The sequence below is a fragment of the Oenanthe melanoleuca genome, chromosome 7 (genome assembly GCF_029582105.1).
Source record: "Oenanthe melanoleuca isolate GR-GAL-2019-014 chromosome 7, OMel1.0, whole genome shotgun sequence".
Taxonomy (NCBI): Eukaryota; Metazoa; Chordata; class Aves; order Passeriformes; family Muscicapidae; genus Oenanthe; species Oenanthe melanoleuca.
Window position 1 is genome coordinate 1160833 of NC_079341.1, and position 70227 is coordinate 1231059.

The 70227-nt window shown below is 45.0% G+C and overlaps 3 protein-coding genes across 7 annotated transcripts in view; 1 reads left to right on the plus strand and 2 right to left on the minus strand.

Annotated features, from left to right (window-relative positions):
• Positions 1-2538: 2538 nt before the first annotated feature.
• TRAF3IP1 (TRAF3 interacting protein 1) lies at positions 2539-30269 on the minus strand. 4 transcript variants are annotated; one of them, XM_056496039.1, is made up of 15 exons: positions 30042-30269; positions 29414-29482; positions 27935-28096; positions 26957-27097; positions 26359-26805; positions 25626-25703; positions 21176-21251; positions 19151-19249; positions 17679-17760; positions 17330-17413; positions 16936-17047; positions 16417-16453; positions 15810-15886; positions 4396-4619; positions 2539-2947 (listed from the first exon to the last, which is right to left on the minus strand). In XM_056496039.1, the coding sequence occupies exons 1-15, from the start codon at positions 30162-30164 to the stop codon at positions 2782-2784; spliced, it is 1977 nt and encodes a 658-aa protein (XP_056352014.1). In that variant the 5' UTR covers positions 30165-30269; the 3' UTR covers positions 2539-2781. The 4 variants fall into 4 exon arrangements, with proteins under 4 accessions (XP_056352014.1, XP_056352013.1, XP_056352011.1 ...); XM_056496038.1 differs by having other exon boundaries at positions 17679-17763; XM_056496036.1 differs by having other exon boundaries at positions 17679-17763; positions 29973-30252.
• A 2636-nt stretch (positions 30270-32905) lies between these two features.
• Positions 32906-57806, minus strand: USP40 (ubiquitin specific peptidase 40). 2 transcript variants are annotated; one of them, XM_056496042.1, is made up of 33 exons: positions 57735-57806; positions 56607-56654; positions 56086-56302; positions 55790-55857; positions 54945-55058; positions 54004-54168; positions 53443-53589; positions 51772-51915; positions 50680-50808; positions 50348-50449; positions 49668-49775; positions 48719-49040; positions 48220-48301; positions 47229-47400; positions 46670-46754; positions 45858-45928; positions 44639-44958; positions 44060-44186; positions 43662-43719; positions 43328-43381; positions 42809-42897; positions 42304-42390; positions 41802-41838; positions 41272-41336; positions 41104-41178; positions 39919-40045; positions 38722-38816; positions 37475-37593; positions 36946-37011; positions 36511-36721; positions 36291-36386; positions 35457-35551; positions 32906-34946 (listed from the first exon to the last, which is right to left on the minus strand). In XM_056496042.1, exons 3-33 carry the CDS (start codon positions 56282-56284, stop codon positions 34841-34843), a joined length of 3735 nt encoding a protein of 1244 aa, XP_056352017.1. In that variant the 5' UTR covers positions 56285-56302; positions 56607-56654; positions 57735-57806; the 3' UTR covers positions 32906-34840. The 2 variants fall into 2 exon arrangements, with proteins under 2 accessions (XP_056352017.1, XP_056352016.1); XM_056496041.1 differs by lacking the exon at positions 57735-57806 and having other exon boundaries at positions 56607-57319.
• Positions 57807-60913: 3107 nt separating this feature from the next.
• Positions 60914-70227, plus strand: part of LOC130255409 (UDP-glucuronosyltransferase 1A1-like) — a 14286-nt gene continuing 4972 nt past the window's right edge. Inside the window, exon 1 of the mRNA XM_056496054.1 lies at positions 60914-61851. Within this exon, the coding sequence (XP_056352029.1) occupies positions 61003-61851 (849 nt within the window). The 5' untranslated portion in view covers positions 60914-61002. The remainder of the gene's footprint in view (positions 61852-70227) is intronic.

Below are 70227 nucleotides of genomic sequence, written 5' to 3' on the forward strand. Positions count from 1 at the left end.
CCATTCCCAGGGGAGCCTCGGCAGTGCCCAGCACCCAGCACCCAGCACCCTCTGGGGAAGAGCCTTTCCCTGATCTCCAGCCTGACCCTCCCTGACACAGCTCCAGCTGCTCCCTCTCTTGGTGCTAAAGAAACCAGCTGGATATGGATGGAAGCAGCTCAGATGACCAGGGGAGCTAGACTGGGGACACCAGGCACTGGTGTCTCTGCTGAGGTCCCAGGTGGGCAGAGGGCTCCTCACAACCCCAGCTGGACCTTCTTGTACCTAAATTCCATCCAAATGCCAATGCCACACACCTCAGCCCTCCAGCCTTCCCTTCCCTTGCACTCCTGAAGACAAAATGAAACCTCTGCCATTCCCACCCTTGGGAACAGCCTCCAACACCCAAAGCACTGATGGATGTCCGAGTTCCAGAGGAGACCTCTGAGCTCACCCACTGTCCCCTTCCTTCCAGCCTCCTCTGGCTGTTGCTGAGTCCTCCTGGCCTGGGGAGGTCCTGTCCCCCCCAGTGTCCCTTTGTTGTGTGCACCTTTCCAGCGGAGGAACATTCCCTGCCTGAAGGTGGAGGGGCTGGCAGCCCGCTCCTGCTCCCGCACGGCACAGGAATGTCAGGCACGTCGTGAAACACAAATCCTGCTTCCCAGAACTGTCAGGCTCCATTAGCGCCGCCGGGGCTGACAATGAGAAGGGCTTTCAGTCCCAAACCACCGCTCCGGCAAAGTTTCCTTTGCTAATGAACCACCCACAGGCTGAAACACAACTCCCGAGCCCTGGGTGTGCACACACACATCCCCTGTCCCCTCCTCCAGGCACAGCTGCTCCCTTTGCTTTTTTGCTGCTGCCTCCTCAACCTGCCTCAGCTCTGAGGCTTTGTTCCATCCCTGGAAAACAGAACACGTTCAGAGAGTTAATTAAGGCTGCAAGATGTTCAAATACTGTTAAACCTTAATAGCTTCAAAGTGGTATTTGGTCAGCAAGCACAAGAGAATGGACACATAAAGATGCAAAAAGTTATCCCTGAGGTCTCCCAGGTCTCCAAGCCCAAGCTCCCCACCCTGAGAAGGGACAGGCCCTTCTAACACAAGGACAGACAGACAGACACAAGGGTCATGTCACCAGGCAAAGACCACTCAGAGCCCACCAGCAGGGACAGGATGAGGGCAGGCTGAAGGGAATTTCATGGAGCAGCTGAGGTAAAGGAAAAATCATGACTGAAATCCTGTTTAACCCAGAAATCCCTCCATGTTTCTGGAGAACACCTGCTGGTGCTCCCATCCTGCTTTCCTGCCAGTCCCAGGCTCCAGCAGCACCACACTGGATTTTGTGCATGCAGAGGGCCATGGGAGGGGACCAAGGGGTGACAAAGGCTGGGGGATGGGTGACAAATCTCCCTGTGCCCTTTAGGGGTGGCTAGGAGCAGCTAGCTCATGGGAAGCTCATGGGGGCAAACATGCAAACACCACCTAAGCAGGAGTCTGAGCAATCCCACCAAAATTCCAAATACCTTTATAATCCAAGTATTTAAAAGGAAAAGTTTTCACCAACAGTTCTGGGCTCTGGGGGAGCTGCTGAACACCCTGAACCCCTTTTCCTTCATGTGCTGAGACCCAGGATGCAGTTCAGGTACTGGAAAAGGGCCATGCAAGCACAAAGAGCTCAGTGTTGCAGGCTGTTGTTTCAAGAGATCAAAAAAATTCTCCTCTTCCTACCCAAGCCCCCAAATGCTTCTCCACCCCCTCCAAAACCCCACACAGCAAAGCCTGCCACCCTTCCAAATGTCTGTATTTAACACCCTAAGCACTCACATTATGATGATGATCATTTGGTAGATTTTTAGGTCCAGACATCAGATAAAGAAACCACGAAGGAAAAAAAAACCAAAACAAATAACCAATCCGAAAAAAACCACAGAGACACCAATCAAAGGAGGAAAAACAAGGCCACTAACACTTCATCCAGGATCCAAACAACATCATAAAATCCTTGGCAACAGCCTTGCAGGGGACTAAAACCTCTGCACCCAGCACAGAGTCACACAGTTGTGTCTGCACTAATACTCTTTGCAGATCTAGGAATAACTAATGCTGGACTCTCATGGGCAGAACACTCCAGGGGTCATTAGGAAAATGCTCCAGACATCTGCAATTCACTAAAGAAAAATCAGTGGAATTATTCCTGTAGAAAAAGCTATGAGGACATGCATTGGGGAGGAAACAGCTACTTAAATTAATCCTTTCCAAATGAACATATGCAATAAAAATGGAATTAACACCTGTGCAGATAAAACACTTCAGCTCCTTTACGTGGTGATGCTCGAATTGCATTTTCACTTGGTCCTAACCAGATTCCTGATAGCTCTAAGCAGGATTCAGGTTCTTCTGACCTGCAGGAGCTTGGAACATTTAAGGGGGAAAAAGAGTTCTTTGATACCCATTTATCAGGACAGTGTGTTCAGAGGGAATTTCAGGGGAGACAGGGAGAAGGCGATGAAGGAAGTGGCCAGGGAGGGAAAGGGAAGTGAGAAACAGCAGCTCACAGTTAAACAAACAAGTTCTTTTAATAGCTCTGCAACTTGAGCAATCAAGTAAATATAATTTTATCCTGCATAATATCAACATCTAAAAATCAATGCAATAATGGGGTTTTTTATATAATTTTTAGGATTCTGGTCCCTAAGCATTTTATATCTGAACAAGGCATATCTGCTATTTGGGTTTTGGTTTTTTGGTAGGAATGTCAGTCATTGAGTCCCAAGGCTCTTTCATTTCTTTTCCCTCTTCTTCACCTTCTTGAAGATAAGTTTATGCTAAGAACCATCCTCTGGATTTTTTCTTCGTTCCTTAAAATATTTGCTTTTACAGCACAGATCTTGTCTTGCTGGTCTTTAATCAGCTGCTCCAGTTCAGCCAAGTCAGCTTTTAGTGGTTCCACAGCACTGTCTGTGATGCTGGAAGAGACACAAGGAGCGTGATGTTGCTGGAAACTTTCAAAGCTGCTTCGGGTTATTTAATCCTCCAAGAAAGTACATTTGAATACCTGAAAGGCTGCAAAGTATTTCATGGAATCACAGAATCCCAGAATGGTTTAGGTTGGAAGGCACCTTAAAGCCCATCCAGTCCCACCCCCTGCCCTGGGCAGGGACACCTTCCACTGTCCCAGGCTGCTTCAAGCCCTGTCAAACCTGGCCTTTAACTTGTTCCCACCTTTCCTGAAAGAAAGTTTGGAATAAGAAGCACAAAGACAAAGCTAATAACATGGAAAGAGGTGAATATTATTCAAGGGAGATCACCCATAATTCAACAGTAAAAAAATAACTTCTTGCCTCTTCTGGTTTTTCTACTGAACTCTGGGACAAGGGACAGAGAAGCCGCCCCATCCCTGGAAGTGTCCAAAGCCAGGTTGGACACTGGGCCTTGGAACAACCTGGGACAGTGGGAGGTGTCCCTGCCCATGGCAGGGGTGGCACTGGATGGGCTTTAAGGTCCCTTCCCATCCAAACTATGCCATGATTCCATGATATAGAAAAGGAGCCATCAGGAGTTGCTGACAAGGATAGGCAATGAATGCCACACTAACAGGAAATGTAATAAATCCTACACTACTGAACACAAGTTGCACTTTAAGTGGATGAAGAAATGGTTTTCAAACAAATGTGCCCCCTTCCACAATTCTGCTTATCTTTGGGAACAGTGGACAGCCAGGAAATGCCAGTCTGCAGGAGCCTGCTGTCATTCTGAACTACCCAGTCACTTGAGGGCTCACCAGCTGAAGTCCACATCTCCAAATCCTTTGGTTTTCCCCTCCTTTCCACCACATAAATCACCAAAGGCATCGCTAGGAATCGCATGGGAATTCCCTCACTGGGATCCTTCAAGTGTCTGTTACAGAAGCAAAGCAAGCAGGGATGAGCTTCCCAATCCCAGGACATATGGGAAGCATTGTCTTCTCCACAGCTGCTGCTCTGTAATCCTGTCCTAAGGATTGGAAGTGCCTCACTGCATTGATTTGGAGCTCGTATCTGGCACATTGCTTGTACCAGGAGAGGACTCAGCCAGGAATCCCCTCATGCTGCTTCTGCACATGGATTCAGGGAGCACCAAATCTCTCTGGGCTGAATATGGCTCCATATAAAAATATTGACTTCCACCTCATGTTTAAGATCACAGCACACACAGCTGGAAGTGACATTCTGTTTTCAAGGAGTGTAAAAACACAGAGGTGAGAATCTGTTTCAACAACTGTCACACCAGAACACGATGAACCCAGGGCACAAAGAGCAGACTGGGATTTAGGAATCCACTCCTGCTCTGGGTTCAATATTTACCTGGTTCGTAAGTTTTAAGAGCTCCCAAAATGTGTCCCAAGACAAGCCCAGCTGCCCCTGGGCACACCCACCTCTGCTCCCTCTGCAAAGCCTCCGCGTGCTGCCTGTTCTCCTGGCGCCACGTGTGCAGCTCGTTCCTCATGGCATCCATGTCCTCCTGGATGTAATCCACGATCCTGCCCAGCCTGAAGGCATTCTGGCACACAGTCTGAATGGACACCTGGAACTTCTCGATTTCTTTGGCTACCAAGTCTCTCTCCTTCTTCCTGGATGCTTCCAAGACAACTGGCTTCTCCTAACAGAAGGGATGAATAGGGAAAGCATCAGAATTAGGGAAAACTGTTGCTGCAGGCTGAATGAAGGATGTTTGGAGATTGCAAACTGGAGAAGTGGAGGAGAAGTGTTTATGACAGGCTGGAGAAGTGTTTATGGCAAGCTGAAAGAGAAGAATCCTGGAATCACAGAATGGTTTGGATTGGGAGGGACCTTAGAGCCCATCCCATCCCATCCCCTGCCATGGGCAGGGACACCTACTATCCCAGGTTGCTCCAAGCCCTGTCCAACTTGGCCTGGGACACTTCCAGGGATCCAGGGGCAGCCACAGCTTTCTGGGCAAGCTTTGAAAGCAGCAGCAAATTCTGCTGCTGTGTGGGAGCTCCAGGGCACAGCCTCCCCTGAGTTCTCTGCATCAGCCCCTTCAAGATGCTTCCCTCCCTCCACTGTCCATATCTGGATTTCCAGCTCCTAACAACAGCACTTCAGAGCTAAACCAGCCCGTGGTTACTGCCTGCCTTGCACTCCTGTTCATGGCTGTAAAACCATAAAGGCTGCAGGTGTGGCCTCCATAAACTCCACTAGTCCAAAGGAATTTGGGCTTGTGCTACTCCCCTCATGTGCAGCTAGCAGTCTCTGTGGTGCAGCTCCTGAGGCCTCTCAGCTCACTCCGAGTCAAATTCAGAGTTTGCTCCAGTGGCAAAGTCAGCAGGAGCAAAAGGATGCAAAAAGGGCAAAGTGATGCCATGCTGCTAATATACTGGAATAATCTTATTCCAGCAAAGCCATTAAGGAAAAGCCCAATGGGATTTTCTCCCCCACAAAGAAAAAACAACCTTGTTTTTCTTTCTTTCCAACACTCCTGCAGGTCAAATTCCCAAACCCAGACACACAGAGCTTGAAGCAGAGTTTATTTAAAGTCATTTTGGTCATTTATTATATGCCAGACAACTAGAAAGGCCTTTCCCTGCCACCCCAGCCAGAGGGTGAGCCAATTCCTAGGCACAATTCCTGCTGAACGTGGAGGTGGCAGTGCTGGGACAGGGAACCCATCCCACTGTCCCCTCCTGCCCTCCTCCCAGCTGCCTGGCTTCCTGCTCAAGCTGGGGGCTGTTTGCTCAGCTGGTTTTTTGGAGGCTGCAGGGCCTCCTGCCAAACACATTTCAGCAGCCCTGGGCTGGCTGCAGGACTCAGGGACACGGAGAGATGTGTTTGAGGAAAACACTGCCCAAGATCTGAAGGCTGAGCCTTGCTTGGGGCTGCTGCCCGTGCTCTGCCACACACACAAAATGCTGGATTTCTGACTTTCCTGGGAGTTTGTGTTTGAGTGGCTTAATTAGGAGCTGGGCTGAGGTGACAAAACTGCTGAACCCTTTGCTGCCCAAGTCACTTCACAAGCGCTGGCTGAGCTGTTGCAAACAACACAACCTCAAATTCCCTCCTGCTCAGGCTGTGCCTCCCTGGCAGCAGCAGGTGTTCACTACACCACACCACACAAACTACAGGATCCAGAGCTTTCCAGGAGCCATCCATGCACTTGCTGTCCTTTAGGATGAAAGACCTGCAATCTCACAGCCTTTCAAACCCTTCTCTCTCTATCCTATTTTCCTACTCTGTGTTTGTGTACCAAAGCCAGGGAAAGGCTCAATCTACAGCACTGCATTTTCCACATGGGGCTGGGAAGTGAACTGTGCACACAAGCACCTCCAGTCCATCAGCAGAGCTGTATCAGATCCAACAGCTTCCCAGGAAGACATCCCATTCCCTTGTTTTTCCTCTCCTAAGTGCTCCAAAGCCTCACCACTCTCCTCCCTGCCATCCATTATGTGAAGGCTCAGCCAAGAAATAAGGGATTTATTTCACATCCAGCTTTTTCAGAAGGGAGAAGACTTAGCCAGTCCATTATCTGAGGGTTGCTGTGTGAAAACCTGCTTCATTTCTATTTTCCATATGCCAAGTTTTGGAATGTTTCCCAAGGCATTCTGCTGCAAAAGCTGGCAGTTCATAGCTTGGAAAAGTGCAGTTTTCATGGGATAAAAACTAGCTGATGGTGTGGCCAAGAGAGGGGTGGGGAACGGGGCCACATCCAGCTGGGACTGGTCACCAGTGCTGCTCCCCAGGGCTCAGTAGTTGGCCCAGTCCCATTTCACATTTTTATCTTTGTCAATGATCAGGATGAGGGGATGGAGGACACTCTGAGGAAGGTGCAGACACAGCTGAGGGATGTGGATCTGCTGGGGGACACTCTGAGGAAGGTGCAGACACAGCTGGGGGATGTGGATCTGCTGGGGGACACCCTGAGGAAGGTGCAGACACAGCTGGGGGATGTGGATCTGCTGGAGGACACCTCAGGAAGGTGCAGACACAGCTGGGGGATGTGGATCTGCTGGGGGACACCCCGAGGAAGGTGCAGACACAGCTGGGGGATGTGGATCTGCTGGAGGACACCTCAGGAAGGTGCAGACACAGCTGGGGGATGTGGATCTGCTGGAGGACACCCTGAGGAAGGTGCAGACACAGCTGGGGGATGTGGATCTGCTGGGGGACACCCTGAGGAAGGTGCAGACACAGCTGGGGGATGTGGATCTGCTGGGGGACACCTCAGGAAGGTGCAGACACAGCTGGGGATGTGGATCTGCTGGAGGATGTGGATCTGCTGGGGGATGTGGATCTGCTGGGGGACACCTCAGGAAGGTGCAGACACAGCTGGGGGATGTGGATCTGCTGGAGGACACCTCAGGAAGGTGCAGACACAGCTGGGGGATGTGGATCTGCTGGAGAACACCCTGAGGAAGGTGCAGACACAGCTGGGGGATGTGGATCTGCTGGGGGATGTGGATCTGCTGGGGGATGTGGATCTGCTGGGGGACAGGCAGGCTCTGCACAGGGATCAGCCTGGATCCTTGGGCCGAGCTCAGCAAGGCCAAGGGCCTGGTGCTGTCCCTGGCTCACCACAACCCCACGGAACACTGAGGCTCAGAGAGGAGCAGCTGGGAAGCTGGAAGAGGCCCTGGCAGTGTTGGTGATGTCCTGAACAGGAGCCCAGGTGGCCAAGAGGCCCTGGGCTGTGCCAGCCATGGTGGGACAGCCCCAGGACAGGGCCCGGCCCCTCCAGGGCTGTGTCCAGCTCTGGGCCCTCCGGCCAGAGGGACACCGAGGGGCTGGAGCCTGTCCAGGGCAGGGAATGAGCTGGGGAGGGGCTGAGGGAGCTGGGAAGGGGCTCAGCCTGGAGAAAAGGAGGCTCAGGGGGCCCTTGTGGCTCTGCACAACTCCCTGACAGGAGGGGACAGCCGGGGGATCGGGCTCTGCTCCAGGAACAGGGACAGGAGGAGAGGGAACGGCCTCAGGCTGGGCAGGGGAGGCTCAGGGTGCACACCAGGAGAATTTCTCCATGGAAAGGGTGTCAGGCACTGGAAGGGGCTGCCCAGAGAGGTTTGGAGTCCCCATCCCTGGAGGTGTTCAGGAAACACCTGGACGTGGCACTCAGAGCTCTGGGCTGGGGACAAGGTGGGCATTGGGCACAGGTTGGACTGGAAGGTCTTGGAGATCTTTTCCAAATGAAATGATTCTGTGATTCTATTTCTCATCCTTGTAATACTGGCATGACCTCTCTGATACCTAGACAGACCAAGTAGCCACACTTCCCTCCACAGGGAAGTATAGGATCAAAATAAAAAATAAAATAGAAATGAAAATCCCACAATTATGTCAAGAAGCAAACCAGAGTTCTGTATGCTTTAGATACAGAATACATCTATATGCAGATCTATAAATACATAGGTCTTTAAACACAGGTCCAGCTCACAATTTGAAATATTCCAGGCTAAAACACACAACTCCTTGAAAATCTCAAGTGAAAACAAAAAAAAATTTGGAATATTTTTGATAAATCAGTTCCTTAAAGTAGATTAATAAATACTGAAAATTAATTCTAGTGTCTCTGTAATTCCAGCATGTTCTTTGTGCAGTTGAATACTTCAAAAGGGAGATTAAAGGAGAAAATATTATCCTGCCCAAAGTTAGTCATGGAATTGCAGGATTGTCACAGTTGGACTAGATTTTTAGAATCATCATGGCCAACTGGCATTGCAAGTACTGAAACATAACACCACCAAAAATCTAGTAAATACTATTTGAAATAAAAATCTAGTAAATACTATTCATACACGTTCATTAATCAGGCTTGTTAAAAAAAAAATACTAAGTGTCTTTGAAACACTTATATGATATTGAAGTGGTGTGAGAACTCCCAAGTTTCAAAAAAAAAAAAAAAAAAAAAAATCCAAGAAAAATTTCCTCCCAGAAAGATTTCCCAGCCTGAAGGCACAGGAGTTCCAGGGGCACATGGTGTCCCTCATCCCACAAGTGAGAAAATCACCATCCATTCTTTCTTTGTCCCATTAACACCTGTGCTACCAAGATCCCAGAATCCCAGAGTGGTTTGGGTGAGAAGGAACCTCAAAGCCCATCCAGTTCCAAGCCATGCCAGGGAGGTGGCAGGGACACCTTCCACTATCTCAGGTTGCTCCAAGCCCATCCAAGCTGGCCTTGGCCATTCCAGGGATGGCACAGCCACGATTCCATGTCCTGCAGCTCACGGCTCAGAATTGTCACTGTGACACTCCCAACTCATGCTGATTTTAAATAATGAAGGGGAGATAAATCCACTAGTGCCTGTTCCCAGCTCCACAGTTCTGGGTTAAAACCTCTGGAATGATGGCAGCTGGTTTCCCACCCGCTGCGACGTGGGCGGTACGAGCCCCGAGTGCCACCTTTGCTCACTCTGCACAAACACGTAACAGGAGATTTTCAGCCAGGAGGAAAATGCCAGAACCCAAATTGTTCCAGGCTTTTTCATTAGGCCCTACACCTCAACGAACTCCCCTTTCACAACAGCCCCAGAATCAATAAATTATCCCTGTATAAAAGGCTGGGTGACTTCTGTAGGCCCAACACGTTTCCTTTCCTTCGTGTTTTTCATAAGGCACCAAGATAAATGTTTACTTTGGATTCCTGGAAAAAAGGCTGCTTTTCCCATTACCTCAATGTGAGCAGAACACAATGTGGACTGGGGTGCAGAGACCTGAGAAATACGAAAGCAGGAATTTTCTTTTTAATCAAGAAGGGGGCAATTATCAACAAGGCTACAGAAACCACCAAAATTTCAAGAAACAGCATTTGCTTACTTTTATATACCTTCCCCTTTGCTTCTTTTATTTTTAATTAACAGGTTTTTAAATATGAATCATATTAGTACAAGCATCCATCAAGCATTTTAATAGTTTCTACTAGCCCCTTTTAACTCTATTATTATGTCCCACTAGGAAAACAGACCCAAGTAATCACAGTTTTATTGAGCTCCATCATTTTCCCCCACCTTTTTCTACAGGACAGGGAAGAAACTTCATTTTGGGCAAGTAACTGGGATATATCCAGCGCAAAACCAACAAGGTGGGGTGGTTTTTTTATTGTATAAAATATATTTTTTGATCATAAAGGGTGTTTTCTTTTCCTGGTTTTTACAGAGTCTGTGTTTTAAGCAGACTGTAACTATCCACCAGGGATTCCCATAAGAAACTCTTTCACAGAACCAGAAGGGAAACAGTAAATGTTAAAGCATTTCAAATGAACAGGATGCTTTTTCTGCTGATGCCAGGTATGGGGTTCAGGCACAGGCCAAGGAGTTGGAGACACAATGTTCTTTATCACTGCATTTCCCAGAGTCAGTCTGACCTGCTCCTGAGCTGGAAGGCTCCACAAGAAAATAAAAGAATGGCTCTTTCAAGAGAGCTTTTTCAATCTCCTCTTTTTTTTTTCTTTTATTTTTTTGTAGAGTATGGTTTTCCCTTCAATTCATATTTGATCCTTCCAAAAAGAGCTGGACTTTTCACCTGTTGATGAACAGCCATCCCAGCCCACACACCCACCCTGCTTTCCTGGGGAGAAGTCAGTTCCCAAGACCTCCTCTACTTGGGGCAGTATTCAGCATACAAAGCAAAATCATGGAATCATGGAATGGTCTGACTTAGAAGAGACCTCAAAGCCCATCCCATCCCCCTTGCCATGGGCAGGGACACCTCCCACTGTCCCAGGCTGCTCCAAGCCCCAGTGTCCAGCCTGGCCTGGGACACTGCCAGGGATCCAGGGGCAGCCACAGCTGCTCTGGGCACCCTGTGCCAGGGCCTGCCCACCCTCCCAGGGAACAATTCCTAATTCCCAATATCCCATCCATCCCTGCCCTCTGGCAGTGGAAGCCATTCCCTGTGTCCTGTCCCTCCATCCCTTGTCCCCAGTCCCTCTCCAGCTCTCCTGGAGCCCCTTTAGGCACTGGAAAGGGATCTGAGCTCTCCCTGGAGCCTTCTCCTCTCCAGGTGAGCACCCCCAGCTCTGCCTGCCTGGCTCCAGCCCTGGGAATCCTGAGCCAATTCCAGCTGTATTTAGTGACAGCAGAACACATTAATTCACCCACAATGCCATGCTGGTGCCAGTTCTGCCCAGCCTTCCCTTTTTCCTCACACTCCCATGTCCAGAACCTTTTTCTCCTGAAAGAGCAGCCTTTCCTGGTGAAAAAGAACTTTGAATAAACCTGCTCCTTGTGTAAAAGAACATTCCTCCTCTCAGGCTGTGCCCCAGCACCTGAAAGAGGTGACAGGTCCTGTGCTGTGTCCTTTACACGCTGCACCCTCTCCTGGGGGCAACCACAGCTGCCTCACCACTTTTACACATCCTTTGTGTCCACAGATCCATCTGCTGTCTCACTTGGATTGATACTGCACCCACAGGACAGGAATTCTGTGGCTGGGGCACAAAGGGGCCCAGACACCAGGATTATCCCAAGAGTGGCCAGAGCCCTGTTCCTGTGTTCACAGCTTGTAAGCACAACTGCTTGGGGTTCACATTTTTGTTCCCTGAGAGCTGGGAACAGTTTAAGGACCCTGGAGCACACACTTCCCCCATGTGAGCTCCTGTGCTGCTCAGCTGCTGGGTTAAAAATCCTATTTCTGGGGAACTGTGTGCTTGCACCCGAGATTTCCCACTGAATTAGTGGCACATCAGCATGGACAGAGATGTCACAGAGGTGAAAACCCTTCCATAGGTAACTCCTCCTCCACTTCCCTGTCAGCACTCCTGAGGACACACCAAGCTGGCAAGATGCTGTGGTGGGAATGGTGAGCCTCTTCCAAACACCTAAATGCTGGGATTTCTGTGGTGGGAATGGTGAGCCTCTTCCAAACAACTAAATGCTGGGATTTCTGTGGTGGGAATGGTGAGCCTCTTCCAAACACCTAAATGCTGGGATTTCTGTGGTGGGAATGGTGAGCTCCTCCAAACAACTAAATGCTGGGATTTCTGTGGTGGGAATGGTGAGCTCCTCCAAACACCTAAATGCTGGGATTTCTGATTCCAGCTGCTTAGCACAGCACATGAATTGCATGGACTGGAGGGCTCAACCAGAGCCATACAGCTGATGGATTAATGTAAAAATCAATGACCTGCAGCTCTTCAAACAAACAGAATCAGCACTGATTAGATCTGTCCTAAGCTCTGAAGTGCATAATGTACCACACACTGGTAATTCAAGTTAATATTGCCCAGGTGCTGAGCTATTCAATACCACTTGTTCCTCCCAGAAGCCTCTGAGTTGCTGCTTTTCTGAAGCCCTTTGGGTTGTGCAAAGATGGGAATTCTGTTATCCCACTTGCTTCAGCTATTTAATAACCTGCCTACGTTTTTCCACACATCAAATAAATGAAGTGGAATACAAAATGGAACATCTGTTTCTTTCTCTGGTTAACATTAGAGGCTTAGATTCTAAACAAATACATTTAGGAAGTTTTTTTAGGAATTTGTTAGGCTGAACACAGCTAATCAAGGCAGCAAAAATCTTGTGTATTTCCAGAATGACCTCTTTGTTTGACCTCAAAATTGTGTATATTATTTTAAGTTTCTGCACATGCAAAACCTAGATGATGAAAGCCCCAGTTTTCTTTCCTTCTCCCTTCTTTTCCTTTATTAAAAATCCTTAAAAAGCAAATGCATGTTTGGGAAACACAGCACAGAAAGGGTTTTGGAGGAGTGTTTTTAACATAAATAAATGTTCCACAGCCATCAGCAGCTGGAAGGTGTGAAACATCCCTGAGAGGGCACCAGTGTAACATTTGGATTAAGTATTAATTCACCAACTTCACCTCATTTCTGGTGAATTAATCCCCAATAAATCAAGTAGATCCATTGATCATTTTTTTTGCTGAATACTGGAGTTAATAATGTATTAACCAAAAGTTCCACCACTCAGCCTGCTATTTTTTCCCTCTTCATTTTCCCAACTGGCAGAAGATCAAGGCTTTAAAGACTAATGAATAGAAGTGGGAAAATAATTTCATTTCTTTTGGATGTATTGAACAGTTTAATAAAATGAGAGAAGATGAACATTATAGTGACAGATAGAGGGAAGATGGAATTTCCCAAAGCAAGTTTTCTTTCAAGTATTCCCTGGATTCCTTACTCCAAAAAAATGGCAGTACCCTTAATTTTACTCTGTGATGCACAACACAGTTTGGAATACAGTTGCATCCTGATGCAGAAGACATTTCTCCCAGAGAGTTTGATGGAAAACAAATTAAATAGAGAAACACTCCCAGAGGCAAGGCCACGTTGGAAATTTGGGGGTTTTTTTTTACTTTTATTGTCACAGCAACTCCATTCTCTAAAATAGTTTCCCAGGATTCAATCCAGCTCTTGTTTTCTAAACTGTCAAGTGCCTGTCACACACTTCAAGCATTTTTAATCATCTTTTTTATTCAACTCTGCTGTCAGGAAAACTACACTTCCCTCTGGATCAGAATTTCAGGAAAATCACACTTGCCTCTGGATCACAATTTCAGGACAACTAAACTCTGCACTGGATCATAATTTCAGGAGAACTAGAATCTTGTCTGGACCACAATTTCAGGGAAAATCACACTTCCCTCTGGATCACAATTTAAGGAGAATCACATTTCCCTCTGGATCTCAGTTTCAGGAATAGCACACTCCTGTCTGGATCACAGTTTCAGGAGAACCACTCTCCTGTCTAGATCACAGTTTCAGGAGAACCACACTCCTGTCTGGATCACAGTTTCAGGAGAACCACACTCCTGTCTGGATCAGAGTTTCAGGAGAAACACACTCCTGTCTGGATCCCAGTTTCAGAACCACAGTCCTGTCTGGATCCCACCACTTCCACACCACAATCTGAAAAGCAGTAGCAGCAAAGGAACCTCCTGCAGTAGCAGGCAGCTGTTTGGACAGGCAATCCCGTGGTATTCCAGGAGCTTGGGCAGGTTTCCACGGGATGGACTAGGAAGTCAGCAGGTTTTTTTCCAGAATTAGCTGTCCATTCTCAGCACTGCTAACACAGAGCAGGGCTTCAAAATCACAACAAAAGCCAAACAAGTACTGAATAAATGTTTCAGGGGCTGAAAACCAATGATGGGACTTGACAGTTGATTGTAGAGGGCGACAATTGGCCACTTAAAAATATTTACGGGGCTAAAAGGGGACTGGTTTAGCTTGTTACTCTCAGTCAGGAAAAAAAGCCTACCAGAAAATTTAGCACAGACACCAGAGGAAGCTTCCCGAGCTTGAAATCCATGTGATTGTGTGAATCCTCCCCCATGATCCTGTTCCATGCCCAGTGCTGGACAGGACACACCACCAAACAGGGCAGCCCACGGTGGGGGAGTGCTCAGGGATTCATTAATGAATTCCTAACGCTCTTCCCAAACTGAGCCTGGGAACTGATGATCCAACAGCGCCATCTAGTTATAAACCTGGGAACAGGGACAGCTGCATGCCTTGGGCTCAAGTGCCAGCTCAGGAATGAACGTTGGAGCTCCTGCAGAAACAGCAGAATCAACCTGGAACTCTGTCTCCAAACAATTCTCTAAAGGCAGGATTTTGCCAAGCAGGCAAATTTTCCCATTGGATAAACTCATGCCAAGCAGCTAGAGGTGTTTCAGTGACCACAGAGACCACAAGAAGCACATTTCTAACAAAGGGATGCAATTCAGCAAGTTAGGGAAAGCTAAAACCACTCCTAACAGATTATGGGCAGCGATCTAAAGGCGGTTTCCTCTTTTTAGAAGGATTCAGTTTCTTCAGTTATAGAATCATACCAGAGGAGTTTGGGCTGGAAGGGATGTTTAAAGTCCATCCAGTCCCACCTCTGCCATGGGCAGAGACACCTTCCACTGTCCCAGGCTGCTCCAAGCCCCAGTGTCCAACCTGGCCTGGGACACTCCCAGGGATCCAGGGACAGCCACAGCTGCTCTGGGCACCCTGTGCCAGAGCCTCAGCACCCTCCCAGGGAACAATTCCTTCCCACTATCCCAACTAACCCTGCATGAGCTCATCAACCCCAGCCCTTGCAATACATGAAAGGAATTTTCTTCCAGGCCTGGATCTCAGCCAATCCCAAATGCCAGAAAGGACGATAGCCCCCCAAGAGTAAGATCTGCCATCCCAACTTTCTCAACATGCTGGAAAAGAAAGGAAAGCCAAAAGAGGCAGACAGGAGTCTGCCTCAAGAGTCACCACTGATTTCAAAGAGCTCTGAGAAAAGCTGGTCTCAAACACTACAGACCATTCCTGAAAAGAATACAGGAAAACCCTGCAATACCGAATTAAGATCAAAATAAAAGTGATTGGAAGATACAAGAGCACATGAAATGCATTCACCTCCCCAAAACATCACATACTTGTCTAATTTTGAAACTTTTATCACTGCAGTGCCTCAGTGCCTCTCCCCAGAACATCAAAATGGATTTAAAAAAATTTCCATGGGGCTGAGGTATCAGAAGAGTCCATCTCAGTGTCCTGTCTTTGCTGCCTCTCATACCAGGAGCTCTGCAAGGCTGACAAAGCCACAGCTCTCCATTGGAATAGCAAGACACTCAAATATGGGGGGGTTCAAGCTTTTGCTTCTGGTCTGAGCACTGCTAGATCCTTCCCAAACACCTTATAAGTGATCAAAACAACAAAAAAAAACCCTACAAAACCCAGCAAAAGCCAAACCTACCTTCCCTTTCTCAACTGTGTAAAAAATCACATAAGCAAGACATGACAGAGAAAAGCTTGATCATAAATAGAATAAAGCACATTTAAAGCAAAGAAAAAGGCCACAATTGCAACATTTAATCTCCCAGTTCTTTGAAGGCCATTGCCACCTCACCCTATCTGTGATCTGTGATGATTTCTGTGAGGCCTCATAATCCTTCTTCGTTTCTAGGATTCTTTTCACCAGCCCACCTGTTGAAAAACCAGGATTTTTTCTAAGCATTGATGGACACTAAACAGTTTTAAACATTCACATAATAAAACAAAACCCAACTCTTTTGGGTTTTTTTTAATGCAGGCAATTTTTAGAGCAACATAAACAGCATTTTACTTTGTATTTTCAACACTGACAAACAAGGTATTTGTTATTTGACCTTTTTTCTCCCAAGCTTTTCTAGAACTTGTCTTTAAATCCAACCTCATATCTCAGAGCTGATAAGCTGTACCTGATGCTTGAAGAAACATTAATTTATGAGCTTTATGCAGAATTTTAAATCCTGCTGACATTGAGGATGCATAGAAAATGTGTCCTTACCACAGTTGTCAATCCAGCTGCACAGGAAAGCAAGCCTGGGCAAATAAGTTGGTTTTCCTGCAAACGTTGCAAAGCCCTTCCCTTGGGAGATTTTACTGCTCTGTTCAGCATTTTAAGTGTTCAGCATTTGGTTTAAACCCAGGGGTTGATTCTAGATCTGTATCAATATAGATAAAAGCAAACATACCATGCTTTTGATCCTCAAGCAGCTCCACTTCTGGTTCCTACACGTGCAGGAAAAGAGCTTTAGTTGTAAAAAGCTGTCACTGCTGTATTACAGAACTATTCAAAAATCTTCAGCAGGAGGATGTTTCAACAAGGCAGGGAATCATGGAATGGTTTGGGTGGGAAGGGACCTTAAAGCTCATCCCATTCCTCCCCCTGCTATGGGCAGGGACACCTCTCACTATCCCAGGCAGCTCCAAGCCCCAGTGTCCAGCCTGGCCTTGGACACTCCCAGGGATCCAGGAGCAACCACATCTTCTCTGGGAATTCCAGCCCAGCCAGGAATTCCTTCCCAATATTCCATCCATCCCTGCCCTCTGGCAGTGGAAGCCATCCCCTGTGTCCTGTCCCTCCATCCCTTGTCCCCAGTCCCTCTCCAGCTCTCCTGGAGCCCATTTAGGCCCTGCCAGGGGCTCTGAGTTATCCCTGGAGCCTTCTCCTCTCCAGGCTGGACATTCCAAAAGTTGCAACAGGAACACACCTTTAGCATCTCTGGCAGGGGCACTGCTGACTCCACCACAAACTGCTCATCCTCCTCATCAGAAACCTGCTGCTCCCTGATCACATTTGGGGTTGTTTTAGCACTGCCACTCCTGCCAGGGACACAAGGAAAAGAGCAATGAATGGAAATATTGAGATCTATCCAGAAAAAACTCAACTCAACTAAAAGCCATCAAAAGATCATAGAACCCCACAATTGCTGAGGATGGAAAAGCTCCAACCTGTGAGCAATCCCCACCCAGAGCACTGAGTGCCTTCCTTGGACACTCCAGGGATGGGAACTCCACATGTCCCCTCCCAAACTGCTGATGCCAGAGGAGCTGGGAAGGGTGTGCTCCAAGGAACACCCACTCTGCATCTCCCTCTTCCCTCACCTTTCTGGGATTAAGAGCTCAGTGCTCTCCTGACGTTTCACTCGTGGAGGTGCCGGCCTCGCACTGCCAGGACGGGGAGTCCGTCTGGAATAACAGAAGGAATGGGGAAAAATAATTTTCACAAGGGACACAGCAACATTTTCACAAGAGACAAGTCTTTGCTGAGAAAAAAAAAGAAAAATTCAAACATTCCAATTAGAAGCAAATTCATAACAGCATCCTTATTGGAATGCACAGAGGAAATGCAATGTTCTCCTCAAAAATCTTGCATGGAAGCAAGAAACTTTGCATAGAACATTCCAGGGGAGCAGTTTATAGATTAAGAATGGAATAAAGGATGGAAACACACCTTTGGGCAGGCTGAGGTGGGACATCAGGAGGTGCTTCCCCATTTTCAGGCTTTTCAGGAGCCACATTCTCCACTTCTCTTTCTACTAAACGAAACAAAATAAAATTGGGGCTTAGCTGGGCTAGGAAAACCTCATTTTTTATGACAGTATCTGAAAGTTTTCAACTATGTTTGATGCTGCTCTTTTGTCATTGGAATGTTACTGACACTCTGGCAAATTAATCTTTGGTAAATAACAAATAGACTGATTTTTCAGAAAAGTTCTATTTATTCTGCAATTGGATCAAGTTAAGCATGAAGCACACAACAGGAATTACATCCAAAACCTGGAAACTACTCCCAGGGCCAGGAAAATTGAGATACAGAGCCTCGTTGCTCTGCAACAAAATATAACTGAAGTAGACAGAAATCATGCTCTAAAAGATCCAGGAAAATTAGTTTATTTTAGCTAATAAACAATGTTTTATAATCCTGGCCTCATGGAATGGCTTGGATTTGGGATCTTAAAGGTCCTGAACCGAAAAAATGAAGGGTTTAGAGTGCCTTGGTGAATAAAGCTGAAAATCAAGATCAGTCAATAAAATAAGGTTGAGCTCAATAGTAAAGGATGATTTTGGAGATCTTTTCCAACTTTCATTATTCTTCTGCTTCGGAATATGTGGTTCTTACACCACCAGGGGATCCAATCCAAATCAATAATGAACCTGGGGGTACTCCTCTTACATCCACCCCTACTATAACATAAATTTACTTTCCAACCCAGATGCATTCCAAAATACAAGACAGCTCCAAGAGATGGACGGGAATTCGCATGGAAGTTCTCCCAGCTGGGGAAGGTCATACAAATGTCTTGGCCATCCATCCATATTTCATTAGGCTGCCACAACCAGGAGGCCCTGGAAGCCAGAGGTGGGCTGGAAACACCTCCCACATCCATGGGAATCCATCCTCCCAACCAGCTCCAGCATGTGCATCTGGAGGGAACAAAAATGCAGCTTTTTGCTGCAGTTTCAGCTCTTCCTCCTGCACTTTGCTTCAGTGGCTCCATGTGTGTTGTAGCTGGATACAAATCCATGTCTTGGGAGCTATATCCAGCTTGGGGGGAAAATGGAGAAGTAAGAATGCAGGGATGGAATTCTCCTCTGGAATCCTGTAAAATGCTAACACTGAGACTCCCAAATAGTTGCACAGAAAGGCAACGTGCAAAGATTCACTTCAGAACAAGTCACCAAGGGATTCAGGTGCAGCATTGGCCTCTTAGAAAACAGGAGAAGAGAAGAAAGAAAATAAAAGCAATTTCTTTATCAGGGGATGGACATTTTTCAAGACAGAACATGAATCAGATGTGATTAAAACACACAGCAGCAGCTGGATTAAGTGTAAATCACCCTCCTGACATCACTGAGCTGCACAGATTTGACACAAACACTTCAGCTTTCCACAGCAGTCCCACTTTAACTTTCCCTACCTACCTTTCAGTTTTTCTGGGAGGCCTGGTTCATTTTTCTCCTGCAGCTCAGCAGCACCATCCTCTGAAATCCCATCTGCCACAGTCCTCGTGTCCACAGCTCCTGTAACAAACCAGTTTATAGTCAAATGAAACCTAAGAGCCAATAAAAATTCAAAATAAAAAGCCATGCTAAATACCTGCTAGGATTTCTTTAAGGGCTACCCTAGTTTAATAAACCCTCTTCACTGTCAATAAAACACATTCAAGGTGCACAAAGACTTTTTAAATTAGTGCTGACTGAACTCCTGAAAGCTGAAATATTCAGTATAAACCTCTAAAATTTATCTGCCCACAGAGAAGAGACATTCCCTACTGTTGCACATTAATTTATTTCTAATTAATATAAGACAAAGTAAAAAGCTCTGATCATCTTCTCTGGTATGAAACATGCATCAGCACAGATTCAGAAAGTTTTTCTACCCTCTGGATTATTCATCTATGCCAGCCCCACTGTATCAGACATAAAAAAGGGGCAATGCCCCAAAATATTTGGCTTTGGTAAACTAAAATTTGAGTGCTGCATCAGGGAAAGAGGAGTATTTTTAAATATTCACCCTAAAGTCATTCCCTGTATTAAACTTATCAGGAAAACTTGACTGTGGTTTTAAAGGGACAATCCCATAAATGGGGTGTGTCTAGTCCTTGCAGTTTAGTGCCATATAAAACAAATACTGAAATCTTGGGAAATAAAAGAAGTTATAGGATCAGCTAAGGATCACTAAGTAGTAAAATAAGGCTGCAGTTTTAATGGAATCCAGACAGGGGTTTTTCAGCTGCCAAATTACTCAAGACTTCAGAGCACAGGAGATGTGACATAAAAATTTCAATTTTCTAGCACCAACTTGAATGAGGCTCCTAAATTAACATTCAGATACCAAGTGCCAGAGTTTTTCCAAGGTATTTAAGGTGCCCAAACAGGGCTATTCATTATCCTGAAAGCAGGACTGCAATAACTCCAGTATTCTGCCTCAGACACATGGAAACCAAAAACAGAAATTTAAAAAAAAAAAAAAAAAAAAAAAGGTGGGTGCTCAGGAAAGCACCCAGCAACACAAGTTCTCTTTACATAAATTAATAATAGTGAGATTGGCAAATTAAGTGTATGAAGATCTTCATTAGTCTAAAAGGCATCAATTTTTAACCAGAACTGGCTGTTTGTAACATCAATTAGCATCAATTCACAGGTGTCACTGAATCTTCTGAACAGAAACATTAAATTGATTTATGTACAGTGAATTCTTCTTTGGGATTAAAACACCAAGGCACAAAGCACTGAAAGGAAATTAGGATCAATCACTGAAATAAGAGGAGGAGGAAATACAGACAGAAATTGCAGTGCCACTGCTGCTGTCTAAGCTCTGGGTACCAGCCACTTTTATTTCTTATCCAGGAGTTTCTCCAGGCTCTTCCTCTTGGTTTCCTACAAAAAGGGATGGCAGTGCTAAGCTGAGATTCCTTTCTTCCTGATGTGCAATATTTGGGATATTCTGAAGGTAATCCACTTTCCAGTCAGTGTGTAAATACAGTATTTAAAGGTTGAACTACAAAAGCTGGACACAATTGCAAGGAAGCACCTCCACAAAAAAATAATTTATTTGGAAAGCCTGGCCCAACTGCCTATTAAACCAAATTAAAACCATTTCAAGGCTCAAACCTTCACTTTGCTCTGCTGTAAACATTTAACAAATGTCAAATGTCAGAAATAGCTGCAGACAAGTCCAAAAGCTCATTTAGAGAGTAATTACACAGAAATTACCACAGCAGGCTGAATTTGTATCTGCAACTCTGCCCGGGGAACGAGAGCAAACAGAACTGAATCTCACCTCCTACATCCCAAACCCAGGAAGGCAAATTGACTCTTGGATTCACAAATGCAGGCTGGGAGTACAAACCAAACCCTGACAGTAATAAACAGTATTTCTGCTATTCTCACTCAATAACCCTCCTGCATATCTGACAGAAATAACAATATCCTCCCTATGGTTACCTTCTCCTCCGGGCTTGGAGCGATGCCTTGATCCTTTTGCTGAAGGCTGCTCTGATATCCTTGCAGGAGTTTCAATCTGGAAAAAAATAAAACATAGCAAAACAAAAAGCCCAGAAATTTATATAACAGTAGATTTAAATATTATACAATTATATCTAAAATCGACTTCCCTGTGTTGCTTTTCTAAGCATTATACAGAACAAATATTGACCTAAGAATTGATCCACACATTTATGCTGAATTTATTTCCCTCAAAGCCTGTGGATATTTTTTCCTGGATATGTGCCAGTTATTTTCTTTCAAATTTTTATTTGATGGAAAAACAACTTCCAAATGGGATTTAGGAGTATCCAACCTCGTGGAAAGTGCAGAGCACCTGTGCTGGGCTTGAAGGATATGATAGGTTATAAAAGGGAGGAAGATTCTGACAATCACCTCTGTGTTCCAGCTGCATCAGACACACAGCTCCTCTTCAACCTGCTGCAAAATCTTTTAGACTTCATTCCAAAACAGGAGCAAGGATGTAAAAAATCATGCTACCAGGCTTGCACAGTCCATTACTTAAATGGCAACTTCCCTGGATAAAAATTCTGCCTATTATCCAAAATCCTGAAATATATTTGGCACTTCCCAGGATCTCCTTCCTCATGAGCCTTTTTTATTAGCAATTTTCATCCAGGATTTTTTTTTGTGTCAGCCCTGCTGATCATCATTAAGGTTGGAAAAGACCTCCAATGTCCACAGTGATGACCTGAGAATCACAAATTCTGCCATTTTTACACCATCAAAGAATGGTTTGAGTAGAAGGGACTTGAAAGCTCATCCCCTTCCAACCCCTGCCCTGAGCAGGGACACCTTCCACCAGCATGAAGTGTTCCCTCCTCTTCAGGAAATTCTGTTCTAAGGAAAACCAGACAGAATTGCAACCTTGAAGTGGCTCATCTTAATTTTAATTCTTCGTAATTACCTCCACAAGCCCAACACTATGGAAGGAGGGAAAGGAAAGCTCCTACCCCACCAGGAGCACATCTGGCACACTCCAGCCCCAGCAGCTCTCTGGGTGAGGTCATTATTAGCACAGGTGGGGAGGGAGCTGGGAATAGGTGCTGAGGCTGCTGCAAGAGGGGATTTGGTCATCTATTTATGTGGCTACAAAGAGAATTTTTGTGGAGCCACATGTGCAGCCTGGCAGCAGGTGCAGGGTGAAAGCTGACATTGACTCACCATGGCAGCACACAAAAACAGAAAGGCCACAATATTTATGACTGGGGGGGGCTCTCCAAAGGGAGATAAAAGAGGTTATTCTCCTTCAAGACTTTGAAAGGCAGCCACCGGATCCATTAAAGGGAAATCTTGCACTTCATCTCACACCACCCTGGAAAAAACACATTACAGCGGAATCCTTGATGGATGCATGCACGCTTCCCAGTCCTGAGTAATTAAGTTTCCACGTGGAGAGGATCCAGAGCCTTCTGCAAACCATCCAGGCTGCTGCTTTGTCCTCATTATTAACCTCTAAAGAGGTAAAATTTCACTTCAAGACAGAAGAAAATGTTTGCTGGTGTTTCAGATCTCATTATAAAATAAGCCACTGTGATTTCCCCCTCTAATTCATCAGCTCTACTGATGGCTTTCTACTAACACATAAGAATTAAGTCTGTGAACAGCAATTTCATCCCACAGTACTTTTCTTCTAATTACACCCACAGTGCCAGGAGGTATCTTTCCATCTCTACAATATAAAGCGTGCAGGTATCACTTTATATAAATAAAACCACATATAAGGAAAGATCTCCACTTGCTAAGGCCAGTTTGAGTACTGTGCTGATAAAGACTTATTAGGAAAATATAACTCAATTATCTTTTCCTCACCTAAGGTCTCACAAGATGATGTTCTACTGGTATTAGATTCTGCAAATAAAAACTTCTCAAACACAAAGAAATGAGGAAAATCTCTGTTTCTAAAGTAGTTTAAATGATGAATTTCTGATGCAGTGACACCAAAGAGAGAGAGACATTCCCAGAACAGAAATATTTGAGCCACGTCCTGCAGACTTCCATGGAATGATTCTCTCTGCTGTCCTTTTTTTAATTCCACAGTTTCATTGCATAACCTAAGTAAGTTCCAAGAAGAACAAAGTTCATTAGGTAGGACTTAGAGGCTGCTTCAAGTGACCACTTCCAGAGCAGCAGTTTGCAGGGCAAAATTCAAACCTGTTCTGCAAGTGGCCAGAAGTGACAGGATATTACAGAAAGCTTTAGCCAAGAGTTCCAGCTGCCATGGAAAACATGGAAGAGACTTTTCCAAGGTGTTTGGCCTCGGGGGGAAATGATTTACCTGTTCTGCAGACACTTCCAGCACCAGATGCTCTCTGCCCTCTCCCACCTCTTGTCAAGTCTAAATAATAATTATCTTCATTATTTAGAAGGTCCAAAAGACCATTTTAAATTTGATTTTTACCCAAGATGGACTGAGAGTGAACAGAACATGACTCAACCCTGATCCCAAACTGCAGGATGCAAGAGCCAGCCTTGAGGCAGCTTCTGATTGCCATGTGGTAGCCAAATGTCTCTTAATTCCTATTTATCCCTGCTTTCTTCTAGCTCCAAAAAATTATGGATACCCATAAGATGACTACTGCACACTAGGTAACACAAAGAGTTACTTTAGCAACAGAAAAATACATTTAAATTACAAAACAAAGTCAGCCTTAAGTAGATTTGAAAGCTGGCGTGGATAATTAGCAGCAAAAAAACCTGAGATTTGCATGAATAGAGAAAATCTCATTAAGCAAAGCCAGGGACTAAACTTTAAGTGACAGTTCTGCTGAATATGTGGAATATTAAAAAAAAAAAAAATCTAAATTGATCTGTTCGGTAAAGTAAATGCAGTAAAAAGTTAAAGAGGTTAATCCTGAGAGGAAAAAAAACCAGTGGCTGCCTCAAACTGTTTCACTTCTATTATAGTGAATATATATATTTTCTGTAACTATACAGAAAACAATAGTATAAAAAGCCAAAGAGAGATGCTGAAGATGTATTCGTTCTGCAGCAGAGAGCACAAAAAACGATTCAATATCCTTCATGTGCACAGGAAGCTGTCTGCCTTCTTTTGAATGCACTTGTGTCCCTGCCATGTGACTAAAGTGGAGCCAGCCACAGTGGTTAAATCAGAGTAAATCCCTGGAAATAAAGGCTGGGAAACTTCTGTGAGGACCTGAAGATAAAGCCCAATCCAGGGGATGTAATTTCCAATGATTTCCTGCTGGAATTCCCTCTAAATCACTTTGTGCAGCTACCTCAGCTCCCAAAATTCACTGGGCAAGCTGTCATGTCATTTTTCCCCTCCACAGCTTTAAAATGATGACATTTGCCATGCTCTGCTCTAAAACTTTGTGTTTTCATCACCTCAGAAATGAGCAGCCTCTGCTGTTACACAAGCAGGCAGAGGCAGGAATGTCATTTTGGATTTCAGGTAATAATTCCAAAGCCTTGGAATCCCTCCCAAAAGCACTTAGGAGGGGAAATGAAACTTTACTGCTCCGTTGCATTATTGTGGTGCCCAAGAGCACAACGAGAGCTTGGGATGAGGCTCAGAATTTCCATTAGAGACCCAATCTGCAGGAAGTTTGACTTGGCCATGAATATTTGCTGGAGGCCAAAAAAAAAAAAATACACCTATTTTATAAGCTCTCCCTCCCAGTGCCAATAACTTAAAGAGTTTGGTAGGACTGGAGTCAAGGAAGAGCAATAAATTTGTCATCTCATGGGGAAGACACGATAATGTCAGTGGGCCCAGAGACTCCTGCTAGACTTGGGATCCTGCCTGGCTTTTCCTCAGCCTGTGCTGCTTTAGGTTCATTTACTGAAGTCTCCCTCTTAAACATCTGGCCACGTGGCTCCTTAATTCCCCAAACTGCCTCAGGTCATCAGAAAGCAGCAGATGGAGGTACAGTGATGTCACAAGCAGCAGAGGCACTGAGCAGCTCTTCCAGATGGAAAACATGGGCCCTGAAACAACACTGGACTCATTTTCTTTCCAAAATGGTAACTTCTGCTAAAACTCAAAAATCAATACAAAAATCCTATCAGCTTTCCAGGAATGATTCTGAGTAATAAAGAAAACTCATGGCAGGGGGTTGGAAGAGATGAGCTCTAAGGCTCCTCCCAATCCAAACCAGTCTGTGATTCTAAGAAGTCCAAAATATGAATACACAGAAATAAAATTTGCAAAATGAAATAAATTTAGTAGACTTTTTTATTTTTTGGTCCCAGCTCAGAGAAACTTTTAATAAATAAACAACCAAAAAACCCAGGGAAGCATCTATTTCATGTCTTTCCCAGCCCTAAAACTTGCCATTTACCTACCTTTCAAATCTACATTTTTTTCAAGCAGATTTCCAAATGAAAATGCAACACTTTGATTATTCCTACCTCCTTCACTACTAACCTCAGTGTCTGGCTGGCACTTGCTGTCTTTAGTTGGCCTCTGTGGTTTTCTAAGCACGGATTCTTCAGAATCTGAGGGCTGGAAAGAAATAAACTGGTTTAGACTCAAGAGAAGCAATTTGGTGTCCATCAATGCTGAATTTCTAGCAATAGAACAGAATGGCAGAATAGGAAATATTTAGAGGAGGAGAAAACAGAAGAATAGCAAAATGAAAGGCAATGAAGAGGCGGCACTCAAGGGACTTCAGAACTTAAAATCCTCAGAATATCCAGGAATCCCAGACTGGTTCGGGTTGAAAAGGACCTTCAAGACCATTCAGTTCCAATTCTGAGAAGGCCCTCCAAGAGCTGAAGTGAGCCAACAAGAAAGATGGAGAGTGACTTGGATAAGAGCCCAGAGGGCAGGACACAGGGAATGGCTTCCACTGCCAGAGGGCAGGGATGGATGGGATATTGGGAAGGAATTGTTCCCTGTGAGGGTGGGCAGGCCCTGGCACAGGGTGCCCAGAGCAGCTGTGGTTGTCCCAGGATCCCTGGGAGTGTCCAAGGCCAGGTTGGACATTGGGGCTTGGAGCAGCCTGGGACAGTGGAAGGTGTCCCTCCATGGCAGGGGTTTGGAAAAAGGTCCCTTCCTGCTGAATGAGCAGGAATACAAACACAGAAGGCCACTGGAACAAACACAGTCCCAACCACAGTGTGGGGAAAGTTCTTCCCCAAAATAACATTTTAATTACCTTTTTCTCTGCTTTCTCCTTTCCATGTTCCCTGAAATGCTCCCCATCTTTTTCTCTGTCCCGATCTCTTCCTCTTTCTCTGTCTTTCTCTCCTTCTCTGTCCCTATTTTTGTCTCTTCCTTTCAGCCTGTCCTTTTCTCTTCCCTCTTCATGTCTTTTCTCTCTTTCCTGCCCTTTATCCTGCCCGGAGTCATTTCTTAGCTCTGGGTCTCCTTTTCCTTTGTTTTTTTCTATTTCTCTTCCTTGTTTGGCCGTTCTGCTTTTGCTTCTTTCCCTCTCCTGTTTTTGTCCTTCCTTTGAAGTTTCTCTTTCAGGTTCTTTGTGCTTCTCTTCATTATTCTTCTTTTTATCCTTCTCCTTTTCTCTTTCTCTGCTCTCTTTCAAATCTCCTTTGGGTTTTCTGTCTCTGCTGGGGCTTCTGTCTTTAACTTCAGTGTCTCTTCTGCTCTAAAAAGAAAGCAAACACTAAAAATTAATTCCAACACATGGCAACTCAATCACCAGCCCACACTTTATGTGACTTTATGAATGCTAAAAAAGAAACCCAAACAAATAAGTCATGGTACCCCTGTATCCCCCCCAAAAATGCAAATGCTACCTCTTTATTCCTATGGGTTTTTTGTTCTTCTGCTTTGGGCTCTCTGCTTTCTTTATCTCGAGGTTTAGAGGGTGGAGGTTTCCCTTTAACATCAGCTTTTTCCCCAGCCAAGACCCTTTTTACAGCAGCATCACTGGACAGCTGCAAGGAACAGAAAAAACACCACTGAAATTAGTAAATTGCTTCATTAAATAATTAATGCAGCAATTATTATTTTAAGAATGTCACAATTCACTGCAAAAACATAATAATTCCATGAAAGAATGCAGTAACTCTGTGTAAGAACAGCCCCTGCAGTTGTTTTCAACCATTTATCAAATTTCTCCATTATTATATTCCCATTATAAAAAAAAGCACAGTGGAAAAATTACTTTCATTCCACAAGTAAGAAATCTGACTGAAAGGAGATAAAGTCAAAGGTGAGCAACTGGTTGTATAATTAGTGTGTCTTTACCCCAAAATTTTAAAGGTTCTGAAGCTTCATGTTGTGCTTCCAGTCTAATAAGTGTTATTAAAAGACAAACAAACAAAGTGAACAACAGTGAACATTAAAATCCTTAATATTCAGAGTGCATTTGTGTGGGAAGCAGGCTCAAACTCTTGCTAAAGACCATGAACTCTCTATCTACTGTTATTAAGAAGTGACAAAATGTTTCAACTATGCAATTAATAACAGAAGAGGAGTAATTAAGGCACAGAATCATTTGGGTTGGACAAGACCTCCAAGGTCATGGAGTCCAACCTGTGACTGATCCCAACCTTGTCCCCCAGCCCAGAGCACTGAGTGTCACCTCCAGGTGTTCCTTGGACACCTGCAGGGATAAGGACTCCTCACTTCCTTGGGCAGCTCCTTCCAGTGCCTGACCACCCTTTCCATGGAGAAATTCCTGCTGGTGCCCACCCTGAGGACCTGAGGCTGTTCCCTCCCCTGCAGTCCCTGTTCCCTGCGTGCATAAAATCTGTATAATTCTGTCCCACCTTATTTAAGCAACACTTCCCAATTGCCTGAAGGAACTCATTGGTTTTCTCAGGCTCGTGTCCAGCCACAACTCGTGCAGGTTTCACTGACAGTGGCTCTCCTGTCACCATCACAACAGCATCAATGGCCTTTTGAAGGAAGTTGATTTTGGAATCCTTATCCTGGTAAAAGAGCAATCAAGAAAAACTTTTATCTCTGCAATTACCAGATTTCTTTTAGTTTTATAATTATACTTTACAGACAACCTCCCCCAACTACCCTTCAACAGAGATGTCTTCCAGTGATTACGTAAAATCAGAAGCAAAAAAATAAAAGACCAAATAAACAAAGTTAAGCCAAGTGAAATTTCACAGAAGCCCTCACAATTAAGCAATCTTCTTTATTTCAGTCCTCCTTACAGCTCTGTCCTATTGATAAATAAGATAAAAATTACTCTACAACCCCAAGAGAGATCACAGTAAGGAAGCAGCCAAGTCTTTCAGAAGAGGAACTCAAGGTTGAGACATTTTCCCCCACACTCCAGGATTTTAATCTCTTCTGCCTAAGCTCTGGAAAAGCCCATGGATGCATGGGCTGCGAAAGAAATTTGTGAAAGAAATCCTCAAGAGAGATGGCAGCTCATAAATGCAACAAAGACCTGCTCAGGAGCTGCTGGAAAATCTGCTTTTTGGGTCAAAAAGGACACTATAAAAAAAAACCAATCATTTAGTTATAAATTACTTAATTTTAGTTATCCTGACAGTAGTAGGACCAGTCACAGAAATAAACACATGCATTAATCAGTGACTAAAACGTGGTGGGATGAGAAGTCAGGCTCCCAGAGCTCACACTTAAGTTGCTATGTTAAACAAACACCATGGGATCAGCTGCCTAAGTGGAACATACAAACACTGCTTTGTTTGCCAGAAATCAGCAACCAAAGTTCCCAAATCAGGCTGGGAGTTGGAGAACTGAGCATCACCTCAGCCAAAAATCAGGGGAAAGCAGCAAAAAGAGAGTAAAGTCACCCTTGGACTTAAGTAAGGAGTTTTCAGGAATAATATTAACCTCCTCTTTCAGTAATCAGCCAGATTTACACTCCAACAAAGCTACTGTGGAATGCATACCACAGGTTAGTCCTGGGTTAGTAAACAAGGATATCTAATGTGTATCTCATTACATACAGACACACATATATATATATATATATACACACATATATGTATATTTGTACATACACAAGAATATACAGGGTAATAAGTTTAGGGCCATGGATTCCCTTGGGAGACCACAAGACTCTTTAAAACCTATCTGTGCACAAATCTAGAGGTGTTCACCCCTCAGAATGCATAGTGTAACCCACAGGCATGAACTTCCACAACTTCTTCACAAAAATAACAACAGGCCCTTGATGCTGAACACAGAAAAGACCAAAAGAACCTTGTGGCAAGTTGCAAAGAATGCCAAGAGATAAATAAATAAGAAAGTCCCATGCCCACCTTGACGTTATCAGACTTCAACTCGAAATCTGTGTAAAGTCCTTTCAGAAAACCTGTCACTCTGATTACCTAAAAAACAGAAGAAATGAGGTAAGTCAAGAACAGTTAAAGCCTCTGCTCAATAAAGCTTGTGGGCCGCAGGAAATGTGTCCTCCGTGGAAAGCGTGGCAGGCATTGGAGTGCAGCCCCCACCCCTGGAGGTGCCCAAGGGGCGCCTGGACGTGGCACTCAGAGCTCTGGGCTGGGGGACAACGTGGGCATGGGGCACAGGCTGGGCCCTCGGTGGGCTCTTCCAACCTCAGTGGTTCTGATTCTGTGATGTTTCACTGTCCCAGGCTGCTCCAAGCCCCAGTGTCCAACCTTGGACACAGCCAGGGATCCAGGGGCAGCCACAGCTTCTCTGGGCACCCTGTGCCAGAGCCTGCCCACCCTCACAGGGAACAATTCCTGCTCAAATCCGCACCTACCCTTCCTCTGCCATAGCGATCCCTTTTCCTAGCACTACACGTGCCTTTCCCGTCCCAAACCCACCCAGCACACCAAAATCCCCGCGATTTACCCAGCGCTCCGGGCGCGCCCCGGGGAGCTGACGGGCAGCGCCGAGGGTCCCCGGGGGTCTCACACCCACCTCGGAGATGAGGTCGTGCAGGTAGCGGAAGGGCGGCTTGCTCAGCAGCGCGTCGGTGAGCGGCGGCTTGCGGATCACCTGCCCCAGGGTCTCCCGCGTTTGCCGCGACACCGCCTCGTTCATCGCGGTGAGCGGAACCGGGACCGGGGCCGGGCTCGAACCGGGATCGCGGCGGGACCCGCCCGGCCCCGGCCCGGCGCTCCCGGCGTGCCCCGCGCGGCGCGTGCGCGCGGCCCGTTGCTAAGGGGCACCGCGGCCATAGCAACCGGCCCGCCCCGCTGCGCCCTCAGCGGATAAAAGCCCTGTTAAACAGCTCCAAAACATGCGGAAACAGCCTCAAAAATCCCCGGAAATAACCCAAAATCCCTGGAAACAGCCCCATAAAACCCCTGGAAACAACCCCAAAACCGCGCGTGCCCCGTTGCTAAGGGGCACAGCGGCCACAGCAACCGTGGCCTGCCGCGCTCCGCCCTCAGGGGAGAAAAACTCTGGAAACATCCCCAAAACCCACGGAAATAGCCCCACACCCTCCGAAAACAGCCCCAAAAAACCCGGAAACAAAGCCCAAAAGCCGAGGAAATAGCCCCAAACCCCCGTAAACAGCCCCAAAGCCCCCAGAAACAGCTCAAAAACCCACGGAAACAGCCCTAAAAACCTCGTAAACAGTCGCAAAGACCCTGGAAACAGCCCCAAAATAACCCCGAAATAGCCAAAACCCTCCGAAAATGGCCCCAAAGCCTCCCAGAAACAGCCCCCAAAAACCCATAAACAAAACCCAAAAGCTGCGGAAACAGCCCCAACTCCCCAGAAACAGCCTCAAACCCCCGTAAATAGTCCCAAATTTCCCAGAAAAAGCCCCAAACCCCCGTAAACAGACCCAAACCCGCCAGAAAGAGCTCAAAAACCTGTAGAAACAGCTCAAAACCCCAGGGAAACGGCTCCAAAAACCCTGTGAACAGTCGCAAAGCCCCTGGAGACCACCCCAAACACCCCAGGAACAGCCCCAAACCCCCCCAGAAATAGCCATGAAAAGCCCTGGAAACAGCCCCAAACCCACCCCCCCCCACACACCCCTCAGTGCAACAGGTAGCAAATAAAATGTCTAAGGGACAAATGCTGCGTGGCAGCGGGAGGCGAATTGTAGGATCGTATGGGGGAAAAGTTCTTTTTTTGTGGGTTTTTTTTTTTTTTTTTTTTTTTTTTTGCTTCATCACTAAACGGTGCTTCTGTGGGACCCAACTCAAGAAAAGCACGGAGCAAATCCAGAGGAGAGCAAGGAGATGCTCCAAGGCTGGAGCCAGGCAGGCAGAGCTGGGGGTGCTCACCTGGAGAGGAGAAGGCTCCAGGGAGAGCTCAGATCCATTTCCAGAGCCTAAAGGGGCTCCAGGAGAGCTGGAGAGGGACTGGGGACAAGGCATGGAGGGACAGGACACAGAGAATGGCTTCCACTGCCAGAGGGCAGGGATGGATGGGATATTGGGAAGGAATTGTTCCCTGTGAGGGTGGGCAGTCCCTGGCACAGGGTGCCCAGAGCAGCTGTGGCTGCCCCTGGATCCCTGGCGGTGTCCAAGGGCAGGTTGGACACTGGGGCTTGGAGCAGCCTGGGACAGTGGGAAGTGTCCCTGCCATGGCTGGATCACCCATTCCATTCCAACCCACAACCTTCTGTAAGGGAAGAATCAGATTTGGGAATCACAAAGCAAATCGATCTGGTCTTAGTGCAGGCAGGGAAATTTTTCCAGCAGAAAGGAAGCAGACACTCTGATGCCAAGTGAGTAATTTCACCTAGGGTCCTGCACCAGGAGCTCAAAGGAAGTGAATTTTCCCTTCCCCTCTCTAGCCTGCTGTTGCTGAGGTTCCCAGACAGGCTCTGACTCCAGGATCTGGTGATCCTGGGAAGAACAGGAGGTGTTGACAGCTTCCACATCCGAGGGCATTGGAGGAAGTCTCAAAGGGAGCCAGAAGACTGGGAAGAAGATGCTCTGGGGAAGAGGCATGTTTATTTTGGGTTTGTGTGGTTCATCTGGCTTTTTCCATGACCCTATATGAAGCATCTGAGATGCCTGAGGAAGAATCTCCAGGGGGAGTTTAAATTTGGCCTCATTTGCTCATTTTCCTACAGAGGCTCCTCATGGAAGCACAACTCGATTTAAGTGAAGAGCCAAAAGCCAAGCTCAGGGCTTCACCATCCTCACAGGGAAGGATTTCTTCCCAATATCCCACTAAACCCTGCTAAACCTCTTCAAAATGCCATGAACTCTGCACCACATTTGTCAGGAAGGATGCTGAGAAAAGCAGAGGAATCTTTCAGCTCAACTCTGGGAGATTTCCCTGTACCTGGAAACCCCAAGGCTCCAGGTCCAAAATCCCAGAAATATCTGAGCAATCTGGGATGAGCCAGATGACCAAAAAGAAAAAAAACAAAAACAAAACCCTAAAAATATTTAATTTCCCAGAAAGTGATTTATAGTCTCTAGAAGCTAATTGCTAATTTCAGTTAAAACCTCTTACTCAAAATAACCAGTCCAAACAACTCATTATAATTGGGATTAAAAATATTTACAAGGTTTTTCTTAAGTTCAGGGCTCCAGAGTGGCTTTGTGTCCTGATGGAGGAACCTTCCCTGCCCTCCTCAGCGCTTTCTCCACAGGAATTGGAAACATGGGACAAAGCAAAGCTGCTCCTGCACTCAGAGCCCTGAGCCAGGACCAAGCCAGGAACCTCAGGAAAAGACAACAGCCACAAGGAATGGGGAAACCTCCCCCAGAGATGGAAATTCAGTTCAGGAACACTGCAAAATTAAAGCATGTCAGAAACCAGTTTGTGCCATTCCCAACCAGTGGGACATCCACACACAACCCAACTAGGCAGATAAAAATGATGTTTTATTTTGTGAAGAACACTTGAAAAGTAAAGATGAAAGCTCTTCCAGGCTTTGCAAATAACCATCAGAACCCAAGGAGTCACAAAGACTCCATTCCCAAAAGGTGTTTCCTCTCCCCAGTCCCATTTTCCATTAACTCTCTCCTTGTGGAATGGCCCACAAGAGTTTTAAGGAAAAAAACCAAAAAAAACCAAAAAAAAATTTTGAGCCAACATTAGAAATAACCCAAGATTGGTTCAGTGCAGGCGCTGCTACATTACACTTGAACAAAGGCACAAAATTTCCACTTGAAATTTGCATTTCAATTTCTCCAAACTTGGTGTTCTCAGGGAGAGATTCAAGAGGGGAAGGCTGAGCTCAGTCCGGCTTTCCAGCAGGAACCAGAGGAACTAAAGTGGCAGCAAATAAATTCAATGGGCTGGAACCACATGGGAACACAAACCTTTGGAATCAGCCCCTCTGATCCCTGCTGTAAACTCAGGCTCCCAAGAACACCTAAAAGAAGGCGACACAAATTAAGATGGAAAAACATGTGTTGTCCTCCCCTCAGGCAGAAAAATGTGTCCATGAAACTGGGATTTCAGGATTCAAGTGAGGACATTAAATAGTCCTGTGTGCAGAGCATCAGCTCCAAAAAGCTCAGGAGCATCTGCTGAATTCTAAAGATATGCAGAGAAATTAATAATAGTGTGTTTTGTGGTGCTTTTCACTTCTTTTTTTTTTTTTTTTGCTGATAGTGTCAGTTTTTATCTTTATGCTGTCTGAAATACCAGAATACTGTTAATCTGTAAAAGGTACATGAAAAATCTCAGCCAAAATTTGAGGAAATCTGCTCAACTAGCAGCTCCCACTACAAAATCTACACATACAGCAAATAGGTCAAATATTTACTGCAGCCCCCAAAAGCAAACTTGTGTTTCATCCTGTCATTATTACAAATTTAATTAAAGATAATCAAGCTCACTTTGGAGTTAATACTTAGAGCCTTTGACCTGGAGCCCAGCTCAGTGAGCTGCTCAAAGTCAGCTCAGGACACCAAGAGAAACAGGCTCTCCAATGTAACAGAATATCAGAACAGCTATACCAGAACAGCTGGAAAGATGAGAAATGAGGGAGATTCCTCTGAAGAGCAGCACTGAAAATAAATACAAGCCTTTTTCCTGAGTACAGTAAAACCCAGTGAAGATCAAACTTTGGATCCATTTTTCCCAACCATTTTGTCTGTTAATGAAGTTTAGGGACAACAAAAATGCCCTAAAAACTGCAAAATGAAGTTTATGGGCAACAAAACAAGCCCCAGAAACTTCAGAATCTAAGATTACATCCCTGTTGTTCTGTATCACAAAAGGTCTCCAGGTTTTACATCTTGACAGGTCCTGGACTTGCTCTTTTTGAACCAATTTCCTACACTTTGGTCAGAGATTTCCACATTTCCTCCATTCTTAGGGCTGACTCCAGCTCCTACAGACTTAGGTACAGAGATGAAGAGAGAAAAGCAAATTCTGGTATCAGCAGCAACTTCAGTGATCAGAGATGGGAAAGAATTTCTAAAAAGAGATTATTATGACTGCATTAAATCTCAGTAGTGATGGTCAGCAGGAGGTCATATCTGACCCAACAAAGCATTTTGGGTGGTTACAAAAGAGTCACTGAGGGGTTATACAATATATTAATCCTTTTCCTCCTCCATAAAGTGCATTTACTCAGCCTGAGAGTAAGTACCACACTGAGAAAGGGACCTTAAAACACTTCCCCAAGAGAGAGCAGAAGAAAATCAGAGTTATCCTGAATCCTACAGCCAGCTTGTGCCTCAGGGATCCTTGAGGACACTTTGGGAAAGCCTCTCTTGCTGCTGGAGCTGAGGCTCTTCAGGCCAGGTTAGTACAGGGTGGTGTGGGCAGAGCAGCTCCTGGTGCTATCTGAAAACCCCCACGTTGATGGAAAGAGCCACTTCTGGTTTGCGGGGCTTCATGGGGAGCTTCTCCTCAGGGAAAAAGGGATCCTGGACACGCTCCTGGCGGCTGGAAGACAGAAAGAATGTGGTTAATTTTTAGTGCTGGGCCTAAGCAAGATGAGCCTGGCCTGAACTCTTGAGTTCCAGTGAGCTGTGAAAACAGCCTGTGCAAGGCCAGGCCAAGCCAAGGGTTCATTTTCATCTCCATGGTGTGTTGCAGGAGGAAAAACCACAAGGCTCAGTGCAGGAACATCAAGAGCCAGAAGTTTGAATTATCCAAGCGGTCCCTGCAGGTTTATTACTAGAATTGTGTGCTCTGACAGCACCTAGCTACCACTGGCCTCAAAAATTATCCAATTAGGCTGAATCATGGAATGGTTTGGATTTCAAGGGACCTTAAGGACCACCCAGTGCCATCCCCTGCCATGGGCAGGGACACGTTCCACTATCTCAGTTACTCCAAACCCCGTCCAACCTGGCCTCAGACACTTCCCAGGATGGGGAAGCCATAGCTGCTCTGAAAAGCAGCAAACACGTTGCATATTCCTGAAGAAAAATGAAAGCAAATGCTCACTACCTTTTCCTCTTTTCCAGAGCCAGCTGCCTTTGCTTCTCTTTCCCAATGTCATCCCTGATGGTGCTGAAGTCCTTGGTGTCATCAAGGATAAGGTTCTTTTATGAAGAAGGATTGGAGAGATCAAAGTCAGAAGATAAAACTATCTCCCAGCTGTTCCTCGACTGACACAATAAATTTCCAGGTTTCTTTTGACTAGTTTTGCACTGATTAATTTCAAGTTAATTAGAATTGCAATGTTTTGAGTTGGAAGGGATATTAAAGATGATCTGGTGCCACTCCTGCCATGGGCAGTGAGACCTTACACTATCCCAGGTTGCTCCAAGTGCTGTCAAACCTTGCCTGGAACACTTCCAGGGATGGATTCCTTCCAATAGGCTAAAACAGCAGGACAGGACATCACATTTTTCTGCTACTGCTTTAAAACCCATCCAGAATCTTCTTTCCTTCTAGCTAAGCCTGATTGCTAGCTCAGAGTTCAATGTTGGGTAATTCCTTTTCATACCTTAAAACAGAACTGTCCTAGTTCAGTAATCCATACTATGTAACAGGTTTGTATCTATAATGGGATTTTTAAAGGGCACTTCCAAGGATTTTACTCAATTAAAAAAAAAAAAGTAAAAAAATGCAGGCAAAAAAAAAAAAAAAACTAAGAAAAATGAAAAGCAGCAGCAGCAAGAAATTTCCTATCAACACAATGAAGCGTCCAAACCCACATCCCAGTACTCTCAGAAATGCAGCAGGATGAGAGAAAAACCAGGAAGAATTGAAGAAACTGCAAAGGGGACATTGCCTGAACCTCATCCTCGTGCAACAATTAAATCCAGGGAAATTTACCTTCACCCCAATGATGTCTCCATCCTTCAGGTGATAAGGTGCTGACTGCAAACTCTCCTGCTTTTTCCTCCTTTTCCTCTTTGAGATTTGCTGTGTCTGAATAAAATCAAAAGCAGAAGAGTTTGGAATTGTCCTTAAATTCAATCCCTAAGGACTTGCAGCCCAAACCCACACATACTCTTCTCCAACAACTGTTGGATTCTGTCAATCCAGATCTTACCCAGCTAGATATTGGTAGCCACTCAAATCTCTCAGGGAAGTATTTGGCTATTTCAATTTTATCTACAGGGAGACAATAGTGAGAAGCCACTCTTTGCCTCAGAGCCCAGGTTGTGCATTCCTTGGAGATATCCCACACCAAATCCCAGGAGTCGGAGTAGTCCCTCTCTCCTGGTATTCCCATCTGGACTCGCAGCAGCAGCTCCTGGGGGCTGGCAGCAGGATGAGAGAATGGAAATTCTTGTGAGCCATGCTTTCAGAATTCCCAGCTTTCCCTGCCCCCCCACCCTCCCTCACTTTGTTTGTGTAAAACAATAAACAACTCCCAAGGCTTTCCCACATCCTGAGAGCCCTGAAGTCAAAAGCACCTCAGTGAAGGCCTCCCTCAAATGCAGAGCTGTAAGAAACAAGAGAAATAAAGATCTTGTGCTCTTACCCCAAATTCTCTTCTTCTTGCAAGGGTTCTATGCAGATTTCCACTCTGGCACCCAGCCTGTAGTCACTGAAAACAGAACAGAGATTGTCTACAAGGCTCTGGAGCTGGGCTGGGAGAGCTGGGGAAAAGGCTCCAAGAGCTCAGAGCCCCTTCCAGTGCCTAAAGGGGCTCCAGGAGAGCTGGAGAGGGACTGGGGACAAGGCATGGAGGGACAGGACACAGGGAATGGCTTCCACTGCTAGAGGACAGGGATGGATGGGATATGGGCAGGAATTGTTCCCTGTGAGGGTGGGCAGGCCGTGGCACAGGGTGCCCAGAGCAGCTGTGGCTGCCCCTGGATCCCTGGCAGTGCCCCAGGCCAGGCTGGACACTGGGGCTTGGAGCAGCCTGGGACAGTGGGAGGTATCCCTGCCCATGGCAGGGGTGGGATTGCTCATCTCTAAGATCCCTTCCAACCCAGACTGAGCTGATAAATCTCCCCACAATCCATCCCCCACCCAGCCTGCTGCACATTCCCCAGGAGTCCCACCTGAGTCTGCGCTTGTTGTCCCGGAGGAGCTTCCCAGGGCGTTTGCTGTCCACTGTCCAAGCTCTGAGGAACGAGGGCAGGGGCACAACCTGCTCCTGGAAGCAAGGTAAGGTCAGAGCCTGAAAAACAAATACTTGGTCAATTATTTTAGCAGCCAGCTGGGAAAAACAGAAACGCACTGGATTGACTCTCAAAAAACAGGGCAAGATATTGATATTTATTCCACACCAGCTGTTGCTTGTGGCTATCAGCAAAACACTCACTTTTCAACCTCAAGGGGAGTTGGATTTCCCTCCCTCTCAACAATTCTCAACTCAACTTCCATTTCCAAAGTATCCCATTTTTTATTTTTTTTTAACCAAAATTTGAACAACTGTGAGGAACTGAGGCTGTTGCAATCCTTGCCCCAGTCTCTGGCAATGTGCTGAGCTCCTCTAAGCCCTTCCCAAGGACAACACTCTCATGCTCAGCCATTTCTTGTTCAAGCTGCCAACAGCTTTCCATAGCAGTAACCTGGCTGAGCCCAAAACTGAAGTAATACCCAAAAAATAAGGGCTGGTATGGAGCAGAATCAGGTGAGAGATCCCTCCCCATGCAGTTCAAGTATAACAATCAACTGCCTAAACCACACATTGCCTTTTGGTAGGACTGGGTTATACACTTTTGTGGGTTTGAGGTGAGTTTTGGGTTTAGTTTTTTTCTTTCAGGGTGTTTTGCTTGGTTTGGTTTTCAGCGTATTAAAACTATATAAAGGTATTTAGTTTCTGGCCAAACAAAATAAGCCAGACATTCCTGGGTGACAAACCTGTGCATCCCAAAGCAATTCTTTATTCATCAGATTCCACATATAGCAATTAAAAAAAAAAAAAAAAATGCATAAAACTGATACAGGAACAATGTGGAAATGGTAAAGTGGCTTTTTAGGAGGTGCTTGTTATGTGTGTGCTTCCCAGGGAGAGATTTGATACTGAAATAAAGGCAAAAGCCGCAAGGCAGGGCTTCAGCTGGCGTGCAATGAGGCTCCCGCAGGCCAGGACATGTGACAGGAAGGATGGGGACAGCAGAGACACTGTGGAAGTGTCTGAGCTACGTGCTCCAGCTGCCTCTTGGTACTTACCAGTGACCATGGCATAAATGCCATGGCACAACAGACTGGAGACGGGGGAAAAGGAAATAAAAGAGAGCTGTTAATAGATCTCAAGTCATCACAGCGCTGCTGCACAGTCCAACACAGGAGAACATCTAACCTGCATCTTCAGCTCTTCCAGAGAGGCCTCTCCTGCTATCTCTATCCTGCCAGCATAACAGAGATCCAGCCCTGGGTGGGTAGGCTCTGGTGGAGCTTTGAAGGCGGGGAGAGGGAAGAAGAAGAAACAAATAACAGAATGGTCAACATGATTTGTATAGTCCTGAGGAACAACAGTCACTTCGTGGTGACATTTCACGTAGAAAAGGAGTCTGGAGTCCACTTAGAGTATCCAGGAATCCCAGACTGTCTGAGTTGGAAAGGACCTTAAAGACCACCTCATTTCAACCCCCTGCCATGGCCATATCCAGCATGCAAAATACATTCCGGTAATTTCCCAAAAGTTCCTACACAGATCCTGTACTGAAAATCTCAGAACTAGGAGCAGTTATTCCCATTGATAAATAGTGTTAGTTATTGGTTAAACCTACAGCAAGCAAAGCTAAATTTCTCTTAGCTCCACTACTGAAATCAACAGGGGAGAAAGTGAAACTCAGAAAAGGTTTGAGGCAAAAGGAGAAAAATGCAAAGAAAACTTCTACAAGGAGAGAGAGCACAACTTCCTCTTACAACAAGGAGTTGCAGCACAACTCAGCACCAGAGGAATATTACTTTTAATACAAAATGAAAAATCAATTTGTCCCCCATTTCCCAATTCTCTTATTTACACTTCATTTTCTTCTCCCTTCTCAACGGTCACTTGATTTTGCTTCCCTGGCTGCTTTTTGATTTGGATTCCACCTTTAGGAGAACAAACTGCATTTGAAGTCTTTGACACTATGCAAACTTTACCCATCCCTCCTCTTACAGCTTCCCAAAAAGCCACACAGCCCAAAGGGAATTAAACATGCCTTCAGGAATCTGGCACTTGAAGCCAATCACATCTGTGCTCATGAAGGAGATGCTTCACAATGCTGCCACTGCCTTCAGTACAGACACTGACAAATAAAGAGCCCCTGCTACAAAATCTAGTGGGGTTTTGAGCAAATCCAGCTGAGGAAAAGCCCTACAACAGGATTATCCAGCATTTAAGCCAAAAACTGCATCTGTCTCCTGAGTGGTCCTTTCACCATAACCTTGATGCAACTCATGCAGCCCCTCCTAGATTTCAGAAGGGTTTTAGGGCTTTGGATTAAAATTTGGCTTTGACTCAAAGGGCAAGCACAGATGATTCCTTTCAAAGCCTGGCCAAACTCACCTGCTGCAGCAGACACCTGCAAAGCCTCCATCTTCCAGGTGATCCCATTCACCTGGTCTTGTGCATGCTCCCCATGTTTCTTATGGCTTGAAGGCTTCAGCCACCAGATGGGGATTTTCAGGAAACCCTAGAACACAAAACAGCAGGTGGCTCAAGTGCTGTGTGCAGACAAGGAGAAATTTCAGTTTTAGCACAGGAGGTACGAAAAGATTTGTTTAAAACTTAGCTTTTGGAACAGGCTGCCCAGGGAAGTTGTGGAGTCACCACTCCTGGAAGTGTCCAAAGAATGTATAGATGTGATTTAGTGGGGAACGCTGTGGTGGTGCAGAAATAATGATTCTACAATTTTGCAAGGCACAGCCTGTTCAGGGCCAGGTTGAACAGGGCTTGGAGCACCCTGGGACAGTGGAAGGTGTCCCTGCCATGGCAGGAGGGCACTGGATGGGCTTTAAGGTCCCTCCCAACCCAAACCACTCTGGGATTCCAAGTCTCCAGATACTGCCCACTCTCCTTTTATGGTCTAAGTGACCACATAGTTATTGGCTTTGGCATCTATATATTGGTTTTGCAAGTTATTGATCACAACAATTTTAATATAGTGCAATTTGTAACCCCTTTTAACTGCTTTTTGATATAATATAACCTGTCAGCCTTTGTATGCACTTTATAGCTTATATAAACAGTAATGTGATAAATATATATATTATATATCCAATCTTAGCATAGTATTAAAATAGAAACTATGTAATGTTAAATGCTTTAATTTGTGTAACTAACTCAGATAATGGTGCAAAACAGCTATGTTGATTCAATGTATTTGTGGACTATCCTGAATGATAAGGTAACAGTTACAATACTACCTATTCTCCAGTTATCAGGAAGTGTCAAAACAACAGAATAGAGTCCCGAGAAGAAATAAAATATATCGATTTAATTTATGGGATAGCATGCAGACAAGTCAAAGTTTAAAACCAAACAAAAGAATTCCCAGAACATATAGACTCTCAGGAATATTTGAATACGTATAATCCTTATGAATATGCATTTAACCAATGTCATCAAAAAGTACATAAGAAAATTGTTTTAAGCAGTTTGCCAGGCACCCCAGCACTGTGTACAGTCCCTTTTATCCCTTATTAAACTTCTAAAAATGTTAAAGAGTGAACCTTGTTTCTCCCATTTTACCTTTTCTGGAAGCTTCCCTTCAGTTATAACCAAAGTGTCTCCTCTGCAAACATTGAGTTCCTTCAGGGTGGCATTCTGCAGGAACAGAAAGCACAGGGTCCCTGTCAGCCCCCAGCTGCCTTTCTCCCAGGGAGCAGAGAACAGATGGATTCAACTGGCTCCTCTTACTTCCTGACTTAAGGCTTCCCCTGCTTCATAGCACCAGTCAAGCCTTCTCAAATGCCAGTTGTCACCTACCAAAACCCAAAAAGATACACACAGAAAACTAATTAGTCAATAATGCCAGCATAGGAAAATACTACAAAACTCTTAAAAAGGACCCTTGACACTTCTTTTGTTCTTTATTTGTATTTGCTTTTTAAACACAACTCTGACTAAATGAATTATTAGTTCCATCTTCCCCAGATCTTTTGCTATATGAAAATCTTTCATTTGCACAGATCTCTCTTCCTCACCCATCTAATTATTTTCACTGGTTTCAGAGGAAAGAGGAAGAATTTCCAGGTGTCAAATTATCATTTGACAAGCTCTTTATAATGTATTTTTTTTTATTTTAAAGACTTCATGTTTAGAATTCTTTCCCCTCCTCATATTACACACAGATCATTGAAAAAACGTACAAGTTTTAGGTTAGGAAGAGCTGTCTTAAAAGTATTAAAAATTCCTTTAAAAAATATGTAAATAACAACACAACTAACCTGATAACCCAGACTTCTCCAGCATTAAATTGAGACACTGAAAGAAGAAACACAGGATGAGTTGTGCCAATGCTGAGGCTGAGAAATAAATTTTTCACCAAACCTGTTAAAATTTTCAGATAAGCAGTCACTCTTTACTGGTCAATTCTTAAAACAATATAATTAGATAGACAAAGTGTACTTAGGCTATATATTAAAATCTTCATGGAGGAGATGGTTTTAAGCAAAAGATTCACCACATCAGCTGAGCCAGCTTTCCCAAATTGGTCGAAAATTAAATCTGTAAGTTTGTTCCTTTACTTGAACAAATTCTGCCCCAGAGTTTGCAGATGCATCTTATTAAAAAAAAAAAAAAAAAAAAGTTGCGAATTCAACACTGGGCTGGTAGCACCAGAGTTTCCTTCATTCTGCATGGCTCTTCCCAACTCCTCTGCCTCCAGGTTTGAGCAAGGAATGTTGTCCAGGAGCTTGGGAGAAGAGCTGTGGGAGCAGCCAGTCTTACCTCTCTGACAGAGGCAGTCTCCTCCACAACTATCTCCATCTCAGGGCTGCAGTTTTGGTCACTCCCAACCATGAAGTACAGGAAGAGCTGAAAATCCAAACACAAACTATCAGAATAAATATGGAAGTGTAAGACCAATTCCTGTGGCTAGAATGTCATTAAGCAGCATTAAAATGGCACAAAAAGCAGAAAGAGTTGAGTTACAGCCATCAGCAGATCCTCTTTAGCCACCCCTGGTCTCTAGAAGTGCACAATCACTCCTTCCCCTGCACCTCAAGGCCAGTTTGGACATTGGGGCTTGGAGCATCCTGAAACAGTGGAAGGTGTCCCTGCCCATGGCAGGGGTGGGACTGGATGAGTTTTAGGGTCCCTTCCAACCCAAACCATTCTGGGATATTTACAACTTTCACATTCCAAGAGCAATACCCCTTTTGTTTTTTTTTTTCCCTTTATTCTCTTTAGGAATGTCCCTGCACCAGGCTCTTCCCATCCCACACTGCTGTACCTGAGTGGAAGTTGGAGCTGTCCCACGGCACAGCCCGAGCAAGCTTCCCATCTTCAGTTCTGCTTCCTTGACTGTATAATCCTCAGGCACTTTGGGGAGGACAAATAAAAACATCAATTTTATCATCCTCACAGCAAGCTAAAACCCTTCAGTGCCTTCTGGAAAACTTTACTTGCTCAGCCCTGACAGCAGATCTGTGAGTGCACTGTGAGGAGAACAAAGGCATGGAGATCTCCCAGACTCCATCAGGAGCACACAGGTGGATTAGGGATGTAAGCAATAAAACCAAGCTGAATATTTCAGTTTAACCCCTATCTTTGTATTTGTACTTAACTTAAAAAACTAACTTAAAAACTGGGAAAAAAAAAAAAAACAAAAAAAAAACCCCACCCAACTGGTTCAGTTAAGCCTGGAAATCAGTGGAGTTGTGTGGGTGCTTCTCCCAGGAAAGGAGAAACAGAGGCTCAAAATCTCCCTATTGAATTTCTTACAGAACACTGATGCAATAAATCAATTTACCTGGAGACAGAAGTTTCCCATTGCCACTAACAGGTCTAAGACAGCTCTCATTTGCTGCAGCAAAAACGGCAAGAAAGAGAGAAGTATTAAGTAATTCAAACAGGAATAAAATCGGAATTTGGCTCAGAATTTCAGACAAGTAACACATTTAAGATTAATTTCAACAGGTTTATCTTAGAGGCCTCCCTCTGTGACATCAAAAATGTAACTGGAGAGAGACTCCTCAGGACTCCATCAGTCTCAGCTTTTGTTCTTTCACTGAACGGAAAATTCTACCACTCAAAAGCCAGTAAATTGTAACATTAGCAGATTGATAAAGCAACTGAACACTCACCCAGCTCCTCCTCCAGCTGAAGCTCCCTGATTGCTTTCATTTTGATATCTGACATCACCTAAAAGGCAGGGATATTAAGAGGGATATGAACATCTCCTGCCTGGAACACCACCAACATCCCTGCTCATTCAAGTGCCAGTGCACAAAGATTATCCTTCCCCTCTCTTTCAGCTTTGGTTACTGACATCATCTCAGTCTTCCATTTATAGGATGGTCCAAAGAGAAAAGTGTTTGACACTAAAACACTGCACTGGTTTAACCTACCTGCAAATATCCCAGAAATTGTAACTCTGAGCTCAACATTAATTTCAGCAGGGAAAAACTTCATCCCTGAGGCTAAATCGAATGAGCTGGGCCAAGTGCAGAGGCCAAGCTGTACAGGGAAGCAGAGCACTTACTGTTTCAATAGTGGCAGTGATTTTAACGTGTTTCTCCTCCTCTTCCACCCCACAGAAGTTTTTCACTTGGAGCCAGCTGATGTCATAGGTGAAGGCAGTCAAATTCCCACTTGCCACGTTGACAAAGCTGTGGGAACGAGCATGCAAAGACAGACAGAGACAGGAAAGCTAAACATTGGCTACATCACTCACCAGGCACAGCTCCCAAATAAAAAGATGATGACAAAGTTGTTCACAGTGATGCCATCTCACAGAGCAAAGGCCTCAGGGAGCACAGAGTGTCATGAGACCACAAATAAGCCCCTGGCAGCTTTGGATTTGCTGAGCATGAGCTGTTCCCACCAGGCTTTTCCCTGTTTACAAGTGCAAATCAAAGGTTGTGACTGGTGCTGCACTTTGAGGGCAAGAAAAATCTAATGGCTGATAAATAAATGGTCTCCAAAACTTAAGACAAAAATACTTGTATTTGTAAGCTCAAAGTGATAATTAGTTACAAGAATATATGCAGTTAGTATAATTTGAACTGTTTTGCCAAAATTGGTTTCTTTGTTTAATGACAATCATAACCAAAAATGTTACCTCTGGTCATGGCTGTCTAAGATCAGCACAGAGCACCCATCCCTGAGCCCAACACTTCGGACTGTTTCCTTCATGTCCTCCTCATGGAAAACTTCCCAGTTCTTGGCTTCTGTGTCTGCACCAGAGCCGTTTTTGAGGATGATGCCCCCAGCTGGAGCCAGGGCTGAGTGCAGCTGCCCCAGGCTGGTGCTGCAGGAGAAGACAAGCTGGGCCTCGCTGAAGTGCTGCCCCTTGCCGCCCTCGTTGTGCTCGGCCAAGCGAAGCACGTTGAGCACCACGGGCTCGTGCTCAGGGCCTGTCAGCACCTTTGTGCCTCCAACCTGAGGGAGAGGAGGAAGGAATGCCAGCTTTGTGTGATCCAGAAAACACAAGAGAGACTGGGCAGCAAGCATACTGAGACCAGAAATGGACATTCTCCCCTCCCAAACAAACCACCTCAGACCAAATTCTTACTGAACGAATAACCACAGTAACCCACAGATGATGGGAAGAGAGAGCAAAATGTTATCCAGAGAAGCTGAGGCTGCCCCTGGATCCCTGGAAGTGTCCAAGACCAGGCTGGATGGGGCTTGGAGCAACCTGGGATAATGGAAAGTGCCCCTGTCCATGGCAGCAGTGGAATGAGATACTTAAGTCCCTTCTCAAACCATTCCATGGTAACAGCAGCTGGGAAACCAGTGGACACTTGGCAAAATGTAGAACACAGGAATTTAGCCCCTCAGGACATTAAAGAACTACCCAAGTGTTACTGAACATTGTGACTTCATATTTTAAAAGCTTGATCTTTCTGTTACTCAACCTAAATTCAGCCTAAGTTCCTTGCTGAAGAAAAGCTAAAGACACAAAAGCTGCAAAATAGGAAAGCATACCAAAAATAAAACCAAGACAAAACTGACACTGTTACTACCTGTTTGGGTGGTTTTGTTTGGTTTGGGGGTTTTTTTCTTGTTTTGTTGTTGGGTTTTTTGGGGTTTTTTTTGAGAAAGTCAAAATAAAATGGATATTTTTACAATAAAAACGATTTAAAAGTAGCATTTTATTCCATTAAAGACAGAATAAAATGCTGTGCTTTACAACCACTTCCAGGTTAAGCAGAAGTCTTAATATTAAAAGGAAGATGGAAAACTACACAAGCAGCACAGTATTTCCAGGAGATGGAGACCTTGTGCAATCTTATCTCTTCATAGATGACAAGGAAGGAAGTGCGTTGTTCCTTTACCTCTTTCCCATTCCAGACAAAGATGTCTGCTCCATCAGCCAGGCCAACACCATCCAGGGTCAGCTCATCTCCTAAAAAAATAGGAGCAAATCATCAAGTTCTTGCTCCCCAAAACACACAAACAGGGTCAGCAAGTTTAAAAGCCACTATAAAGAACTGTACAAGCATGGGGAAGGGTTTTTAGAGCAGCTCTGAGCGTTTCTCTGTTTTCATGTCAATGTCATGGAGAGCTGGGTTATGTTCTAATTCAACACTGATTTTCTGAAGCTGACCACAGAGAACAAAGTTTAAAAGTTACTCAGTAAGTTTTTAAAGACTAACATTTAGAATTGCCTAACAAAGCAAAGCTGGAGACAAAAATGACTATTTGAAAAACTGATGTAGCCTTAATAAATTAATGAACTCTTAATGCGAGTATATCCCTTTACAAAATTCCTACTTCAGCTGAAGTCTAACCTACATTTTCCTTTGATGTCACCCTGGTTCCTCTCTTCTATCCTCCACCTATTAGGCCAATCCTATGAAAGCAAACATCCACAAGCAAATCAAGGGCAAGACACAGACCGATACGTTCTTGGCAGCAAGTGTGCTGAACTTGCTTAAGATCTGCATTTCACAACAAAGGTTTCACAGCAATGTCTCAAAATCATTCATTCCACTAATAAGAGTGAAATAAGTAATTTAAATAACAGGAGTTTGAGCTGGAAGAGTGCTCAGTAATAGCCATCTCCAGGATGGCTGATGGAATCTTTGATGACTGCAGGAATTAAAATACAGCAATAGCACAGAAGCCTAGCATGCAGTGTTCTTACCATCAAGCACCTGGTACAAGTGTAATCCTGCTGGTAAAGGCTTGGCCATGCTCAGAACCATGTCCCCTTCCCAAGATTCCAACATCTAGTTGGGAAAAATAACCAGAAAAAAATATGTCAAATAAAGGTAGCATTAATTAACAGCACTCACAATAATTTCAATCTGCTAAAAGCTGCCAGTTTGGCTTCCAAGCTCACTTGGTGGCACTTAATTGGTGACTCCTTGAAAAGACAAAGACAGCTCTGTCACAAAATGAAATACTAAGAAAATGCCTTGAATTCTGCAGTGTCAATTCATGGCCATGCACATGCTGCCCAAATATAATTAATTAGCTCATGTGAACTTTGAAGTCTGCATAGCTAAAATTCCAGCAATTTCAAGAACAGACCCCACACTACTCTTTCCTCCTGTGTAAGCTCATAGCAAGTTTTTAATCTCCTAAACTTCAACTGCTGTTGAATATTTCTCCTTGACACAGGGATTGCAGCATAAATATATCTGTAAAGGTTGCAGTGGCTCAAGTTTATGAAAATGAAGTTTATTTGATAGAGCAGGTACCTGGAACACTGTGTGCCGAAGGTCTCCCAGTGTCTTCCGTCTGTCAATAGTCAAATCCACCACGCTCTCTTTCCAAGAAAGTGAGGGATGCAAAGCCCCATTGTGGAATTTATAGCAGCAGCTCAGGTGGAGATGTAAATCAATGCCATTGTTTGCTGAGTCACATTCAGCTCTTTGGGAGAACACAAACTGGTGAATTTAACCCCAATCAGATGTTTCTGTAGCTGTCCTGGAACTGATCCTCCCAGGGCTAAATTCCCTGTCACATCCCCTCCTCCTTTATACCTGTCCCTAGTTGTAGCAGCAAACATTTAAAAAAAATAAAGGAGTAGAATTCACTCAGAAACAGAATCCCAGGACAGTTTGGGTGAGGAGGGCCTTAAAGCTCATGCAGCTACCCCCCTGCCATGGCCATGGCTCCCTCCCCTATCCCAGGTTGCTCCAAGCCCCATCCAACACCTTGGCCACTTCTAGGAATGGGGCAGCCACAATCTTATGTGAAATATCCCATAAACTGTCACTGTTGTGTCTGTATTTTGGTATCTTAAATGTGATTCAGATGTATCAGCACTCATGTCCCTCAACACAAGGAAAGTTTTGTTCAATCTGAATACCATAAGCTCTTCACTTTTCTGACAGAGAATATCATTTATCTGTAAATTCACTGTAAACCAAGACCTTCTCCCTTCTCCCCTCCATAAATACAATTAAGATAATGCATTCCACTCTCTTTCCAGAATTGCAGTAATTTCCACCAGAAAACAGTACTGTTTGAAACTCCAAATATGTTTCCCTTGAAATTCTGTAGGCTGTCTGCTAACATGGAAGGCAAGGAAGCAGCAGAATACATATACAGAAATTATATTCTTCAATTAACCTCTATGACATTGAACCATTTCAGTACTGACTCTGCTCAAGGAATTTCTTTCCTTTTGAATCCTTTGGAAATACTGCAGATAAGAGCTGTTTGAGTACAGTGACACCAGTATACCTCTTTTTTTGCAGCTCTGTATTAGCAGCATTCATTTCATTCAGCAGGTGGGCAGGAATTTGGTACCTTGGATTTCCATGAGCTGCAACAAAAAAATATAGGCATAAAATCTGGTTTGGCAAACAAGAAAAGTGATCAAGAAGAGGCATTACAGTACAATAATCACTGAAAACTCAACTGCAACATGTTCCAAAGAACAAACAAATGCTTTTACTCCTTCCAATCAACCTTTCTTTAAGGGAAATCAACACATAAATGCCATTAACAACAACTTGTATCTGTTTCAGTTGATGCTCTGCCATTATTTGTGGAGTATGCTAAAAAATATTAGCCAGCTACAGCCAATTAACAGGTCACCACCTCCTTGTATCTTCATTTAACTTTTTTTTCAAATGATCACTATAAGGAAAACTGGGGAAAAAAAAGCTTAGAAAGGACCTCCAGAAAAAATGTCAAAGCAGGAAGCTGCCCCCAGAATCTCCAGATAAGCTTTGTATACCTTCAGGGGGCCTTTTCAGCTGGGCTTTTCTGTAGAAGAGCATGTAGGCACTCTCTTTACCCTGGAATTGCTTCTCAATATCCTTCTCCTTGATGGGCTGCACTTTGGAATCATTCAGATCAAACCAGTGGCACCCAGCAGAACTAGCCATTGGCCTTGGGGGGTTTTTCTCACAGTTCCACGGGACAGCATTCTTCTGGGAAGGGCTCTGGAGATTTTGTCCATGAGAATCCAGCTTGAACAGGAGCTTGTGTGTTTCCTTTAGGCCGACCTTGTTTCCATCAGGACTCAGCTGGAAAATCTGAGGATGATTCTGCAAATACTGAAAGGGAAGCAAGGACAGGATGAAGATGCCAAGTTTTAAATGCAGCAGCCTGCATTAAGCTGCTCCACTTGATTCTCCTCAAAGTGAGACACAAATCCCATTAATTCAACCCTCATTTTACGGTGCTTCCTCATGTATTTTCACAGCTCACCTCTGTCAAAGCCTCACATCTACACACATATTTAAATATTTCTTGTGGAAACTGCAGGTAGCTCCCTTCAAAAAACAAGCAAACAACATTTCCACCTGTCTACAACACAAATGCTGAAGTATTTTTCTTAAAACATCATAAAATACAGCAACCAACTGGAAAACAAGGTCTTACTCGACTATTAATTTCATAGACATGCTATAAACAACCAAAATATGGGATGCATTTTCAAAAACTGATTTCTGTTGAGTAAGGTGAAATTTTATAGGCTGAACATAGAGATGGGACAAAAAAATACAAAAAATGTCAGGCAGACAATTCCTTGGGAATTTTAAGTTCCCAAGGCTGCTAAATCACATCACAAACCTCTCCTTGCACATGCTAATCCAAGGGTCCATATTCTCAATTATCTCCTCCTGATTATTCAACTTATAAAAGTTGTCTAAAACCAAAACTAGCAAACCTGTGATTACCTTTCGTAATGCTCCATATTGTTTCCTGTATTTCTTATTCCAGGACACCCCTTTCTTCTCCAGTAATTTCTGCCCTAATTGATCCACAGCAATTTGTTTAGCTTCCTCCTGCAGAGAAATTAAAAACTAAGGTAACAAAGGCTACAAAAGTCAAGGGGTCAACACAAAGCCAATTTTGAAGTGTTTTAATCATTCCTGGTTTTCAATAAGCTGCTGTAGCATTATCTGGAGCTGTGTCAGGGGGTTTAGGTTGGATATCAGGGTAATATTCTTCCCCCAGAGGGTGCTGGCACTGCCCAGGCTCCCCTGGGAATGGGCACAGCCCCGAGGCTGCCAGAGCTCCAGGAGTGTTTGGACACTGCTCCCAGGGATGCACAGGGTGGGATTGCTGGGGTGTCTGTGCAGGGCCAGGGGCTGGATCCATGCTCCCTGTGGGTCCCTTCCAATTCTGGGTATTTTTATTCCTTTTGCAACAGCTTTGGTGAGCAGCTTTAGAAATACTCCAAAAGAACTTCTTTCTGTAGGAAGAGCCACTGTTAATGTTAAAGCCAAATTTTAAATGCTTCACACCAAGTTTAGAAGAGCTCTGGACACTTAAGCTTGCCTACTCTCACAAACACCAACCCCCTGCAGGCTCCCTAGCTCCAAAACCAAAGCAATGAATTCCTTACATGCCATACCTCTGATAAAATTCCTTTTAAGACTGCCAGTGGATTTTCTGTTTCTTTGGCATTTTCAGTGTCTCTTAAAACCTTCTCTTCAATCAGCCCATCCTCTTCTTCCTGAGTTAGAAAGATACTCACAAATGTTGTGGTTTCACACACAACTGGATTATTCTGTGCAGACATGATCATGCACAATTTTGGAATGAACATTCTGATAAACTGCCCTTCTCAAAGAAGCAAGATACACAAAGCCTCATTAAAAATAATTAAAGTTTGGATGCACATTCTTAATACTTTTCTGGAAAGTACAACCTCTAAAGCAAGGAAGAGAAGACTTTAGAACTTACTTGGAGTTGCCAGTTTCCTAATTCATCCACATCTCTGATATAAACATGATAGTGTCCTCCATAGCAGCCACCTTTGTGTATAATAACAGAGAAGAGCTCATACATGTACTCTGAATCATCCATTTCAGTCTTTAAAAAGAAAAACAATAATTGTAACAACAACTGAGGTCAGTCTCTCACACAAGGACAGCTTTAAACTTTCAGCATCACTTAAGATATTTCTCAGTGTGTGTTTTTACAAGCAGAGACTGAAATGGCTTTTGAGGGCTAGGGACACAAGGAAAGACTGGCACAAGCCACAGGCTGATAAATTATAAAATCCCAAAATGGTTTGGGTTAGAGGAACCTTATAATTCATCTGGGTTCCTGCAGGGGAAGAGAATTTCCCACTAGCCCAGGTGCCTCCAAGTTCTGTCCAAGTTGGCCTTGGACACTTCCAAGGATGGGGTAGCCACATCTGGGCAACCTGTGTTATTAAACAAGCAGGATCCTGAACCATACTGAAAAATTTGTTTAAAAGAGGAGAGAGAAAAGAAGCAACACTTGGAAACACTAAAATGGGGGGGGGGGGGGGGGCGAGGGGGTAGAGACTTCCTGAGATGCAAACACTGAGAAATTTCCAAGCTTGCATTGCAACACTTGAAGAAAAATGTCTGTTCCATAACAGTGCCTCTGTTATGTTGTTTAAGGATCAAAATTTGTCATCAAGCAATGACATAACTCAGTTTAGAACAAGAAACACATTTATGAATGCAAGTAGAGATTCCTGAGAAAAATGGGATAACTAAATGGGGCACCTAAAGCACAGTATAACTCAATCTATGCATGATGCTATCAGAGAATAACCACACAAAAATAAATTTCCATTTCCATTTCCAGATAATAATCTTCCTGTGAAGGACAGGTTAGATAACTTTTGGGTAATTATTTTACCCTTCTCCCTTGTAGCTACAAGGTAGCTCAGTTCAGAAGTCAAGAAGGACACCACATAGTTACTCAAATACCTGACAAAATGCAAAAAAAAGATAACCTTGAGGTGTGGGCTCTCTGCTGAGCATACAGAAACTTTAAAGAAATGTTAACAGTGCCCACCTGCTCACAGAAAGGCCTCAAGTTGATCTGGATAGGGAATGTGTAGCAGCTTGTTTCCTTGTACCTCTCACACTTCTCAAAGTCAAAGTTGAACCTCAGGAGGGAAATGGTGAGGAAGGGAGGCAGCTTGCGTAGTTTAGCAGACTGGGAAAGGATTTAAAAAAACACTTTAAGCAAAGACTTAGAACAAAATTGTGCTTCCACCTTGCTGTGGTCAAATCCTTTTCCACCAAAGCTTTGTTACCACCAGAGAGACAAGATGGCTGCCCTCACTTTTGAATTGTCTTCACTAATTTTCAATTTCCCTTCCAACTACATAACCTAAAAGAGACTCAGATCTTTTCCCCCTGTTGAGCCCCCACATCCTCCTTGATTGGTGATCACCAGTCCCATACTTGATCCTGCCCCAGCAAATAAAAGACACTGGTGAGATTCCAGTCAGTAATGACATTTCCACAGCCCAGGGGCTCTATACAGGCAATCACAGAACAATCAGGAACTCAAGTCTCCTTCATTTCTACAGGGGAGCCCCCTCCAGGCAGGAAAGCCAGGAGAATCCATTTTAATGATTCCAGTTTAATCCAGATCCAACTGCTTGATGGGTGAGCACATCAAGAACCTTCATGGGAAGTAAAACCAACTGTCTTGTACCACCTGTGACAGCAGGTGTGGATTCCATGGCCACTCTTCTGAGCCCTTCCAATGTCTCCATCCTGGTCTCCACTGGCACAGCCATAACAGGAACACACACAGGGTTTAAGAAATCCCCTGAATCAGGAATTCCATTTGCATCCATGGCCTGACAACCCTCAGCTCTGATTTTCTGCCAAAATACAGAGTTCCCACTCTTCTCCTGCATGGGTGAGCACTTCTGAGAGGCAAAAAACTTACCCTGTCCTGCCTGGAACCCAGTCCAGTTAAACCCCAGCCAGCCCTTGCAACAAGACATGTGAGGCACTGCTGAGTGTTCCTGAACTCCCAAGTCAATTATTAACCTGGCCTGATCTCAGCTCCCCTTTGAACTTCTCCCTTCACACCCACAGGGCTGCAGGGTTTCACCCATCCTGCAGAAGGCCAAGGACTTCTGCTGCTGTGACCAGGGCAGAGTGCACCAACAACCTGAGTCTGCTTCCCTACACAGAAACAGAGCAACAGATCCCATTCTCTGCTCAGAGCTACAGCTGCTCATTGTTCTTCTCTCTCATTTGGGTTTTCCAGAAGTTGAGTTTCCATGATTTCTTTCACTGCATTTTTATGTTATGTTCTAACTTATCTTTTAGCCAAACCTCCAAAATGCCCAGAGCAAGGTGCAACAGAGGTGTTGAATGAGCCAATACTCTCCAAATTATACTTCACTCAGTGTTAGGGACAAAAAATTGCAACAGCATTTGGGAAATGAGCCACAGGAGCTTTTCTTGACGTCCCCACTGAGGTTTCATTGAATCCCAGAATGGTTTGGGTTAGAAGGGACCTTAAAAACCACCCAATGCCACACCCTGCCAAGGGCAGGGACACCTTCCCCTATCCCAGGATGCTCCAAGCTCAGCCTTGGACACTTTCAGGGATGAAGCAGCCACAGCTTCTCTGTGTCAGGGCCTCCCCACCCTCACAGGGAAGGATTTTTCCCTAATATCACATCTAACCCTACATCATCCCACCCCAAGGTGTTACCTTTGAAGCTTCAACCAGTTTATCACAGGCTCCACATCGATACAAGTTGTCATTCTCAAAGTATTCTTCTTCCACATACATGTTCCACAGGGCCTCCTCCAGGCCAGCCACGCCTTTCACTGCCACTGTGAGGTCTAAGAAATCTTCCTGTGCAGAAAAAACAAGAAAGGAGCTTCTGAGAGGTGTAGATTTGTGGTGATTAGAAAGATATCCATCCTATTCACTACGGTGATGGGCAAAAAAACCTCACACAAATTAATTTGTAAAATTATTTTTTTTAAATTACAAAGAGCACAAAAGACTGTCAAGATATGTCTTGCTGTTATCCCACAGCACTCTGTGCTAACTACACCTGCCAGAGGCAGCACTTGTGAACTCAGAAGATGCAAAACATTTGGGTTTTTTACCTCTCATTTAGAAAATGCAGCCAAATACTTAAACACTCACTACCTAGATTCAACAAGGCACCCAACAAGGATGACATTTCTGGACTTCACAAACAAGAACATTTAAAGTCAACAGCCTGAAGAGAACCCCCCAGTGGAAGATCCCTGGCTCTACCTGTCTCTCACTGACATTCTTGCACTCCTTACAAACAATCTGGTTGACAACAATGCCATGGTACAGGCGGTTGATGAGGTCGTGGCCTGACGTCCCCACCAGGGAAGTCTCCAAAGCACTGAAGAGGATCCTGTTCAATTCCTGCACATCATGCTGCCTCATCTCCTACAGGAGAAAAACCCACACAGAAAGGAATAAACTGCTGTGCTTGGCTTATGGCTTAAAAATAACACACCAAGTGTCCCAGAGTCTTACGACTATCCATACATTTACTCCTTGAGTAGTGAAGTACGACCTTTATTATTGTTATTTTATTTATGTATTTATAATTGTTATTATTATTGATTTGGTTTTGCTACAACCCACCTAAGACACTTTCACTTGGGTAGAATCATTGAATTCCAGAGTGGTTTGGCAAGGACACCTTCCACTATCCCAGAGTACTTCAAGCTCCGGTGTCCAACCTGGCCTGGGACATTTCCAGGGATCCAGGGGCAGCCACAGCTTTTCTAGGCACTGTGTGCCAGGGCCTGCCCACCCTCCCAGGGAACAATTCCTTCCCAATATTCCATTTAAACCTGCTCCCTGTTAATTTGAAGCCATTCCCTAGATGTAGATCAATCTCTTACTGATACAGTTCAACTTGGCTAAGAATCTAAGTGTCTCAGGAAGCCTGTTGGAAAAACACTCCTGTAAAAAAAAAAAGAAAAAAAAAAAAAAGGAAAGCAACTGGAATTGTATCTAAGAGAACAACCATCTTCTGTTCCTCCCTGTAAACAACTGCCATAGACTCCATGTGGAGATCCAACAGGACACACCAAGAGCTGACCCAATTCAATGTCATCTCCACAGCTTGAAGGATTTTAAGGTATTTCCTAAATGTCAGGCTTCCAGAACCCATCTCTATGCAGGGAGGAGTGTGTGGGGAAGGAGATTGGCACCTCCTGGCTGCTCCAGCCGAAGCTCTCAGTGAGGTCAGTGGTGGATGCAGCCTGCTGGTCCAGGAGCAGGAGCTGAGCGAACAAGCGCTGCAGCTGCAGCGGGATTATCCGAACCTGGGCACAACAGCAAAGGAACACAGCCAGCACGTCAGACACATCAAAGCAGGCATTTCAACAAAAACAGAAGCAATTTACTACCAAGCTGGTGATAAACCACCCCTGCCTATTTCACTATGCACACTGCTCAATTCATACCAAGCAGTCACACTTTGTTCCCAAAAATCTACAGTGCCTCACCTTACCCAGCCAAGTAGAATGGTTTGGGGTGGGAGGGACCTTAAAGCCCATCCAGTGCCACCCCTGCCATGGGCAGGGACACCTCCCACTGTCCCAGGCTGCTCCAAGCCCCAATGTCCAGCCTGGCCTGGGACACTCCCAGGGATCCAGGGGCAGCCACAGCTGCTCTGGGCACCCTGTGCCAGGGCCTGCCCACCCTCACAGGGAACAATTCCTGCCCAATATCCCATCCATCCCTGCCCTCTGGCAGTGGAAAGCCATTCCCTGTGTCCTGTCCCTCCATCCCGTGTCCCCAGACCCTCTCCAGCTCTCCTGAAGGGCTTGATAATGGGATGGAGGACATCTCAGCACAAACAGATGCCACATCTGATTTCTGAAGCAAAACAATAAAAGATCAGAATTGTGGGAAAAATCCAGTATCAGCCAGACCAAGCTGCCTCTCAGTGTCAAATTCAGGTTTTTACTCATTTTCATAAGTTTCACATGAACTGGAACCATATTCCTCCAAACCAACATTGGACAGCAACAAACAAGAAAATTCCCACTACCTTTGCATCTGGTTTCCTGCTGTCATCCAGAGTCCCAAGTTCTTCAGGTCCCAGGGAGAACAAAGCCTCTGCAATTGGTAGAAAATTATTACTTAAAAAGACAACATCTCCTCTTTAAAAATGCAATGTATTTTAATGTCAAAGACTATGATTTTATTCTGCAATAGTTTATTCAAAGTGAACTGTGCCCCAAAATCACCTGAGTTCACTATGTTTCTTAAGTAAATAACCAGAAGTGCAAGTCTCACTAAAATACCAATCTCAACGTTATTTTAAGAAGGTTTTGAGCACCTCACCTCTAAATTCAGGCGTGAAAAGCAGAGTCTGCAGAAGGGAATTGAGGTAGCAGGTCCCACCCTGATTTTTTATTCCACTGAGGTTGGTGAAATCCCTGGGAGCCGGAGGCTCAGACTCTCTGGGCTTTGATTTCTTCCCCTTCCCACAATGATTGTTGGAAATAAAGGAAAAATCCTCTTCAAATAAGTCCCCAAACATTGTGAAGGCAGAAGAGTCCTTTAAAAAGATAAAATAAGCATTTACTATAAAAAATGCAGTTGAACCCACCCACCTCAAATCCTCCAAGATAAACCTGGAAGCCCTGACTAAAGAATTTGCTTATATTTTTTTCCACCTTATTCTGGTCATTCCAAAAATTAATCCATGTAAAAGTGTAAATTCACGTAACAAAACAAAGGGGGAATTAAAAGCATTTCCATTACCACATGTCTGAGCAGACTTTTCACCAGAATCAAACCCACCACAATTCCATTTTGCATAAAGCTGTCATTTATTCCCACAAGTGAAAACTGTCCCCTACCTTGGATTATCCTTATCCACCTCCTCCAAGCACCTGGGGCTTCTTCATCTGAGACATTAAAGCAGAAAGATTTTAAAGTTTCACTTTCCCAACAAACATAAATAGGAAATAAATCACTTTCCATCAGCTTTTCCTCCTCTGATTGCAGCTCTTGATTGCCTTAAAATCTCTGCAAAGGCTGCTCCTCCCAAGCTGCTGGATGGAATTCCTGGGCTTGGCACTCATTCCAAGCTGTCTCCCAGCCCTCATTCCTGTTTCCAGTCAGGCCTGTTGCACTTTAGCATTTAGATTTCTCTCCTCCCCGATTGCTCAGCAGCTCCTGAGTGGATCATGTGTCCCAAAAAAGGGCCATATCCAGGAGACACCACCCACCCACCATTCTGGAGAGGTACTTGGGTGCCAAATCCTCCCTCACTCCTTATTTCTGCATCCTCCCCCACTTAAAAACCATACAGGAATAGCAATTGGAAGGGATTCTGGATAGCCCAGTGCTTCCACAGAGCAGGGACAGCTCAGAGCACAGGGCCTCAAGCTGGAATAAATCTACAGCAGGAGAAACCAAAATCCTGGAATAAATCCATGGCAAGAGATCCCTAAACTTCTTTAATAAATCCATGACAGGAGATCCCCAAATTATGTAAGAATTCCATGACAAGCGATCCACAAACCTCTCTAATAAACCCATGAGATTTGCACATCCCTCTAATAAATCCATGACAGGAAACCTCCCAAACCCTCTAAGATATCAATGACAAACGACCCCAAACCCCTCCAATAAACCCACAGCAGGAGTTCCCAAACTCCTCTAATAAATCCAGGCGAGGAGTTCCCAAACTCCTCTAATAAACCCATGGCAGTAGTTCACAAATCCCCTTAATAAACCCATGGCAGGAGATTCCGAACGCCTGCAATAAACCCATGGCAGGAGATTCTGACCCCTCCAATAAATCTGGGACAGGAGATCCAAACCCCCCCCAACAGACCCATGCCAGGAGATCCCAAACCCCTCCAATAAACCCACGGCAGAAGATTCCCAAGCCCCTCTAACAAACCCATTCCAGGAGCCCCTCAAGCCCCACAGTCTCCCCCGGGCCGGCGATCCCGAGCCCTTCAGCGCCCCTCACTAACCGCGCCCGGCCCAGCCCTACAGCCACGGCTCCGCGGCCGCCGCCATATTTGTTGTGTGGAGCCGCGCAAAGCACGCCGGGACGCGCGTCGCGAGAGGCGGGCGTACGCCAGCGCGGGGCATTCTGGGAGTTGTAGTTCTGCCAGCGTGAGGGCAGGGGTTGTGATGGCAGCCTGCGGGGTTTCCGTCCCTGGAAGTGTTCCAGGACACACTGGATGAGGGCTTGGAATAGCCTGGGATGGTGGAAAGTGTCCCTGCTCATGGCGCGGAGTGGAACGGGATGAGATTTAATTTTTTCCCTTTCCAAGTCCTTCATCTCCAATATTGCCTATTTTCAATTTGAAGAGCTGGCCTCAGAGTTCCTCCAAAAACTGACGACAATGACGGATCTTCTAAGTCATGGATCCATCTGGCTGAGGAGAATTGACTTTGTCTTTGAGTATCCCATGCCTGTCATGCCCAATATGGTTTTCATTGGAGGAATCCACGGTGGAGAGGAGAAGAAGCCATTATCTCAGGTGAGTGGCTGGCTGGGAGAGGGAATGGCAGTCACACACCTGCCTGAGGAGGTATTTGATAGGGACGTATCTTGTCTCTCTCTTGGAGGGACACTATTTACAGGAGCCTGAAATGATGGCACAAGGGGAATGGGTTAAAGCTGCCAGAGCAAAGGCTCAGATGGGATATTGGGAAGAAATCTTCCCTGTGACAATGACAAGGTCTTGACACAGCTTCCCATAGAAGCTGTGTCTGCCCAGTCCCTGGAAGTATCCAAGGCCAGGTTGGATTTATTGGTTGGGGCTTGGAGCTATCTGGGATAGTGGAAGGTGTCCCTGGCCATGTCATGGGGTGGAACGGGATGAGCTTTAGGGTCCCTTCCAAAACAAACCATCCTGGGATTCTATAAAAACCAGCTCCCACTTTCAAATAAAGAGTTGTTTTGTGTTGTGTATTTATTGAAGCGTTTTGGGATCTCCTGCCATGGATTTATTAAAGCATTTTGGGACCTCTTGTTGTAGATTTATTTGAGGTGTTTGGAGACCGCTTTCATGGACCTGTTAGGGGGGGTTGGGTATCTATTGTCATGAATTCAATAGAAGGGTATAAGGATCTCTTGATTTATTAGAGGAGTTTGGCATCTCCTGCTATAGGTTTATTAGAGGGGTTTGGGAATCTCTTTACATTAATTTAGAAGAGGAATTTTGGGATATCTAGTCATGGAATTATTCCAGCCTTGGCCAGTGTGATGTACCTCCCCTAATAATTCCCTCCTGAGCCTGGAATGGCCCAGCCTGCACCTGACAGAACCATCAAGCTTGGAAAAGATCTCCAGGATCACCCAGTCCCAGCCTCACGCCAGCACTGCCAGCATCACCCCTAAACCACGTCCCCAAGTGCCACATCCAGGCTCCTCTTGGACACTTCCAGAGATGGCAACACCACGACCTCCCCGTGCAAATTATTCCAGTGCTTAACCATTCTTCCAGAGAATTATTTTTTTTCTCTAATAGCTGCTCTGAACCTCCCCTGGTGCAACTTGAGGCCATTTCCTCTCACCCTTTCCCTTGGGACACAACAAGACAGCCCGATCCAACCCTACCTTCTGCCAGGGAGTCACAGAGAGCGACCAGAGGGGCCCCCTGAGCCTCCTTTTCCCCATAAACACCCACAGTTCCCTCAGCTCTGAAGATTTTTTAACCCCTGCCCCAGCTCTGGACAGGCCTGCCCCCAAATTTGTGACTTTTCACCCAAATCCACCCTTGCTACTGTCCCTTTGGTCACATACAAGCAGGGAGCGACTTTGATCTTGCCCTGCCTTGAACCCAGCAAATTCCAGAATTCCTGGCTGGGATAACCTGGGATAACCAGGCCAACCAAGGGAGCCTTTGACAAGTTCACAAACACTGAGGCACTGATTAACTTCACCCGTCCTGGGATGGCCTTTGCACCCACTCCCCATGCTGAAGGTTTAGATGGAAAATTCATCGTGCAGCAGGAGGGAGGGGAGGGCAGGACATTTCCCTGGCAGCTCTATCCATATCCTTCTTCAGCAAACAGCTGGGGTGCCATCACAAAATACATAAATTAACCTTTATTTGTGAGAAAATGCTGTTTGCTAAACTGGTCAGATTCCCAATGCCCAGTTCCAAGTGTGCTTTGTAAAAATCTGAACATATTTAGTAGTTTTTTTCTGTATTTTTGATGTTTTTTCTTTTCAGTTTATAATAAAAGACTTAGAGGGGGTTTTAGTGTCTTTCACCTCAGAGCTTCTCCCCCCTACTCTGACACTCAAAAACTTTGTTTTCTGAAAAGCCATCCTGACACAAAAGGGCTCTCTGCCACCTTCCCAGTAGAAGTAATTAAAGGCATTGGTAAAACAGAAATAATAAATCAGGCTGATCTGAGGAAAACAATATGCAGGTCATTTTTCTGCATTGACCATGGTATCAAAGGAGATGAGAGAAGTTGTGTGCCTGAGGGACGGAGGCTGCATGGCTCTGAATATCCTGGAGTGCATTATTTTTAATTTTGGCGTCCGTGGCAATGCTGTGAGGTTGGGGAAATCATGTCTGGGCTGAACCTGCTCCTTTGCTGAGTCAGGTCTGAAACCTGAGGCTCCAGTGGCTGGTAAAACAGATTTAGTGCTGGTCTGATTCCTGGGGGGCAGGAGTTTTCAGCTACCTGAGGGCAACTTCCCAGGTGGGGAAACAACTCTGTAAAGTGAGAACTTGAGCTGCAGAGAGAGGTTAGCCTCTCTCAGCACCTCTTTGGGGTGTTGCTGGCACCGAGGAGATTACTGGCAGCTCAGAAGAGTTCTCAGCCATTTCCTGAGGGTCTTCTGTTCCATCCCTGGAAGAATCACCTGTGGATCTGTGTCTCCAAAATGGAGAGACTGTTTTCATTTGCTACTGTGGGTTGGGAGCTGTTCAGACCAAGGTTGGCTCCCTGGGTCCTGGCCAAGGAGTAACACAAGACACAACAATGATGGGGAGTCCAGAGGGATCTGAGTAACAGCTTGAGGAGATTATTGAACACTGAGGACCTCCGGTCACTTAGGAGCGGAAGGGTCACCAAACTTGGCTAAACTTGGCTTTCCAAGAAAGGAGGGAAAAGGCAAAATAAATCACCCACAACCCAAAATTGTGAATCATTAACTACAGGATTAGTAAACATAGCAAAATAGCACCCATCAGTTGCTTACCAAGGCACCTTCAGGCTGCACCCTGCAGGAGAAATCTCTTCCACGGCCCCTACTGTGACCATAGCAACATGGATTTAAGGCTTTGCTGTGCCTGGATTTCCATCCTCCTCCTCCTGCCCAGCCTCTCAGATGGAGGGAAGCTCCTGGTGGTGCCCATGGTGGGAAGCCACTGGCTGAGCATGCAGGAGGTGGTGGAGGAGCTGAGCCGGAGAGGACACGAGGTGGTGGTGCTGGTTCCTGAGGTGAGCTGGCAGATGGAGACGACGCAGGCCTACAAGGTGGTCACGTACCCGGTGAGACAGACCCTGGAAGAGCTGGATAATGCTTTCCGAGAATACGTTGTTGTACATCTGATGAAGAAGCCTTTCCCCCTCAATGCCCTGGCATTGTACAAAGCCTCAGTGCACGTGTTCAGCACCTTCCTTGGTCAGTGCACGGACCTGTTCCGCAGCCCGGAGACCCTGAAGTTCCTCAACCAAAGCGGCTTTGATGCCATCCTGACAGATCCGTTCTTCATGTGTGGGGCCATTCTCGCCCACCATCTCTCCCTTCCCTTTGTGTTCTTCATGAGGGGATTGCCTTGCAACCTGCACTTTTCAGCCCCACAGAGCCCGAGCCCTATGTCCTATGTCCCAAGAACCTTCAGCTTCAACTCGGACCGCATGACTTTTTTCCAGCGGGTGGAAAACGCCCTGATTTCCCTCCTGGAACTTGACTACTGCAACGGTCTCTATGCAGAAGCACTTAAGCTTTCCTCAGAAGTTCTTCAGAGGGATTTGTCTCTCACAGACCTCGTGAACTCTGCAGCTGTTTCGATCATGAGATTTGACTTTGTGTTCGAGTACGTCAGGCCAGTGATGCCCAACATGGTCTTTATTGGAGGGATCAACTGTGCTAAGAGGAAACCACTGCCTCAGGTAATGTTCCTTTGCCTTCATATTGTGCATTTCACCATGAAAAGTAATTACCTTGTTGCAGGAAGTTTATTTTGTTTTATTTTGATTTTATATTTTATTTTAATCTTTTGGTAATGATTTGATTCAAGTTGGTTTGGGTAGTTGTTTTCCACAGGCTGAAATCAAAAAAATCTTGATGGAGATTTCTTTGAATTAATGAGGGTTTTGTAACAAATCAAGCAAAAAAGGGATTTCATCTACCAGGTGGAAATTACTGTCCTCAGTGAATGTGTATTAAGCACAAACCAGATCCAGTTTTGATTTCATTTTAATGGCGTCAGACATATATATTTCTTTTATCTGATCAGAAACCCAAGAGTCATATTTTGTTTTTAACTCCAGGCTCATCAGCATCAGTTTCTTCATTTCAGCTCTATTTTCATGAAAAATTATTTGCAAACTGGCTGTCTGTGTTAAGTTACTCCTGTTTGTGGGGCTGAAATAAAAATATTGTGTTAAATGGCAAGAAATAATCTTACAATCGTGGATTTGGAGAAAGACACTTGAATGCAGAACTCAGGTAAGTTTTCAGACCTACTCCTTGACATCTGCTTTTACCCAAATTGTTCTGCAGGGTTGTTAAAGCTAATCTTGAAATCTGAATCTATTTTGGTAGACATCGTGTAATGTCTAAAATGGTAGCACTGGGCATTTCTTTCCAGGCACAAAGCAGGACAGAAATCCCTCTCCTAGGGATTTGCTCCCGCATTTCTGAATTGTGTTCGCGCAGTATCTCTGCTCGATATCTTTGAGTTGAAGGGGTGAATTTTTTCTTTCTTCTTTCAGATTTCCTTTATGTTCTTTGACAGGCTTATGAAGAGACCTCTAAACCTCTAAACAAGGCAAAGAATAATGCTATTAACTAGAATATTAGGATAAAATTATATCTAAGGCATTCTGTCATGTTATCGATCGTGAGAGTGGCACTAATTTGGGATTTAAGAGGCAAATTCTTGCTGATCATACTACATAAGTCTTTACTTTTATATCCTGAAGGTCTCAGAGCTGTAAAGATTTTGTAATTTTGCTACAAGGCTGACCTCGTTGGAAAATATATGGGTCTCTTAGGGAAAACTGGACCTTCCTTCAATTGGGAAATCCCTCCTTGTGAATTAGTATGATTTTGAAATTCAGAGGCTCTCTGGCAAAGATATGGGGATAGGAGTAGCAGTTCTTTACTAGTATATTTATCACGACAAACAAAACAACGACAACCCTTAAATGAACAACAAATGGAACAGTAGCCCAGTTCTAGTCCTTCTCGGCCGCCGGCACCCTTCCCTGTGCTGCAGTTACCGTCACCGCTGGCAGTGAGCACTGGCTGGCTCCCGGTGGGCAGGGGCAGATGCGACGACCCCCATGCGGTGGTGGGGGCGTTGGGGGTGATGGCTGTGGTGTCCCAGATAGGAAAGGGATGGAGGAGTGACTCTGCTCATGCATCCTTGGAGCAGTGTTGGTCCTGCTGCTCCAACAGGATGCTTGGAGATAGCAAGCTGAAGTGAGAAGGCATCCAAGCAGGGCAGCGGTGCGGGGTCCAACAACAGAAGAGGTGTCGTTGGATGCTGCTGGGAACCAGGGAAAAAGGAGCCTTGAAGCCTTGGGTTTCTTAGGCTGCACAGGGATAAGAAATTATAACAATGATTATGTACCTGTAGAGCCACGTAAGTGTCTTGTGATGTTTTGCAGAAAACATGTTTTCAAAGAGGTGTTGCCTTCTTGGACCAATGAGTCTTTTCTATTCTGTTTTGCACGTACTACCCCTCTATAAGTGTAGTGTTTCTTTAAATAAAGCTCTCTCTCTCTCTTTTGCTTCTCCATTAACGAAGAACTATGATGCATTATCCTTTTTGCCGTTCTCCTACAGCCAAAATGCAACAAAGAGGCAGCTCTCAGTGTTGGGATGGTGCGGGGGCAGGGGGGTAGCAGGTGCCACCTTCCTGCTCCAACTCCAGGAGCGAGAGAGAGAGTGAGCAAGTACCAGCAACTGCCCCCCCACCCTCCTTTACCTGCTTCTAATCTTCTAACCCCCACTCTACCCCTGCCCTCCGAGAGAAACTCCCAAAAACGCAGGGAGGCTCTCCCTCCCGCCATCTCAAGGTCTCAAGGACCTAGCCATCAGTACTCCTTAGCATGTCAATGGGAAAAAATCCAGAGAGAGGAGAAAGGAAAAACCAACCCCCAACAAAGGGTAGAGACATCCTGCCCTCATTTTGTCCCTGTCAGCTCCTGTCTTCACACTCCTGTTAGGTGAAAATCAAATATTCCACACCTGGAAAAATCTTCTGTTTTTTTCCTTACTTCAGTGTCTTTTCTAGCTACATTTTCTACAGATGGCAGAGGAATTTCTCCTATTTCCCTGTGAATACCCAGCTTAGTTCAGACCTCAGCTGATCCTGTGCTAATTGAAGAACTTCATCCATTCTTTGTCTGTCCTCCCTTTATGTCTAATTTCTCTTGCCCTTCCTGTTGTTGCCTCTCTTTCCCCCCATTTGTTGCTCTGATGGTCTGGTATAAAAAGGAGGGTGTCTGTGGAGTCCATAACAAAGTGTGGCCATCCTATCAAGAGGCTTTTTCTGTTCTAGTCAAGGAAAATTAACTTGTAGTGGCTGTTTTCAGCCAGCTGGTTTTGCCATTGAAAATCCAATCGAGTCCAGAGTAGAAATAAACCAAGCAGCAACTTCTAAGTTCTTGTGGTCAGCTCTTGTCACAGCACTTGCAATAAACGCTTTGCGTCCAGATTTCCTGCATTTCATGAGAATTATTTGTAAATCTCTTCCATCTCCTGCTTTCAATCTGTGCCATCTCCCAGCTCTCCTGCGGTGGCCGTCTCCAGAAATTGGTTTTCCATGTCAGAGGGTGGTTCCTCCATGTGCAGTGTGACAAAGTGGAGCTACTCCAGGCAGTGTCATCACCCTTTGGGTGTCATGAGACAAATCCCTTTGCCTCAGGCTGTGAGGATTTGTTTATCCCGACTGCGCATGCTGGGAGTCTCACCACCAGAATGGAAAAACTTTGTGCTGTTCATAGTTTTTCATCACAAGGACTTCTTCCTTAGCACTGCCCAAGTGGCTTTGCTCTGACATTGCTTTTCCTTGCACAAACACAAAACATTCCTGCAATGGGATTAATGGAAGGTAGTGCAGTGGCTGGAGGTGCACTCACTTTGCCACTATGGACCCTTTGCCGAGAGTGGGTCATACCCCGGGAGCAGGAGGACCTGAGATGTGGCTAGAGCAATTGCTCTGTGGCCGTTTTGGCCGTCAGTCTGCGCTCTGAGGCAGCAAGGAGAAGGGAGAGATCTTTTGCATGCGATAAAAGAGGATTTATTACTCTGAGGAATTTGGGGGCCAAAAGACAAAAATGCAAGTGTGCAACATCTGAAATATGAGGGAGGTTCAAGGGGAGGGTGCAAATCATCAGCAAATTGGAAAAATCCTGGACAGGGGCAAATATCAGGGTTCACACTAGCATAATCCAATGAGGAATGTAAGGGGGGAAATTGGGTCCCATGGATTAATGAGACATGGGGTTTTACAGGATTTCCGAGGGGGAATTCCAAGCGGGGGGTGGGCACAAGGTAGGATTGACAGGGAATTCAGAGAAGATTGACACGGTGGGTGGGAGTATAATTTGACCAAATCATTAACTGGGCAATAACAGAACATATCAATAACAAGAAACACACACTGCAACATCTCCCCATTTTCTTTTTAAGAAGGAGGGTTGTGGCATTAAGGAATAGATTCTGATTGGGGGGTACAGGTTTCTCCACCTTGACTGCTGTGTGGATACTGCTACATAAGTGACTTCTTTGGTGGAAGAGATAGTTGTTTGTTTTTTTTTTTAATATTTTTTAACTATCTCTCTTTACTTTTTTAACTCTCTCTCTTTCTCTCTATCTGTTTTTTAACAACTCTCTTTAGAATAGGAAAGGCAGTTAGAATAAGAAATACAACTAAGAAAATCCACAAAATGGTCCTGCCAGTAAAAGCCAGCCATCCTGTTAGTCCCCATTCATTAAAGATGGAACTCAGCCAGTCTTCAGTTTCTTGTTTCACGTCTCCCAATGAGTTCTTGCATTTTTATTTTATTGATGGGAATGTGGACGCTTTTGCTTTTGGATATTCAGTTAAAGCAACAGAGCCCTTCAAAGTCTTTACACCCATGGCCATGTGCAAGAAGCAGAAAGTCAATGGCAGCGCAATTTTGTAAGGTTTCTTTCCTGGTTATTTCCTCGCCATCTAGTAGGCCACTGAGAGCAAATGTGCTTGTTTTGCAACCCAACACTCTAAGTGACCCAATTCACTTTTAGCTTTTGCTGAGGCTACCCAGGGTGAAAAGAGCGAGACAGCAGATCTTTTGAGGTGTGACCAATGAAAAATCTCAGAATCACAGTCTTCCTCCAAATCCTTAATACTTTGGTTTCAGATGACCAAAACATTTCTTGTTTTGCCAATATATAATTTGGGTTTTGTTGGGAGAAAACAGCAACAGCTGACTCAAAGTACATGGGCCTCCAAGAAGGCAAGAGGAGATTCCTGCCCACGCCTGCTTACTGCAAATTAAGAAGGTGCTTTTGTCTGACTTTACGGGATGGTAATTTTCAGTGGAAGCATTTTTACACGGCTGATTGCTTGGCACTGGTTGGAAGCAATGTATTCTTTTTAATACTGAATAACTGAAACAAATTGTTCTTTTTTGTGGTGTGGCTGATAAAATTTCAAGCTTTTGGGATTTGACCCACTTTTAAGGGACCCGTCTCAAACGGCAGGGCATGGACACGCACATGTACCTGCGGCCCCAGGTGATTAACTGAAATGGGCCCTTTACTTTTGCTGCCTCAGGATTCTTTACTAAAACTGGGGGGTGTTATCTCAATTTCAGCTGTGTGTTATTGCTGAAATGTCAGATAACAGTCAGGTTCAGGTGTTCAAATCAGCAGTTCAAACGATTTATGGTAAACAATGCTTTACAGAGCTTAATTTATGGTGGATCGCTGGTGGTATTGCTCTGCTGCTTCTCTAGGACTCTCTTGAGCAACTGATGTTTTCACTTAGTAATGGCTAGTCCTGTGGGGGAGTGAAGGATGCCTGTTTTATATTTTGCTCCCCATTTCTGCAGGAATGCCTGGAAGGCCTTAGAGGTATATGTGGGACCATTATCCGCTTTAGATTCTTTAGGGATCCCCAACACAGAGAAGGTTTGCACTAGGTGTTTTTGTGCATCTGTGGTCTTCTCCCTTTTGTGGGCAGAAGCATGAACCGCTCTGGAGAAAGCATCTACCAAAACATGGACATACTTCAGCCTGCGGAACTGTGGGACGTGAGTCACGTCCATCTGCCACACCTCACAGCTGTTGAGACCTCTTGGATTTATACCAGTGCTCAAGGCCAGTAGTGCGTACCTTTGGCAGCTGGGACATTTAGCCTAGATGGCTTTAGCCTGGTTCCGGCATTAGATGGAATTGGCCAGGCACATTTTGGTGGAATTGTTGATGGTTCAACTTTGCCTGCTGAAAAATGCCTGGCAGGTTGACCATTTCAGCTGGTGTGGCCAGGCATCTTGGTTTAATTTAGGTTTGCCAATTTTAATATACTCAGTTTTGCTTTGAGATAGGATTTAGGAGCAAAAACAAGGCAGGCCTAAAACTTAAAAGGGTATAAAGAAGAAGTTTATTAATAACACAGAGAAAATAAGAAATTTGGAATAAGATTTCCAGATCACTCACCCCCCACTTTCCATATTTCTTAACAACAACATACAGACACACTTCAGTCAGTCTTTCACTTAAATTATCATTTCAGTTCACTCTAGAGAGAGAAGTTCCTTCTTGTTTTGGTCATAGGGTTCTGTTCCAAGAGAAGGATAAAGTTCTCTTGTATCCACACTTTCACAATTTGCATCTTGTCCACACTTTCACAATTTGCATCTGCCCGGGAAAATCTGCAAATCACAAAACTCCTCCCCTCTTCACAGTCTTTGCAGAGCTGTGTTATGGATTATGTCAAACACATGGGGTATTACTTTAAGCTGTTAAAAGCCAAAAGTTCTCTTCATCTCTTTTTTTCCATCAAATGTTCTCCAAAACAGAGACCCCCATTCCCTCAGGGCAAAGGATCTTTTTTCTCAAGCACTTCAACCCCCTCATGTATTTCTCCACAATTTATAGGAATTCTCAGTGTAGTCCAGTTCACCTCATAGCTTACAAAAAGGTTCTTTTTAGCCAATATTTTTATGGCATCTCCTCAATCTCTTGCCATCTGGAAACCTGGCTCTTAGTTCACTAACCTTAGTATACTTTCTGCTTTATTCCTTTCATTCAAGGGAGATAAGGTGATCTGCAGTCTTATCCGAGCATTAGAAGAGTTAAAATTGCACACAGAAGGTAAAGGGAGCCGGGCAAGGCTCTGCAGAAGATGTGCCAGGCTATGCAGGCTGCGTGAGGGAGTTTGGAATGAAAAAAACAGCGCCTTGCTCTTTTGCTCCCCTCCTGGATGAAACCTGGACGGTCAGTGTGTGACCTCACATGTATCACATAGAAAGGTTGCTTTCAGTGGGAAATAAGATAAACTAATCTCAAGAGCAACCTAAAGAGGTTGGGATTAGAGACTTCCTTTAGAACAGCATTTGTGGCTCTAGATACTATCCCGGCTACATATGCCAAATCAGTGACTAGATTAAAAGGTTCAGAAAACATCTAGTAGGTTCTGACAACTGTGTCTAACTCAGCAATTTGATGGGAGCCCCCGACCACTTTAACATCTGTCTCCCTTTGCTGAGTTTGAGGATCCTTCCAGGTCTTCCTTGACTTGTGAGATGCTCCGGATGCATCCATGAAAACTGTTACAGCATTTAGTGGCTTCTGACTTTGTTTTTCCTTGGGGACTAATTTGAATGCAAAATTAAATAACTTATGTCCCGAATTGTGAATTGAAATTTTTTCTGGGTAGCTATCTAGAGCAAATTGGAGCACCTCATTTTCCCAAATCAACTGCTCCAGAACTTCTTTTGCCAATTTGCCTGTTGTTAGGTAAGTGATAGATGGATGTATGCAAAGTCACACCCCACCAGTTGTCGCATTCTTGCCTTGGCCTTCCAGATCAATTGAGCCATCAACTCTTGTTGCCTGGTGATACTTTTGGACCACTGGTATCTGAGGAATACCCCCTCTGTAATCAAGAGTGCTTCCTTCTGACCCAGGTCCCCCTGGAAAATCAGGCCATGGAGGTTTAGCAGTTTTCCCAGAACAATAAACTTAAATGGCCAGTCTGGCAGGCAGCAATGTGCTGGGTTTGTGGCCATTGCCTCTTGAGCTTTCTTCAGAGCTAGCTTGGCCTCTGGGGTTAGGACCCTAAGAGAACTCAGCTCTTCAACCCCTCTCAATAAATTGAAAAGGGAGGCTAGATCTTCTGTGTTAAGCCCAACCAGTGTCTGACCCAATTTAAGGACCACACAGCTGGTGAAGATCAGCTAAGGTTTTTGGGTTGTTTCTGATTGTCAGGTTTTGAGGAGTAATGGTCTTCTTGGTAATTTGGAGCCCCAGATACCTCCAAGGGGGCGTCGATTGCACTTTGTCTGTTTGGAGTTCGAGTCCTGCAGCAATCAAAACGTTGACAATTAGATCAAGTGCGTGCAGTAGTATATCGTCATCAGGGGCACATACGAGCACATCATCCATGTGGTGCAGGATGATGGCTTCCCTTGCTTTGGCATGCACTGGGGACAGCAATGAAGCAATGTACCACTGACAGATACTGGGACTGTTCTTCAGGCCTTGTGGCAAAACTGACCAATGCTTCACTGGGGCTTCTTGAATGATAGAGGGAACTGAGAAGGCAAATAGTGGGGCATCAACTGGGTCAAGAGGAATCTGGAAGAAACAGTCTTTTATACCAATAACTGCCAAATTCCAGTTTTGGGGGAGCATTGATGGAGAGGGCATTCCTGGTTGAAGAGACCCCATATCTTCAATGACTTTGTTTATTTCTCTCAGGTCGTAGAGGAGCCGCCACTTTTCCTTTCCCGACTTCCTGATAACTAAGACCAGGGAATCCAAGGGCTAGTGGTTGGCACAATTTTGCCTTTTGCTAGCTGTTCCTCCACAAGTTCATTGAGCACCTTCGATTTTTGTTTATTCAGTGGCCACTCACTTACCCTGATTGGGTGGTCAGTTTTCCAGTTTAACTTTTGGGGAGAGTGCTCAGGAGCAGCCGCTCAGAAAAATCCTGAGGGGTTTTCAGGATTTCAATTTTCACTCCCCATTGGGCCATGGTGTCTCTCACCCACAGAGGAACCTTATAGCCTAAAATGAATAGCTGGAAACTGGCTAATTGCCTA

Bases quoted from the DNA above. Each gene is read 5' to 3' on its own strand.
- TRAF3IP1 (XM_056496036.1), bottom strand. From the start codon at position 30,164: ATGAACGAGGCGGTGTCGCGGCAAACGCGGGAGACCCTGGGGCAGGTG. The intron at 19,250-21,175 runs GTAACCATAGGG...GGTTTGTTACAG, and splicing joins CTCCAAGCCCGGAGGAGAAG to GAGCTGTGGACACGAGGACT. The intron at 4,620-15,809 runs GTGAGGTGGCAA...CCCTTCTGTTAG, and splicing joins CATCACAGATCACAGATAGG to GAGAAGCCAGTTGTCTTGGA.
- USP40 (XM_056496042.1), bottom strand. From the start codon at position 56,284: ATGTTTGGGGACTTATTTGAAGAGGATTTTTCCTTTATTTCCAACAAT. The intron at 51,916-53,442 runs GTAACACCTTGG...ATCCTTTCCCAG, and splicing joins AACTGGTTGAAGCTTCAAAG to TCTGCTAAACTACGCAAGCT. The intron at 48,302-48,718 runs GTATACAAAGCT...TTTTTGTTGCAG, and splicing joins GCTGAAAAGGCCCCCTGAAG to CTCATGGAAATCCAAGGTAC.